At 42.8% G+C, this 72,089-nt stretch overlaps 1 protein-coding gene across 5 annotated transcripts; it reads right to left on the bottom strand.

Moving 5' to 3' along the window:
• Window positions 1-14,892: 14,892 nt before the first annotated feature.
• Window positions 14,893-71,394, bottom strand: zc3h18 (zinc finger CCCH-type containing 18). Of its 5 annotated transcripts, none has more exons than XM_075470760.1 (20): window positions 71,369-71,394; window positions 69,475-70,388; window positions 64,330-64,414; window positions 62,665-62,813; window positions 61,554-61,649; window positions 59,882-60,024; window positions 56,841-56,870; window positions 56,440-56,554; window positions 55,207-55,487; window positions 39,776-39,958; window positions 32,208-32,333; window positions 29,448-29,540; window positions 28,961-29,239; window positions 25,535-25,651; window positions 24,723-24,731; window positions 24,363-24,643; window positions 24,022-24,236; window positions 22,577-22,676; window positions 20,454-20,550; window positions 14,893-15,806 (listed from the first exon to the last, which is right to left on the bottom strand). In XM_075470760.1, the coding sequence occupies exons 2-20, from the start codon at window positions 70,375-70,377 to the stop codon at window positions 15,596-15,598; spliced, it is 3,513 nt and encodes a 1,170-aa protein (XP_075326875.1). In that variant the 5' UTR covers window positions 70,378-70,388; window positions 71,369-71,394; the 3' UTR covers window positions 14,893-15,595. The 5 variants fall into 5 exon arrangements, with proteins under 5 accessions (XP_075326875.1, XP_075326873.1, XP_075326874.1 ...); XM_075470758.1 differs by lacking the exon at window positions 71,369-71,394 and adding an exon at window positions 70,922-71,359; XM_075470759.1 differs by lacking the exon at window positions 71,369-71,394 and adding an exon at window positions 71,202-71,359.
• Between the last annotated feature and the right edge of the window lie 695 nt (window positions 71,395-72,089).

Raw genomic sequence — 72,089 nt, 5'->3', positions numbered from 1 at the left:
TTGTTCTGCTGTTCTGATGCTGGCAGCATCTATTGTTGTCAGTCGTTTATTGTATTTCAAACATCCGAGTCACACAATCGTTTAGCAGTTTTCTGATCTAAAGTGACAGATATTTCAGTAGGAGCCCATAACGACTAGTTGGCATTTGTTCAAATTGATTATCAAATAAAATAAAATAAAATTTATTTGTATAGAACATTTCATGTAACTCTGTATATGCAGTCATGTGTATACATGCATTTATATGTATATGTGTATGTATAACCACTTTATATATACCGAGTTATTTATATGTTTTCCTCTCCTGATTTGTATTTATTTATTATTATCATTATTTATTTTCTATTTCTTCCCCTCTGGTCTGGGGTATTGAGTACTAGTGTGAGTGTATAATGTGAAAATTAATAAAAAATATTTCAATAATAATAATAATAGAACATTTCATGTACAGAACAGTTCAAAGTGCTTTACATAAAATAAAAGCATTGCGGCAGGGAGTGCAAGAAGCATTAAAAATACATAAAAGAACATAAAGAGAAACAAATAAAATGATTGAAATGATTTGATTTAGACTTGGAGATCAGGTGTAGGATTTTTTTTACTTTGTTCTTTATAAGGGACTTGCTGGTCTCAACCTCGGACTGGAGTCCTTGAGACTTGAGTTGGGAACTGGTAGGTCTTGACCGGGGTCTTGGTACTTGGGACTTGGAGGTCAGGTCTTGGTCTTTCTTAACCCTTTGTGCGGTCTTAACATTGTGTTTACTCCCCTTTGTCCCACCAAAGCCCCAAAATAAAGCAACTTAATTGAATTTTAAATCCAAAATCTATTTTGTGTGATGAAACCACCTGTTATTTATCTATTCAACTCAATTCAATACATTTTTTATCATTTATTTTTGTTACACAATACAAAAAGACACTCACCAGTTTTCAGGATTACACTTTTTTTTTTTTACCACAAACCAACTGTCAGTCGGACCAACAGTTTTCTTGTTTTCTCAGTTTTCTTTTACATCATAAAGGTTTATTATTGCTATTATATAAATGTGAAGTAATTACTTCTGAATTAATTATATTGAAAGGGAAAAAAACAGTGAACATTTTTCTGCTGTTTAAATGTTTTTATAATTCACGGCTCAAAAATGAGCCATAAGACAATCTTTGTACCCTAGTGGTGTACAGCCCACATGGAAACATGAACAAAAATAAAGTGTGACTTTTTCTAATGATGGGGTCCCTTTAGGAAAAGTCAAGTTGGAAAAAGATAGTTTAAGGTATTTTTTCTACAGCTAAACATGGTGGTGGCTCACTTTGACCTGCAAGACAACAGGAGGGTTAAATACTTGTAGGTCTTGGTTTGGGACCTGATTTAATCTTGATTTAATCTTGATTTAATCTTGATTTAATCTTGATTTAATCTTGCTTTAATCTTGCTTTTCACAGCTTTCACAGTAAAGAATTACGACTGGAAGTAACTTGGGACTTGATGTTGGACCTCGCTGTTCTTCCACCAGACTCTCACATTTACGAAGTGGAACTCATTGCTCGTGACTTTGGACTTCACAGTTGTTGGTCTTTACTCGAGTCGGGACTCATCCAAACTTGTGGTTTTAGTTAAGACCGGTGGGGCTTCCCTCGAGTCGTGGTACTTCAGGCCAAATATTATGCATTTGTCTGTACTTTGAACTTTACTTGAGGCTTGAACTGGTAAGTATTGAACTTGGAACTCGCTGAACCTTACATGGGACGTGACTACTTCCTGGTCTTGCCTTTAGACCTGTTGGTTTTGACATAGAACAGGTCGGGTTTGATTTTAGACTCGAGTTTTAGGTCTTGAGTTTTCACTTGGAAGAAGTACAACTTGAGAGTCCCGGTCCTTAACTGAGTGCTTCCTTGTGACGTGGAACGAGCTGCAGGTTTGTACACTGGAAAAAATCTAAATCTTACCAAGTATATTTTTGTCATTACACTTAATATCAGAGACAACTGCCTAACAAGCAGCATTTCAGCCAGATATAGGGACTTGTTTGAAGACAAAACATCTGGAATATCTTGTTAAATGAAACAGTCTTGAAAACAAATTGTTTTGAGTCACATATCATATGAAACAAGCTTTTTTTTTCATTTGAAGAGGTTTTTAAGCTAATTTCAAGATCACTTTTATCTCAAAAGTCCTAAATATCACATCTTATTTCAAGAAATCTTGACAAGACCCTGAACCCCCATATGGTCTCTGATGTGAGTGGCTGATACAGAAAAACTCTGCACAGGCTTAAAAAACTGCACTTTAAGCAGATAAAAAGTAAGAGCAGCGTAGTGTTATATAAATGCAATACATGAACTATTCCACTGACTTGTAAGCAGAAGGTTCTGACTGCTGATTTTGGTTGAAAAGATGAAGAATCACAGTTACAAGTTAAAAAAAAAAACGCTTCGTCACCTGCTGCTGCTGACCAACAATAAAACAAAGAACTTTTTTAGGGGGAGAAGTCGGGATTCACTTTTCTTGGAGAAAGTCTGTATTTAGACTTCAGATTTAGAATTATTATTTATTTAGACTTAGAATTCAGGCTTAAATATCAGCAGCTGTTTAAAGCAGAACATTTTTTTTTAAACATATTTTTATTATGATTTTTCATTGATTTAAACATTGACATTTAAACATGAACATTATATCCCCATCTAGCAATAATAATAATAATAATAATAATAATAATAATATAAATAAATAAATAAAAGAGAATAAAAATAAATAAACAGATAAACATATAATAAAAGAAACAAAATGATACTAATGTAGATAAATAATGTCCAGGGGTGTGGCACTGCCCCCCCCCCCCCCCCCAGGAACAAGTCCTGCCCCCCTGAGAAATGTCCCGACCATCCAAAGAAAACTTATTTAAATGTATTATCTCTGTTTGTGTCTTGTATTGATAGAATAAATGCAGGTGGTGATTTAAAAAAAGCATATATCTGCAAAGTTTATAGCTTTATTTATTTTTTTGTTATCGTGTCCCCCCCCCCCATGATCTGAAATCATTATATACAATGATTTCAGATCATTGTATATAATGATCTGAAATGTAGACTTAATGAAGGTAATAATAAAAATAAATAAATAAAAATTCCACACTGTTAACAAAATTGACGGTCATGATTTATGCTAGTGTGACCATATTTTCATTACCAAATTGAATTATTACTATTATTATTATTATTATTATTATTATTATTATTATTGTTATGCTTGAAGCTGTAGTAGAAGTTTTCTGGTTCAGTTAAATGTCACGCTGACGCAAAGATCTGGATGCTATGTAGATCTGCTAAAAAAAACTATTCTGCTCTTTCAACAATCCTCTAACTTTAGAAATCTAGATGTTATCGGGGGGAAGAAGAGGAACTCTGACTCAGATGTGAGCGCCGCAGAATCCATCGGGGACTTTTACAGAAATCCTTCCAGCGCATCGATGCGTCTCCAAACACTTTGCATCCAGTTCCTCAACCCGGCCCAAAACATTAACACCGGACCGTCCTTTAGGAGAGAGAGGAGCTCCGACGCTTCCTTAACACTCTGCTGCTACCAGCTGCTGGATCAGGGGTTCACTTAGTTTCTCTCTGCTGCTACCAGCTGCTGGATCAGGGGTTCACTTAGTTTCTCACACACTGCTGCTACCAGCTGCTGGATCAGGGGTTCACTTAGTTTCTCACTCACTGCTGCTACCAGCTGCTTGATCAGGGGTTCACTTAGTTTCTCACTCACTGCTGCTACCAGCTGCTGGATCAGGGGTTCACTTAGTTTCTCACACACTGCTGCTACCAGCTGCTGGATCAGGGGTTCACTTAGTTTCTCACTCACTGCTGCTACCAGCTGCTTGATCAGGGGTTCACTTAGTTTCTCACACTCTGCTGCTACCAGCTGCTTGATCAGGGGTTCACTTAGTTTCTCACACTCTGCTGCTACCAGCTGCTGGATCAGGGGTTCACTTAGTTTCTCACTCACTGCTGCTACCAGCAGCTGGATCAGGGGTTCACTTAGTTTCTCACACTCTGCTGCTACCAGCTGCTTGATCAGGGGTTCACTTAGTTTCTCACACTCTGCTGCTACCAGCTGCTGGATCAGGGGTTCACTTAGTTTCTCACTCACTGCTGCTACCAGCTGCTGGATCAGGGGTTCACTTAGTTTCTCACACTCTGCTGCTACCAGCTGCTTGATCAGGGGTTCACTTAGTTTCTCACACTCTGCTGCTACCAGCTGCTGGATCAGGGGTTCACTTAGTTTCTCACTCACTGCTGCTACCAGCTGCTGGATCAGGGGTTCACTTAGTTTCTCACACTCTGCTGCTACCAGCTGCTGGATCAGGGGTTCACTTAGTTTCTCACTCACTGCTGCCACCAGCTGCTGGATCAGGGGTTCACTTAGTTTCTCACTCACTGCTGCTACCAGCTGCTGGATCAGGGGTTCACTTAGTTTCTCACTCACTGCTGCTACCAGCTGCTGGATCAGGGGTTCACTTAGTTTCTCACTCACTGCTGCTACCAGCTGCTGGATCAGGGGTTCACTTAGTTTCTCACTCACTGCTGCTACCAGCTGCTGGATCAGGGGTTCACTTAGTTTCTCACTCACTGCTGCTACCAGCTGCTGGATCAGGGGTTCACTTAGTTTCTCACACTCTGCTGCTACCAGCTGCTTGATCAGGGGTTCACTTAGTTTCTCACTCACTGCTGCTACCAGCTGCTGGATCAGGGGTTCACTTAGTTTCTCACTCACTGCTGCTACCAGCTGCTGGATCAGGGGTTCACTTAGTTTCTCACACTGCTGCTGCTACCAGCTGCTGGATCAGGGGTTCACTTAGTTTCTCACTCACTGCTGCTACCAGCTGCTGGATCAGGGGTTCACTTAGTTTCTCACACACTGCTGCTACCAGCTGCTGGATCAGGGGTTCACTTAGTTTCTCACTGACTGCTGCTACCAGCTGCTGGATCAGGGGTTCACTTAGTTTCTCACTCACTGCTGCTACCAGCTGCTGGATCAGGGGTTCACTTAGTTTCTCACTGACTGCTGCTACCAACTGCTGGATCAGGGGTTCACTTAGTTTCTCACACACTGCTGCTACCAGCTGCTGGCTGGATCAGGGGTTCACTTAGTTTCTTACTCACTGCTGCTGGATCAGGGGTTCACTTAGTTTCTCACTCGCTGCTGCTACCAGCTGCTGGATCAGGGGTTCACTTAGTTTCTCACACTCTGCTGCTACCAGCTGCTTGATCAGGGGTTCACTTAGTTTCTCACTCACTGCTGCTACCAGCTGCTGGATCAGGGGTTCACTTAGTTTCTCACTCACTGCTGCTACCAGCTGCTGGATCAGGGGTTCACTTAGTTTCTCACACTGCTGCTGCTACCAGCTGCTGGATCAGGGGTTCACTTAGTTTCTCACTCACTGCTGCTACCAGCTGCTGGCTGGATCAGGGGTTCACTTAGTTTCTCACTCACTGCTGCTACCAGCTGCAGGATCAGGGGTTCACTTAGTTTCTCACTCACTGCTGCTAACAGCTGCTGGATCAGGGGTTCACTTAGTTTCTCACTCACTGCTGCTACCAGCTGCTGGATCAGGGGTTCACTTAGTTTCTCACTCACTGCTGCTAACAGCTGCTGGATCAGGGGTTCACTTAGTTTCTTACTCACTGCTGCTGGATCAGGGGTTCACTTAGTTTCTCACTCGCTGCTGCTACCAGCTGCTGGATCAGGGGTTCACTTAGTTTCTCACACTCTGCTGCTACCAGCTGCTTGATCAGGGGTTCACTTAGTTTCTCACTCACTGCTGCTACCAGCTGCTGGATCAGGGGTTCACTTAGTTTCTCACTCACTGCTGCTACCAGCTGCTGGATCAGGGGTTCACTTAGTTTCTCACACTGCTGCTGCTACCAGCTGCTGGATCAGGGGTTCACTTAGTTTCTCACTCACTGCTGCTACCAGCTGCTGGATCAGGGGTTCACTTAGTTTCTCACTCACTGCTGCTACCAGCTGCTGGATCAGGGGTTCACTTAGTTTCTCACACACTGCTGCTACCAGCTGCTGGATCAGGGGTTCACTTAGTTTCTCACTCACTGCTGCTACCAGCTGCTGGCTGGATCAGGGGTTCACTTAGTTTCTCACTCACTGCTGCTACCAGCTGCAGGATCAGGGTTTCACTTAGTTTCTCACTCACTGCTGCTAACAGCTGCTGGATCAGGGGTTCACTTAGTTTCTCACTGCTGCTACCAGCTGCTGGATCAGGGGTTCACTTAGTTTCTCACACACTGCTGCTACCAGCTGCTGGATCAGGGGTTCACTTAGTTTCTCACTCACTGCTGCTACCAGCTGCTGGATCAGGGGTTCACTTAGTTTCTCACTCACTGCTGCTACCAGCTGCTGGATCAGGGGTTCACTTAGTTTCTCACACTGCTGCTGCTACCAGCTGCTGGATCAGGGGTTCACTTAGTTTCTCACTCACTGCTGCTACCAGCTGCTGGATCAGGGGTTCACTTAGTTTCTCACTGCTGCTACCAGCTGCTGGATCAGGGGTTCACTTAGTTTCTCACACACTGCTGCTACCAGCTGCTGGCTGGATCAGGGGTTCACTTAGTTTCTTACTCACTGCTGCTGGATCAGGGGTTCACTTAGTTTCTCACTCACTGCTGCTACCAGCTGCTGGATCAGGGGTTCACTTAGTTTCTCACACTCTGCTGCTACCAGCTGCTTGATCAGGGGTTCACTTAGTTTCTCACTCACTGCTGCTACCAGCTGCTGGATCAGGGGTTCACTTAGTTTCTCACTCACTGCTGCTACCAGCTGCTGGATCAGGGGTTCACTTAGTTTCTCACACTGCTGCTGCTACCAGCTGCTGGATCAGGGGTTCACTTAGTTTCTCACTCACTGCTGCTACCAGCTGCTGGATCAGGGGTTCACTTAGTTTCTCACACACTGCTGCTACCAGCTGCTGGATCAGGGGTTCACTTAGTTTCTCACTCACTGCTGCTACCAGCTGCTGGATCAGGGGTTCACTTAGTTTCTCACACACTGCTGCTACCAGCTGCTGGATCAGGGGTTCACTTAGTTTCTCACTCACTGCTGCTACCAGCTGCTGGATCAGGGGTTCACTTAGTTTCTTACTCACTGCTGCTGGATCAGGGGTTCACTTAGTTTCTTACTCACTGCTGCTGGATCAGGGGTTCACTTAGTTTCTCAGAAGAGGTTTTTAAGCTAATTTCAAGATCACTTTTATCTCAAAAGTTCTTAATATCACATTTTATTTCAAGTGAAATAAATAAAATAGAATAAAAATAAATAAACAGATAAACATAGAATAAAACAAACAAAATGATACTAATGCAGATAAATAATCATTAATAAAACAAAATTACATTCCAACAGCAGTGCACACATTGCACAACTTGTACAGTTTAATCACAATTCAGGGTTGTGAGTTTTCTTAAAGTCCATATTAGGTCTCCATAAGTGGGCAAAATTCTTTTTCTTTTTACAATATATGTTAGTCTCTCCAAAGCGAGACGGGACATCAGTTCTTTTGTCCACATTCCAATACAAGGTGCGTCCATACTTTTCCACAATAATGCAATTATCCTCCTGGCCTGTAAGAGTCCAAAGTCAGTGAGCCTTAAAACAAGCCCTGTCCCAGTCTACTTCCTGGATATCCTCCTTTAAATCAGTTATCCATGCCTCCCGCTGTTTAGAAGACGACTCTTTTGAATGTTGTCACAGTAAATCATAGAACAGTGAAGATTGTCCTCTGGCCCCCATGCGGAATAAAATCTTGTTATATGATAACAAGCTACCTTCTGCATATAAATCCAAAATTTTTGCAGGAACTTTAGTCAAACCACATCTTAAATCCACCATCTGCTGTTTAAAGCAGAACGTTTCCATTCTGACTGAATGGGATTAAACTTTCTTTACTTGCTGGAATGATGACACACACTCGCCTGCTTATGCAACCCTGCTCTGGCTTTAGATTTGTTGATGCACGACGGTCCTTCCCTCTTAAATCGTCTGCATTGCAGCACTAAAAGAGACAAATAATGACAACAGGTTTGCTTCCAAGGAAGTCTGGAAGTGCCCTGAAACAACAAGTGTGTGTGTGTGTGTGTGTGTGTTGCTTCACGTGAAGATAATTTGTGGCCGTAAACACGTGTTTTAATGAGTCCAAATGACCAATCAAGTCCGTTTTCAGGGAGAAACTCAGAGCAGAATTCAATGAAAGCATGAAAACATATGAGGTAATGTTTAACATGTTCCAGTTCCAGGAGTAATTACGGCGCTCAGTCTAAACTGCGGACAGTCGACGATGATGAAACTGATGAATCATCATCGTGTTGATCCGGAGAGGAAATAAGATTTCACTGAGCAGAGAAACGAGATCTTCCAGTTTCACGTCAGCACCTCCATCCCGAATGGCAGCTGGACAGTATTCCTGCTCCTGGAGAGAAATATGTTGAGCTGATCGGTTCCAGGAAAGAAAAACGCAGCATTCTGCCAGCACCTGATTACCTGTATTAACATATATGGATACGTACAGGTGCTCATGATGAGTTCTGCTAATGACAGACTGAAAAGTAAAGAAAAAACACGCAGAAACTGCTGTAAAATCTGTTAAAGTAGGAAACTTTGTCATGGAAATTGTAGCAAAAATGAGTCAGAAGTAGGGATGGGAATCAGGAACCGGTTCCCAGTGTTTCAGTTCCTTGGAATCATTTTCCGATTTTGCAAACGATTCCCTTATCGATTCCAGTGGGCGCGAATGACGTCACCACGCAGCGTTGCGTGGCGAGTCCAGCGCAGCCAGCAGCCAACAGTAAACATGGCGCCCAAGCGGTACAAACGCTCGAAGGTTTGGTTCCACATCCCTAAAAAAGACGACAACAGGGCAACTTGCAAAGTGAATATTTCACCAAAGGAAGGAAATACTACCAACATGCAATAACTATGAATGAATGATTAACGTCGGTGAATCTGAACCCAGCAACGTTAGCAACGTTAGCATGTCCTCAGCTAACACTGCAGGTAACTAACTAACTAACAAACACTGCCTATCATGTTAGCACCATTTGCCTGATTGTAAAAGCTGCTGTTAGTAACGGTTAAGGTTAAATGAATGCCTTCTCAGGCATTACATTTAGATGAAATCATGAGAGACAGAGCCCGACTGGCTCAGAGCCAGAGGCTGGTGGTACTACCCCCAGTTCACCTCTACCTCCAGCTTCTCCTTTCACCAGAGCAGGAAGAGTTAAATTACCCAGGCCAGGATAGACCAATGTGGACCTCACCGTTGTTGGGTTTGTGAGGTCATGACTCGTGTTACTTCTAAACTAAACAAAGTTGATGCTAATCGACCGGTTTGTTGTCCTTTTTCTCCAAATGAGAATCGATAAGGGAACCGACAAAGAACCGAATCGTTAAGCAGAATCGAAAATGGAACTGGCATCGTAAAAATCTTATCAATTCCCATCCCTACTGAAGGAGGCCACTGAGTGCATGTGTTCCAACCAGAGATAGCACATAGTCAAATAAGGAGAATCGGAGGAAAAAATACATTCCAAAGGCGTGAAGTCCATGTACATTGACTCTTGGCTAGATGCCTGGAGAAGAAGAGACCTGGAGCATCTCCCATAAAAAGAAGTTTCACCCCTCTGAAAGAGAGAGATTCCATTCGAACAATTGAGCCACTTTCTCCAGACTTGATGCATCTTTTCTGTAAATTCGAGACGGACCTGAAGAATGCAACAAAGGTTTCTATGTTCGAATAAGTCCGTGTCAGCAGAGTTCTTCATCACTCGTCATCTCCACATCGGCTCGGCGACCATCCCTGATTTTTTTATACTACAACACGCAGAAACTGCTGTAAAACCTGTAGAAGTAGGAAACTTTGTCATGGAAATCGCAGCAAAAAGGCCACAGAGGAAAGAAAAATGACTCAACTGAGTCATTAGTGACGAAGATTTGACAAAACCAGAGGTGTGACCAGAATGGCATGTGTGGGGGGGCAGTTAGCTCATCTGGGGGGGCAGAAAACAATACCTGAAAAAAATCGGTGGAAAACTTCTACTACAACTTCAAGCATAACAATAATAATAATAATAATAATAATAATAATAGTAATAATTCAATTTGGTAATGAAAATATGGTCACACTAGCATAAATCATGACCGTCAATTTTGTTAACAGTGTGGAATTTTTTTATGAATTTTTTGTTTTTATTTTTATTATTACCTTCATTAAGTCTACATTTCAGATCATTATATACAACAAAAACATCCGAAAATTTGAAAATCGCCTTTTTTTTTAAGCAGTAAGGGGTTAAGGTAACGGGGGGGGGGGGGGGGGGGGGGGGGGGGGGGGGGGGGGGGAGACACGATAACAAAAAAATAAATAAAGCTATAAACTTTGCAGATATATGCTTTTTTTAAATCACCACCTGCATTTATTCTAACAATACAAGACACAAACAGAGATAATAAATTTAAATAAGTTTTCTTTGGATGGTCGGGACATTTCTCAGGGGGGCAGGACTTGTTCCTGGGGGGGGGGGGGGCAGTGCCACACCCCTGGACATTATTTATCTACATTAGTATCATTTTGTTTCTTTTATTCTATGTTTATCTGTTTATTTATTTTTTATTCTCTTTTATTTATTTATTTATTTATTTATATTATTATTATTATTATTATTATTATTATTGCTAGATGGGGATATAATGTTCATGTTTAAATGTCAATGTTTAAATCAATGAAAAATCATAATAAAAATATGTTTAAAAAAAAATGTTCTGCTTTAAACAGCTGCTGATATTTAAGCCTGAATTCTAAGTCTAAATAAATAATAATTCTAAATCTGAAGTCTAAATACAGACTTTCTCCAAGAAAAGTGAAACCTAGTGAGAAAAATCCCGACTTCTCCCCCTAAAAAAAAAAAAGTTCTTTGTTTTATTGTTGGTCAGCAGCAGCAGGTGACGAAGCGTTTTTTTTTTTAACTTGTAACTGTGATTCTTCATCTTTTCAACCAAAATCAGCAGTCAGAACCTTCTGCTTACAAGTCAGTGGAATAGTTCATGTATTGCATTTATATAACACTACGCTGCTCTTACTTTTGATCTGCTTAAAGCGCAGTTTTTTAAGCCTGTGCAGAGTTTTTCTGGATCAGCCACTCACATCAGAGACCATAGGGGGGTTCAGGGTCTTCCCTAAGTGCACTTTGCATTTGGACCAGGAATTAAACCTAAAACTCACGACTTGTAAGTCTCAAGTCGCATCCAAAAAGGTCGAAGTCAGGACCCAGAAGTCCCGAGTCATGCTGTCAAGTGGTACACTGGAAAAAATGCCCCTCCAAAAATAAGTAAAGAAACAACAAATAAAAGACGTTTTTGCTTGAAATAAGCAAAAAAATCTGCCAATGGAACTAGTGAAAATCAGCTTGTCCAGATTTCTTGAAATAAAATGTGATATTTAGGACTTTTGAGATAAAAGTGATCTTGAAATTAGCTTAAAAACCTCTTCAAATGTAAAAAAAAAAAGCTTGTTTCATATGATATGTGACTCAAAACAATTTGTTTTCAAGACTTTTTCATTTAACAAGATATTCCAGATGTATTGTCTTCAAACAAGTCCCTATATCTGGCTGAAATGGTGCTTGTTAGGCAGTTGTGTCTGATATTAAGTGTAATGAGATACTCAATGAGACAAATATACTTGGTGAGATTTAGATATTTTCCAGTGTGAACCTTTTTCTCCCCTCGTTATGGTTTATCCGGCTCAGCCTGAAGTCCAGAGGTTCTCCCAAACCCTGGCTCCATGGTGGGAATAATAAAGTGTTGCTCGATAGACACTTTATTCATCCTAATTTGGGAAATTGTTTAGTTGCAGCAGCGTACAGTAAAAGATATGTAAACCATTAAAGTAAGAACAAGCAAATAGAATAAAATAAAATAAAATAGAATAGAATAAAATAAAATAAAAATAGTGAATAAACATTAGCTATATAAAAGCGTATATATACCTATATTTAGCGTTCCTGTTTCACTCTTTGCCTTCGAGTCGTTATTCCTTTTCTCATAAATCCGTTGCAGTTATGAACCTTTGACTTATTTAAATCACACATCTGTCTGCAGGCCTCTTCTAAAGTAACCAAAACTACTATTTTCAATCTTATTTCTACAAGTCGTGCCACAGTATGTCAGTGGAACAACCAGAATCATTCGGATACATCTTATCAAGTCAATTTATGGTCTTCACGGTGGCCAAAGCTGCTTATGTTAAGCACACGTGGACACACAGCCAGAGATGGCTGCATTGTTCGGGGCTGTTTACTCCGTCTTGTCCAAGTTGTGGAGAACTAAACTGCTTTCCGGTTCAGTTAAATGTCACGCTGACGCAAAGATCTGGATGCTATGTAGATCTGCTAAAAAAAACTATTCTGCTCTTTCAACAATCCTCTAACTTTAGAAATCTAGATGTTATCGGGGGGAAGAAGAGGAACTCTGACTCAGATGTGAGCGCCGCAGAATCCATCGGGGACTTTTACAGAAATCCTTCCAGCGCATCGATGCGTCTCCAAACACTTTGCATCCAGTTCCTCAACCCGGCCCAAAACATTAACACCGGACCGTCCTTTAGGAGAGAAAGGAGCTCCGACGCATCCTTAACACTCTGCTGCTACCAGCTGCTGGATCAGGGGTTCACTTAGTTTCTCACTGCTGCTACCAGCTGCTGGATCAGGGGTTCACTTAGTTTCTCACTGTTGCTACCAGCTGCTGGATCAGGGGTTCACTTAGTTTCTCACTGTTGCTACCAGCTGCTGGATCAGGGGTTCACTTAGTTTCTCACTGCTGCTACCAGCTGCTGGATCAGGGGTTCACTTAGTTTCTCACACTCTGCTGCTACCAGCTGCTGGATCAGGGGTTCACTTAGTTTCTCACTGCTGCTACCAGCTGCTGGATCAGGGGTTCACTTAGTTTCTCACACTCTGCTGCTACCAGCTGCTGGATCAGGGGTTCACTTAGTTTCTCACTCACTGCTGCTACCAGCTGCTGGATCAGGGGTTCACTTAGTTTCTCACTCACTGCTGCTGAAGCTGCTGGATCAGGGGTTCACTTAGTTTCTCACTCACTGCTGCTACCAACTGCTGGATCAGGGGTTCACTTAGTTTCTCACTCACTGCTGCTACCAGCTGCTGGATCAGGGGTTCACTTAGTTTCTCACTCACTGCTGCTACCAGCTGCTGGATCAGGGGTTCACTTAGTTTCTCACTCACTGCTGCTACCAGCTGCTGGATCAGGGGTTCACTTAGTTTCTCACTGCTGCTACCAGCTGCTGGATCAGGGGTTCACTTAGTTTCTCACACTCTGCTGCTGAAGCTGCTGGATCAGGGGTTCACTTAGTTTCTCACACTCTGCTGCTGAAGCTGCTGGATCAGGGGTTCACTTAGTTTCTCACTGCTGCTACCAGCTGCTGGATCAGGGGTTCACTTAGTTTCTCACTGTTGCTACCAGCTGCTGGATCAGGGGTTCACTTAGTTTCTCACTGCTGCTACCAGCTGCTGGATCAGGGGTTCACTTAGTTTCTCACACTCTGCTGCTACCAGCTGCTGGATCAGGGGTTCACTTAGTTTCTCACTCACTGCTGCTACCAGCTGCTGGATCAGGGGTTCACTTAGTTTCTCACTCACTGCTGCTGAAGCTGCTGGATCAGGGGTTCACTTAGTTTCTCACTCACTGCTGCTACCAACTGCTGGATCAGGGGTTCACTTAGTTTCTCACTCACTGCTGCTACCAGCTGCTGGATCAGGGGTTCACTTAGTTTCTCACACACTGCTGCTACCAGCTGCTGGATCAGGGGTTCACTTGGTTTCTCACACACTGCTGCTACCAGCTGCTGGATCAGGGGTTCACTTAGTTTCTCACTCACTGCTGCTACCAGCTGCTGGATCAGGGGTTCACTTAGTTTCTCACACACTGCTGCTACCAGCTGCTGGATCAGGGGTTCACTTAGTTTCTCACTCACTGCTGCTACCAGCTGCTGGATCAGGGGTTCACTTAGTTTCTCACTGCTGCTACCAGCTGCTGGATCAGGGGTTCACTTAGTTTCTCACACTCTGCTGCTGAAGCTGCTGGATCAGGGGTTCACTTAGTTTCTCACTCACTGCTGCTACCAACTGCTGGATCAGGGGTTCACTTAGTTTCTCACACTCTGCTGCTACCAGCTGCTGGATCAGGGGTTCACTTAGTTTCTCACTCACTGCTGCTACCAGCTGCTGGATCAGGGGTTCACTTAGTTTCTCACACACTGCTGCTACCAGCTGCTGGATCAGGGGTTCACTTAGTTTCTCACTCACTGCTGCTACCAGCTGCTGGATCAGGGGTTCACTTAGTTTCTCACTCACTGCTGCTACCAGCTGTTGGATCAGGGGTTCACTTAGTTTCTCACTCACTGCTGCTACCAGCTGCTGGATCAGGGGTTCACTTAGTTTCTCACACTCTGCTGCTACCAGCTGCTGGATCAGGGGTTCACTTAGTTTCTCACTCACTGCTGCTACCAGCTGCTGGATCAGGGGTTCACTTAGTTTCTCACACACTGCTGCTACCAGCTGCTGGATCAGGGGTTCACTTAGTTTCTCACTCACTGCTGCTACCAGCTGCTGGATCAGGGGTTCACTTAGTTTCTCACTCACTGCTGCTACCAGCTGTTGGATCAGGGGTTCACTTAGTTTCTCACTCACTGCTGCTGGATCAGGGGTTCACTTAGTTTCTCACTCACTGCTGCTGGATCAGGGGTTCACTTAGTTTCTCACTCACTGCTGCTGGATCAGGGGTTCACTTAGTTTCACAGAAAACACACATGAAGCTGCTCTTTATCAAAATAGTTTATTTCGAATTTATTTCGAAGGCTTTTGTCACAAAGCAAGACAACGCTCGTCTCTAAATGTCCCGTTTCCTCCAACTCCAACTAAAAGTGTGACAGAAAAACGCCGGTTCATCACTTAAGAGCTAAGAAGAAAACAAAATGTTTAAAAAAAAAAGAAGAAGAAGAAGCAATACTTCACATCACTGTCGTCTATAATCACACACGTGAGAGAATCTGATGGTTTATGGTACAAGGTGTGAAGGGCGGCGCCGGAGCCCGGGCTCGTGATTGAAACGGCGCCAAAACCCGGGCGCTCGTGAGCTTTCTACAGAGGGGGCGGACCCCCCACAGGACGCAGCCCCCCCCCACAGGACGCAGAATAAAAGAACAGGACGATGAAAGGGGGCGGAGACACAGAATGGGCGGGTTCCGTGTATATAAAGCTGTTCTTCTTCACTCTGTTCCCGACAGGCCCCGCCCCCCCCTCGCCACGGGCCTCGGAGCCCTGCTGTTGGGGAGCGGCGGTGCCCTAAAGATGGCCGTCCTCCCTCTTCCCTCACACAACAGCCTTTATACATGAACCATACAACATTTTTACAGGTCCGCCGGAGGGCGGGGGAAATAAAGGCTCCGCCCCCCCCCCGGGCCCTCGCGGCCGCCCCCGGCGAGGCCGTGCAGGCGGGCAGAAGAGCAGGCGACCCTTCCGTTTACTTGGCGGGGATCTTGGCTCGCTTCCGGGCGATGGCGTCCTCCACGGCCTTCAGCTGCTTCAGCAGCTCCTCGCGGCGGGACAGCGTGTTGCTGGGTTTGCCCGAGCCGGACGCCGAGCCGGAGCCGGCGGCCGGGGGCGGCGGCTTGCTCGACGGCGCGGTCGGGCCTTTCCCCGATGACTTGGCGGGAGGAGATAGAGGGCGTTTTCTGAGAAAGGGCGAGAGGAGAAGTTACAGAAATAAATGAATGAATAATAAATAAATAAATAAAATAAAATAATCTGTGGGTGCAGGTGAGAAAAGTGCGTTTTTTCTTTTGTTGTTTTAAAAACTAAATTAAATTTTATTCTTTTTTAACCCTAATCCCTGATAGGGGACATTTTTCTCCACTTGGGGTGTACTTTCTCCCCTAATTCCACACTGTAGATAGTGATACTCATCATATTTGGTCCAGTTGTGCAGTTTTGACTTTTTTTTCGAATTTCAAACAAACATCATACACAATGCAATTTTTCATTGTGTAGAAAAACACATTCACGTCTTTCAGAGTCATATAGCAGCCTTAAAATAGTCTTTAAAACCTTAAGAAGTGAACATGTCCCAAAGGACACAAAGCAACCGTTACACTAGTGTCGCTCCGATACCAAAATTTTAGTTTCGATACGACACCTGGCATAAATACCTCGATACTGAACCGATACCATGGCGAAAATCTAAAAAAAGAGATAAATAATGGTCCAGCTCGGTCTCACTACGGTTTAATTTTCAGCAGCTTGCTCCTTTCCTGCTGTTTGAGCAAATTACTGCAGAGCGAGTATGAGCACAATCTCTTCTGTTAGCATGTTGGCTTTTGTCCAACATCAGCGTTTGAACAGTGAACACATTAACCCTCATACCTGATTTAAAACACAACTTAATTTCTGAAAAGGGACATTTCTGTCCCCTTTTAAAACAACCTAAAAACATATGTTAATATTTTTTTCCGTAGATCTTTTATTCCACTTCAGTTCTGATCATAACTACCAAGTTTTCAATTATTTTCAAAAATTTAACCCTTTAAATACTGGTTTATAGGATGTAAACGCCAATTTCTGTAAAAAACAAAAAAAAACAAACGAACACAAAAACTGCTATATTTTCACTATATGGAATGCAAAGTGGAATTATTGAGTAGGGATAATTATGGTCTGGGATATGTCAATGATCAGCAACAACGTTGATTTTTAGAGATTTAAAAAAACTTTTTGCGGTCTGATTTAAAAAAAAAAAACTCCTTAATTTCTGAAAAGGGACATTTTTGTCTCATTTTATAACTACCTAAAAACATATAAATATTTTTTCCCACTTTTTTTTCTCCACTTCAGTTCTGATCATAACTACCAAGTTTTCAATTATTTTCATAGATTTAACCCTTTAAATACTGGTTTATAGGATGTAAAGGCCAATTTCTGTAAAAAACAACAACAACAAAAAAAAAAAACTGCTGTATTTTCACTATATAGAATGCAAAGTGGAATTATTGAGTAGGGATAATTATGGTCTGGGACATGTCAATGATTAGCAACAACATTGATTTTTAGGGATTTTTAATTTTTTTGTTATGAGTGTGATCCTGTGAGTGAGATGTCTCTGAGTTCTGGAGGAAAAGTATTACATCATCAGCATAAAGACTTATTTATGTTCAATATTTTTGGGATGGATGCCTTTAATATTTCCATCTTGGTCTGATAGCAGCTGCTAAAGGTTCGATGAAGACGGTAAAAAGTGGTGCCTCTGCAAACTGAAGGTTGGAGAAATTAGATCATTTGTCCTGACTCATGCATTGATCCCTATTGTGCACTTCATGATTTTGGCGCCCTTGTTTCCCGTTTTCCTTTCTCTTTTTTTGCAAGTGTATTGTGTCTATTTTAGAATATTATGGTCTGCATATTACTTTTATCTGTCATATTTTACCATCTTAATCTGTTTTTACCTTACGAGCCCAGGGACTACAGCTGGAAATGAGCAAATGATGCTACAACCTGGCACAAGGCATCTCTTCTCTCACGATTAATGCTTTTGTGCATTGTCCCTGTTTTAAATAAATGACAAAATGACAAATTTGGGGAGCTATATAATCCAGTTAATGAAGTACGACCGAAATCCAAATTTGTTTAATGCTGCAAATAAGAATTTCCAGTTAACTTTATCATATGCTTTTTCAGCATCTAGAGCAGGGGTGTCAAACTCATTTCCACCGAGGGCCACATCAGCATAATCCTGAAAGGGCCAGATGTAACTAAATGCAATGTAAAATAAATGTAACTACTCCTTAATCTTAAATAACTCTTAATTTATCACTTATTCAAGTTACAAATATTACATATATATTTGCATAGATATAAAAAAACAAACATGTTAGCTTGTTGCTCTGTTATTATATCATAAATCCTTTTAATTTGTCAGGTTATGAAACCCTCATCACTCATTCAATCAACGATCAAACTGTCCAAGTGAATAAAGAAAAATAACATCAGACACAAGTGATGACATTTACTTTGTTAAAAACTTGAAATACAAAGCTAGCTTTTACTGCCGCATTGTTTTCGGTTGTGGCTTTTAGCGAACACATACCAACACATCCCGTTTTTTCTCCTTGAAGCACAAACACGTATTCGCCTTCCAATCTTTCTTGAAACAGAAAAACTGATGCAGATGCCCTTCCATCTGCATCAGTTTTTCTCTTCCTGGACATTTTGGGATCATTATTTGTGTTTCTCAATTCCACTTGGTGGGAAAATCGCATCGATTTGGAAACATTGCAGTCCAGTGGCGGGATGCCATAACATAATCGGCATGCATTGTGGGAAATGTAGTTTTTCTTTTAAGCTCTTGCGGGCCACATAAAATGACGTGGCGGGCCACGTTTGGCCCGCGGACCTTGAGTTTGACACATGAGATCTAGAGAAACAATTGTGGTTTCCAAGTTGTTGATGGTAAAATAATCTATGAGATTAATTAGTCTGCGTGTGTTAGTGGATGAGAGTCTACCCTTTAGAAAAACCCGTCTGGTCAGGATGTATGATAAGGGGAGTTATTTTTTCTGCCTGCTGTGCAGAGCGAGCAGTCCCCTGCTTCCAAGCAGCAAACACCGTAACAGGCGCAGCTGTCTGCAGGCGTCTTTCCTTTCCTTTTTTGTTTCCTTTCCTTTCCTTTTTGTTTCCTTTCCTTCCTTTCCTTTTCTCTTGTTTCCTTAACTTCTCTTTCGTTTCCTTTTGTTTCCTTCTCTTTCCTTTCCTTTTCCTTTTGTTGCTGCCTGCCGTGCAGAGCGAGCAGTCCCCTGCTTCCAAGCAGCAAACACCGTAACAGGTGCGGCTGTCGGCAGGCGGCAGCAGGCAGGAAACCAGGTGGAAACCAGGTGGAAACCAGCAGGAAACCAGGTGGAAACCAGGTGGAAACCGGCTGGAAACCAGGTGGAAACCAGGTGGAAACCAGGTGGAAACCAGGTGGAAACCAGGTGGAAACCAGCAGGAAACCAGCAGGAAACCAGGTGGAAACCAGGTGGAAACCAGGTGGAAACCAGGTGGAAACCAGCAGGAAACCAGCAGGAAACCAGGTGGAAACCAGGTGGAAACCAGGTGGAAACCAGCAGGAAACCAGGTGGAAACCAGGTGGAAACCAGCAGGAAACCAGGTGGAAACCAGGTGGAAACCAGGTGGAAACCAGCAGGAAACCAGCAGGAAACCAGCAGGAAACCAGCAGGAAACCAGGTGGAAACCAGCAGGAAACCAGCAGGAAACCAGGTGGAAACCAGGTGGAAACCAGCAGGAAACCAGCAGGAAACCAGGTGGAAACCAGCAGGAAACCAGGTGGAAACCAGCAGGAAACCAGCAGGAAACCAGCAGGAAACCAGCAGGAAACCAGCAGGAAACCAGGTGGAAACCAGCAGGAAACCAGCAGGAAACCAGGTGGAAACCAGCAGGAAACCAGCAGGAAACCAGCAGGAAACCAGCAGGAAACCAGCAGGAAACCAGGTGGAAACCGGCTGGAAAGATCCCGTTTTATTTTACCGCCAACTCCAAACGCCAAACCTGTGTTTATTTTGCAGCGACTCTGCTGCGGTACTTCAGGAGCATAATGTCCTGGAACCACCTGGAAAAACACCGACTTAGATTTCATTTCTAAAGGGAGACGACATTTTGTGACCAAAATATTCTTTTTAGTATTTTAAAGTGAAAAACAGCATTGCTGTTACCTCAGTTCTGTTTATTTAGAGAAGTTTCTTATGCACTTGTTGATGTTCTTATGTCAGATGTGTTTATTTCATCACCACGGATGTGCACTTTTTGTTTTAATGCCCGGGTTATTCCAGGAGTCAGAGTACTGCGACGACCTCAGTTCATTTAAAAGTTTTGAATTGTGTTTGACAAAAATACGAAGAGGGGAAATGATGAATAAACATCACATGTTATTTCATTATATTTGTGTCTTAAGGTCTCGGTTTTAAAATCTGGCCCAACTGAATTTGTAATTGAATAGTTCTGAACAGAGAAGGCCGTGCCTCAAAGCTCTGAACAGAAACTGTTTCACTACAAAGGACGGCTTTGATTCTGGGGTTTCTGTGCAGGATCCTGTGCAGAGATGCTTTTATTATTTGCACACTTCCCCTTTTTGTGGCATGTTCCTCCTTTTGGTTAAACTCTTGTGGTGAAGCAGACTTCTTTCTCTGAAAACCCTGATGGGTTCGGTCAGAAAAAGCAACAAGAAGGCATCAGATAAAAGAAGGTGGCTGAGAAATTCCACACTTCCAGCTGACTGATATCTGCTGTGTGAGGGGGGAAAAATACCACAAGAAAATGCAGAAGGGTGCACCAACCTGTCTCCCTGGGGGGGCATGGGCCGAGTCCCCTGGCCTCTGGGCCGTTCCATTCGGGGGGACAGCGGGGGTCTACCGAGCATCCTCTTATCCCGACCTGAAAAACACCAGTTCGGTGGTTAATAAAGCGCCGAGAGCCCGACGATACCGAAGCTGCTGGAGCGTTAAAGGGCAGAATGTGAAAAGTTTTTATGAAAAGTCTCAACTTCCTCTTCGGGTCGTGTAAATTAGGATGTGGGCGGGGCTTAATTAGAGATCAAATAAAGAGACATTCTATTCGTGACCGACGGCGAACTTCCAGATCGTAAAGAGAACCAGAAGTATTCAAAGAGTGAAGACTTGGGTGACGTGTCTGAACCTAAAACTGTGCAGAAGCAGCGTTCTTTTCTGCAAAGCGTCACCAGAGGGAACAGAAACCAGCCCTGGAGCTGCAGACGAGGGAAAAAAAAACTTACTCCTTCAGGCTTTTTCCAGCTGTATTCATGTGGAGACGGTAAATAAACTTCTGATTTACATCTCTCCTTTTATCGTGGAACACCGTGCCTCAACTTAACGTTTTATCACCCACGCTGTGCATTGGAATTAGTGAAACTGGCAAACAGAACCCAGCGACCAGAGTATTTGCATCTCAGGCTAAAGGGAAAAAAAACAAAAATTTTCAACAGAGAGAAAATGAAGTTAGAAAGAGCTTAAACCCACAGCCGTGCATCTTGTGTTTCAGCTGCAGTTATGTGGAAAAGCCTTAAGCACAACCCTCAGTTTCTTTATGTACTGCCATGAAGAAGGAGGGAAGGACGTCTGTGAGATGAGTTAGTTCAGTTCTGAGCAGCTTTAAAGTGAATATCTGCAGATGTTTCCATGGTAACAGCTGCAGAGATTCACTGAAACATGTTCCAACATGAACATAAACCCAGAATCTGAGGCAGAACCAGAGTCAGTTCAGTTCTGAGCAGCTTTAAAGTGAATATCTGCAGATGTTTCCATGGTAACAGCTGCAGAGATTCACTGAAACATGTTCCAACATGAACATAAACCCAGAATCTGAGGCAGAACCAGAGTTAGTTCAGTTCTGAGCAGCTTTAAAGTGAATCTCTGCAGATGTTTCCATGGTAACAGCTGCAGAGATTCACTGAAACATGTTCCAACATGAACATAAACCCAGAGTCTGAGGCAGAACCAGAGTTAGTTCAGTTCTGAGCAGCTTTAAAGTGAATATCTGCAGATGTTTCCATGGTAACAGCTGCAGAGATTCACTGAAACATGTTCCAACATGAACATAAACCCAGAATCTGAGGCAGAACCAGAGTTAGTTCAGTTCTGAGCCGCTTTAAAGTGAATATCTGCAGATGTTTCCATGGTAACAGCTGCAGAGATTCACTGAAACATGTTCCAACATGAACATAAACCCAGAATCTGAGGCAGAAGCAGAGTTAGTTCAGTTCTGAGCAGCTTTAAAGTGAATATCTGCAGATGTTTCCATGGTAACAGCACATTTTCCTGCAGTAAGTGACTGAGACGGTGACCTCAGCGACACGTCATCCATGTCATCTCACAGAGAATCAGCACAAAGCCTCGTTCATGTGTTCATAACAGAGTCGTGAGCAAATGAGGAAGAACTGGAGAAAAACAAGTTTCACCATCAGTCTTAACGTGAAAATCTTTCTTTTCACTTTTTAATCTCAATTAATATCCTCGTTTTTCCTGTAATAATGTAAAAATTCACATAAATTTGTTCTTTTTTCCTTCCAAATGTACAAATTTAACCTTTTTTCCTTGTAAAAATAATCTATTTGTTGCTAATTTTTGGCTTTTTTTTTCACTAATCTGTCAATTTATTTTATTATCATTTTTATTTTAACCTTTTTTTCTTGTAAAAATAATCTATTTGTTGCTAATTTCCCACTTATCTGTACATTTTGCTGTTTTTCACAGATGCAGCTAAAGAAACGGGAACAAATGATGTGTCTCTGTGACAGGCCGTGCCTGCAGACGGCGTGCCTGCAGACGGCGTGCCTGCAGACGGCGTGCCTGCAGACGGCGTGCCTGCAGACAGCGTGCCTGCAGACGGCGTGCCTGCAGACGGCGTGCTTGCACACGGCGTGCTTGCACACGGCGTGCCTCACCTCGGTCAGGAGACAGGGCCATCCTCTTGCTGGCGGGGGAGCCGGGCCGGTCTTTGTCCGAGGGCAGGTACCTCTTTCTGTTGCCCCGGTCCGCCTGTTGCTAAGAAAAGAGTTTAAAACGCATCAATGAAACTGGGCCAAAGGTAAAGATGTCAAACTGAGTTATTACACAACCGAGTGGCACCCGGGAACAGATTCACCCAACAGTGTTCAGACAGACTAACGTTACACTCAAAGGTTTGAGTCATTGTTGACACACAGAGGGAAACCAGCATCTGTCCCAGGCTGGAGAACTAAGTTAAAAAGCTTCCCCGGTGGGGTCAGGCACCGAGGATTCCTGGGGGATTTCTGGGTTTTTGGACCCGTCGTCTCCACCACCCAACCTCAGATAAGAGGAATAAAAGGGATGGATGTGAGCTACATCCTGAATGGGACGTTAGGATCTCAAGTTTCTGACAAACTGAGGTACTACCTCAGTTTTCCCAAAGCTATTTCCCCAAATGTTACCAATAACACGTACACAGAAAATATTCAACTTGCATTATTCAAACCGTCGCAACTCAACAATAATCACTGAATTAGTGGGAGATTCATTTAGATTTGATTTCAGTTTTATTTGTTTCAGATGTCCCAGTTCTGCCCGTTTGGGCTCGTGTGAATAACCACAGAAGAAGAAGAGCGGCAGGTTAACGAAGTGCAAGAGACACTATGGCTGTGTTCGAAACCGCATACTACATCCTACATACTACATACTCATCGATCAGACAGTATGCAGAGCGTTTACCCACAATGCATTTCGCTCCTGCCCGAGCCGAAATCAGCCGGCCTGAAGCTGATTTCTCTTAAGCTCTAAACTCTGTAAACTTTAGCAACATTTGAAACATTTTCAGGTGAGAAAGTAGTCGTTTAGATCCCCAACGTGTTGAAAACCTGACAAAATACCGGCTGTTTACAATTTTGTTCCCACGAATTCGGCGCTACTAAAGCTAGCCGCAGTGAGCAACGCACTTCCTGTTATTTTCACAAAATAAAATACCCGTTGCCTTTTATCATAGGGAAAGCCATTACCATACAATTGGTGCTTTTGTTTTGAAAACAGGAAGTGAACCTACCCTCGTTGTAGCTAGCTTGAAACTGCCGTTTTGACAGGAAATGACGATCGGCGACGTCACGTTACGTTGCATCTTGGGTAGTTTGAGTATGAGTAGTAACCTCATGATGCATACCCAACATTTCAGAGAATCTAGTATGCATCCGGGAACTTCTCGCTTACTCAAACTCGCATACTAACTCAAAAAGTTAGTAGGAGAAGTATGAGAAGTATGCAGTTTGGAACACAGCCCATCTCTTTAGAATTGCACTGTATTTAATTCTGGACTCTGCAAAGTTTCCTCTGTTGTGAGTCGGTGCTGTACGGACAAACTGAACTCATCTGTCACAGCTACCTTGTTGAGGAGGGTGAGCTTGATGTCTTTGTGGGAACCTGAGCCTCCGTAATTTCCAGGGGGGCCCATGGCGCCGGGCGGAGGGTGCACAGGATGCCCACCCCTGTTCCCGGGCCCCGATCTGGGCGTGGGGTTGCCTCCTCTGGGGGGGGCACCGGATTGGTCCATTTTCCTGCGCTCGTCCCTGAAAGGTTCGTCCTTCTTTGATGGTCTCTCTGCGGGTAGAAAAAACAGGAAAAATAAAATATTCGTCTCTTTGATGGACGTTTCCACAAGACTTTGGATCTTTTTAAAACAATTTCTTAAAAATAATTCTGAAGAACAAGCGTTAAATCTTTTACTGCTGGTGTCAACATCTGGACGACTGGGAAACGTCCCCTCTGCTCCACGTCTGGCGGCAGATAAATGGAACGACCCCCGGTTTTTCTCCCTCCCCGGCGGTGACCGGTCCCGCGGCGGCGGCCGCTCCTTGCGGGGCTGATTCGGCGTCGGTGAGTGGGAGCTGGCCGACGACACCGGGCTGGCCAGGTCGGCGTACATGTCGTCCGAGTCGGCGCTGCGCACGGAGCTGCTGCTGGAAGACGCCGACGATACGGACGACACGCTGCTCACGCTCAGCGACCTGTGACGACAAGCCCAAAGTGGTGAGTGACAACGCAAGACAGCGCCAACAAACAGAGATCAAAGAGCAATCATCAAACCTGGATTTCCTGCAGGGTCGAAGGGACGGAGGCGCGTGAAAGAAGAAAAAACAGAGAGTGACGTCAGAGGAATTAAAGTTGTCCTTAACTAAACTGTAAAACTCAAATTAAAGCTCATTAACACTCAGGATGCAGGAAGTGGATGTGCTGGATTTAAATAAACTAAATTCAACATAAAGGCTGTGTTCGAAACCGCCTACTACTCCCACTACTCCTACTAACTTTAACTTTTTTTTAAGTTCCCGGATGCATACTAGATCCTCCTAAATGTTGGGTATGCATCATGAGGTTACTACTCATACTCAAACTACCCAAGATGCAACGTAACGTGACGTCGGCGATCGTCATTTCCTGTCAAAACGGCAGTTTCAAGCTAGCTGCAACGAGGGTAGGTTCACTTCCTGTTTTCAAAACAAAAGCACCAATTGTATGGTAATGGCTTTCCCTATGATAAAAGGCAACGGGTATTTTATTTTGTGAAAATAACCGGAAGTGCGTTGCTCACTGCGGCTAGCTTTAGTAGCGCCGAATTCGTGGGAACAAAATTGTAAACAGCCGGTATTTTGTCAGGTTTTCAACACGTTGGGGATCTAAACGACTACTTTCTCTCCTGAAAATGTTTCAAATGTTGCTAAAGTTTACAGAGTTTACAGCTTAAGGGAAATCAGCTTCAGGCCGGCTGATTTCGGCTCGGGCAGGAGCGAAATGCATTGTGGGTAAACGCTCTGCATACTGTCTGATCGATGAGTTTGTAGTAGACGGTTTCAAACACAGCCCCAGTCTTCTAAATGAAGGGGTAAAAAGGTGTGTACCTGGACTTTCTGGATCCAGTGCGTGAGCGTGACAGGGAGTTGGACGAGGATCTGGATCTGGAGCTGGAACCGGTATAACTGCTGCCACTTCCACTCACACTCCCACTCACAGTTCGCCTGAAACACACAAAACACAATTTTCCCAGCAGCTTTAAAATCTTTACTCTGGCTTCCAGTCGGTCACAGAATAGATTTTAAAAGCCTGCTGATGGTTTACAATCTGTGATCTGTTCAGAGAATATAAAGCCAGCAGAGCTCTTAGATCCAAGGACTCAGGTCAGCTGGTCCAGTCCAGAGTCCAGACTAAACATGGAGAAGCAGCATTTAGCTGTTATGCTGCAAACAAGTGGAACAAACTGCCAGTGGAGATTAAACTTTCACCAAATGGAGACATTTTTAAATCCAGGTTAAAAACATTTCTGTTCTCATGTGTCTATGCATGAAATCTGCACGATATCTTTGAACTTATCTGGACTGTTGCTTGTTTTTAAATGTATTTTTTAATGCTTCTTCCACTCCCTGCTGCAATGCTTTTATTTCATGTAAAGCACTTTGAATTGTTTTGTGCAGGAAATGTGCTATACAAATAAATTTGATTTTGATTTATCTGAAAACATTAAGAGGAAACTGACTCAAAAAGCAGCTTTATTTGGTTACAGAGCGACTTCAGGATCATCAAATCATCAGCAGATGAATCACAAGTGACAGCAAAGACTCTCCTGATATTTGTTCTGGAGTCATCGTTAACATGGTTCCAACACACGCACACGTGCACGCCCACACGTGCACGCCCACACGTGCACGCCCACACAGCTTATTGAAATGCTTTCCAACAGGAACATTACTGAATGTTCGCTCCTGTTTCACAAACAAACCGATTTGAATATTCAGGCTTCACGCCCACAGCGGAGGTGCCGCTCGCTCGGCTTATTACTCGTGTCTTTGGGACAGCGCCAGCAAGCTGATTGTTGATTTACTGCCACCCGTGCAAAGGTGTTTACATATTGACGGTGGCGTCATCGCCGCTCTGGCTCACTGACAACTTTAAGAGATATTAGCAGAGATAAAACGGGCCGAGAGCTTTTCCCCTCTTTGGTGGGAACTTCTTCCTCATCCATCAACACGAGCGTGGAAAATGTTAAGAAAACACCAGATACACCACCCTGCGTTATGTCAACCGTCTGCCCAGCGCAGGGAAGTGCTGCACAAAAAGAACAACAAACCGGTACGGCGAGTGGTTTTCCAGGATAGTTTCCAGGTGCTACCCACACACACTCCCACACGAAAAGGAGAACAAACTCGCTCACACTCTGTTATTCCCTGCCCTTTGACTTCTCTTCCTCTCCCACACCAACAGTGTGTGCAACGCCATGAATGCCAGTTTTTCCCCAGACATCCACCGACGCCCACGTTATCTCCGTGGTCTTCCCCCAGACTGCAGGCACGGAGCACACCTACAGCTTCACTGCACACCACACACACACACACACACACGAGCAGGCAAATCTCAGCTCAGGGTTCCAGCTCAGGTCGGGTTGATTTTTGTCAGAATACTTCATAAACTACACCTGAAACTACACCCGACATCCAGCGTTTCTGCTCTAAGGAAACAAGGATTCAGAGAGATAAGACCTCCGACACGGCCACGCTTTTTCACCACAGAACAAAAACAGATGTTACAAAGAAAGTACAACCCCTGGAAAAAATGATGGAATCACCGGCCTCGGAGGATGTTCATTCAGTCGTTTCATTTTGTAGAAAAAAAGCAGATCACAGACATGACACAAAACTAAAGTCATTTCAAATGGCAACTTTCTGGCTTTAAGAAACACTAAAAGAAATCAAGAAAAAAAAATTGTGGCAGTCAGTAACGGTTACTTTTTTAGACCAAGCAGAGGGAAAAAAATGAAACAAAATGAAACAACTGAATGAACATCCTCCAAGGCCGGTGATTCCATCATTTTTGCCAGAGGTTGTAAGAAGCGCCAAAGGATGACTTTTACTTTTTTACTCAGCGTGTCAAAATCCCAAACAGACAAATTCGGGTGTTCAGAGGCAGTCAGAGATGCTCCAGGACTCACTTATCCACATGTGATCGGCAGTCTGAACACACCGTCCTCAGGATAGTGTCCCTTAGTGACCCCCCACTGGGCAAAATCCCAACATGGTGCATGTGTACATGCAGCTGGTGGAGTCAGACTGGAGTCTGTGAGATTAGATCATCACTTTCAGCTGTCACCAAGGCAGCTTTTTAACACCTCAGAAACATCAACAGGATTAAAGGTTTCCTCTCCCAAACAGCCCAGGAGAAACTCATCCATGCATTCATCTCCAGCAGACTCCATCACTGTAACGCTCTTTTAACTGGACTTCCCACAAAGAGCATTAAACATCTGCAGCTCATCCAGAACGCTGCTGCTGGAGTTTTAACCCGGACTAAGAGATCTGAACACATCACAGCAGCTTTAAAATCTTTACTCTGGCTTCCAGTCAGTCACAGAATAGATTTTAAAAGCCTGCTGATGGTTTACATCTGTGATGTGTTCAGAGAATATAAAGCCAGCAGAGCTCTTAGATCCAAGGACTCAGGTCAGCTGGTCCAGTCCAGAGTCCAGACTAAACATGGAGAAGCAGCATTTAGCTGTTATGCTGCAAACAAGTGGAACAAACTGCCAGTGGAGATTAAACTTTCACCAAATGGAGACATTTTTAAATCCAGGTTAAAAACATTTCTGTTCTCATGTGTCTATGCATGAAATCTGCACGATATCTTTGAATTTATCTGGACTGTTGCTTGTTTTTAAATTAATTTAAATTATTTTATTTGTTTCTCTTTATATTCTTTTATGTATTTTTAATGCTTCTTACACTCCCTGCTGCAATGCTTTTATTTTATATGAAGCACTTTGAACTGTTCTGTACGTGAAATGTGCTACAAATAAATTCGATTTGATTAGATCATAAAGAGGCATTAAGCTGGGAGTGTTCTCTCAGCATTGAGCAGAAGAAAACTACAGCTTCAACATCTTTAAACCTTCTGATGGTCCGTACAGACACTTGATAAACAGACTCTTCCTGCTTATCAAACCCTCCCCCCATGCAGCGTGCACCAGCTTACTACGACAGATCCTTTGATTAGAAGCTGGATGTGAGCTTGAAATGTAAACCAGCTTTGGTCCGATTGTTTGATGCACACCAGAGCTCACCGGTTTCAGGAATAAGTGCTGGATTTCTGGCAGTCCTGCTTTATAAACTGCTTTACTTACTGACATTTAATGGAGACATTCAAAAGGGAACTATTATCAATCGATCAAAAACAGACAGAGAGGAAGTCAGGCAGGCTTCCTCTCTGTCTGTTTTTAAATCCTCTCTTGAACTCCACCTGTGATGTAATCCGACAGCTCCACCTGTGCACAGAGCTCTTACCTGCGGGGGGGATGCTGCTGCCGCTCTCTCTGCCGGCCCTCCCGCGGGTTCGGGGGTCTCCCGGGTTCCCGTGGCGGCGGTGGTCGGCCCGCTCCGCCGGCTGCTGCTCCTCCACCTGCTCCTCCGCCCTCCCTGGGGTTGGTCGGAGGCTTGCCTCCCTCCATCGCAGGTTTGGGGGGTCGACCCTGTGGTGCACCGGGTGGAGGCGGACTGGGAGCTTTCTTCAAAGGCGGCTTTTCCCTGCGAGGAGGCGGCATGGCACCCGGCTTCGGCGGCATGCTTGGGGAGGGAAAAGGCAACTTTTTCACACGTGCAGATGTGATGCTAGGAGCTAGCATGCCAGCAGAACACATGCGATATTTCAGCTATTCAGAAATAAATGATAATCTGCAAACGTGCATTATGGTGCCAGTAAAACCCCAAGAAGGAGAAATATGAAACGGAGTGGAGAAAATAAGGCCAGCTGACTCTGAATCTGCAGATTTACCCTTTAGCCGACACTGGTGGAAGGTCCGGTTTGTTCCTGGAGTTCCTCGGCACTGCCGGACTCGGTGAGGGAGAGCTGGAAAATGATCTCGATCTACGAGAGAGTAGAAGGAGTCACTGTTGTTTCATAATGAAATCCAGCTTTGGGGTTAAATCGCATCACACAATGCTGTTTTACCCAATAACGAATATATTCAGAGTTTTGTCAATTATTTTAACTCATTTCAAGCCACTCCTGCTCCTGAACCGAGAGGTTCTGTTGGGCAGGGCGCGTCGTCTCTATGGCTTAACAAGCGCCTCCTGGCTCAACTTCATGTAGATTAAACTTTAAAAAAGGCTTCATAAAGCGGTGAAGTGTTAACGCGAGCAGCAAAGAAAGGAAAAAGATGAAAACAGAAGGGTTAAAATCACACCGAAAAAAGAAAAGAGCTAATTAAATAGGGCTGGGCAAGTTAACTCGTTAATTATTTAACGCCAATAAATATTTTATCGCACATTAACGCAGGTTTTATTATTCATTTTATTATTGTAAAAGTCTGCTGCTGTCTGCTGTGGAACAGGAAAAGAAAGTAATCGGCGGATCCACCAAACATGGAGAAGGGTACGGAACTTTTACTCGGCCATTTTCATTTTAAAGTTCTTCCAGACGGCGGAGTCGACAGAACCAAAGTCATCTGTAAACACTGCCAAGTTGAATTGTCTTCTCAGCGTAGTAGTTCCAGTCTAAAATATCACTTAAAGGCCTACAGAAAGCTGACACTACACCCAATACATAATGATAATACATACACAGAGGAACAATAATGATCATTGGACTCTACACCAAAACATTTCATAAACGCATGAAATTTGCGATTTTGAATTTGCCGCTTGGAAATCCTTCCTGGAATTCCAGACTGGGGGCGGGGCTTCCGTGCGACGTCACATGTGCCATGGTTTTTCCTGGCTGCCGCTATTGTAGTATGCTTGTTGAGTGGTGAAGGCAATAAAACGTTGGGTTCAGTGCAGTTTTTATTGCGAGTAGATGTACGAAGTGCTGTGGGTGCGTGTGTTGCCCTCAGCAGCAGCAGCAGCTCACACCACCGGGGACAGAGGAAGCAGAGAGACCTGCGGTCGGAACTTGTGTCTGTGTCTCCCTGTCCGCCTGCCTCCTCTCTGGTGAAATCAGCCGGAGCCATCCCACCGTGTTCAGCTCCCTGCGGTGCGGACACTCAGGGGGAATCCACCTGGCGGAGAGCGAACACACCGCGGGATGGATGCCCTGAAATCAGCCGGCAGAGCGATCATCAAGAGCCCCGACGTCCCGCGGCACACATGGGGAACTTCCAAGCACCAAAGTGAGTGGGAGTATACTTGTGTTTGGACAAGGTTTCAGTGCCGCAAATGTAGCAACAGTGGTGTTATCTATCAGAGATGGAGAGGAGGGCGTTATGGGATTCTGTCTCTTTGTTGCAGCCTAATGGACTGTTATGTTTTATTACCGATGACCTTTTTTTGTTCCTCCTGCTTTGGTGCCAAACAGTCCAGCTGTGTATACAGCGGTGGAAATAGCTGCACAATTACACGCTGCTTTTGTGACTCGTGGCCTAGACCAAACACAGTGTATGCTCACCAATCGGCATTCTGAAGACGACTAAAATCACCATGATCACCATCATCGTCCCCACTGCTCTCGGACTCCGACCCACTGTCACTGGCAATGGCTGGCTCGAACCTGTATGGTTCTAGCCCCAATCCCTCCTCGGTTTTTTCTTCAGGCTCTTCATTGTCTTCTTCATTGTCATCAACAATATTCGGATCGAAATTTGCCGTGAAGAAGCTGTCCAGGTCTGGCAAACTGCTGGCTTCGCTACTAGAACTACTGGGGGTTGTTCCAGCAGCTGGCACTCGAGACGTCACGCACCTGTCGTCTGCTACTTCCGGTTTGCCAAATTCGAGTCAAATGTGGTGATAGTTTATTGGGCCTAATCAGGACTATCCAGGGGCCTAAAATTATTTTTACTATTTCAGTTTTGTGCAAAAAAAAAAAATCACCTTTCTGTAGGCCTTTAAAGGCAAAACACACAACTGATAGCAGCAAGTCATTCAAGGAAACAGACAGTGGAGCGAGGCTTCTACATAAAAACTACAGAAAGATGCTGATGTTAAAAGTGTGTTTGCACAACAAATGTTATGGCACTTTCATTCATATGGCAGCACATTTAAAATAAAGCTAAATGCTAAAAGCTATGCACTACTTTTGGATTCATTTTTGGATTCTGCGTACAAATGAGATTAATCGCGATTAATCAGGGAAATCATGTGATTAATTAGATTAAACATGTTAATCGTTGCCCAGCCTTAGAATTAAAACAAGAAGTGAACAAAAAGACTTAAAGTTTCCCACAGATGATGCACCACATACACGTAGTTGGAAAAACTCCGGCCAGTCGAGGTATTTGAACATCTCTGGTCACAGAGTTGTCATGGTGACGGGGCAGCGGGGGGTTTCAGGCTTTGACATGTCAGCTTGTTTGCCATTCGTCTCGTCTGCGGACGACGTGGCAACAGGACAGAATCTGTACTAAAACTGCTCGGTTACTAAACCTTACTCTCCGTTATCTTTGCCCAAACACTGAGGAAGATAACCGCGATGAGATCACCCACCAGAGGTTGAACATTGATTCATTCAACAGGTGACGGGCAATCTCAAATCTAAGCCGACGCCTTCGGGCTGTCAAGTGAACCGCATGCCTGCGTTTAAGGTGAACTCCCGGCTTACCTGGAGCGGCTGCCACTGAAGGAGCTGTGCTGGGACGAGTGGCTGGAGTACGAGGAGAAGGACGAGGAGCGGCTGCGGGAACGAGACGAGCCCGAGCCCGTGTAGGACGAGGAGCGAGACGAAGACCTGCAACACACAGAGATTTATGAGAGCGAAACAGCGTTGGTACCACTGATCAGCATTTAAATACCAACAGAACAGTTTCAAAATGCTTCAATCAAATCTATATAATCACAAAAACACATTCACGTCTTTCAGAGTCATATAGCAGCCTTTAAATAGTCTTTAAAACCTTAAGAAGTGAACATGTCCCAAAGGACACAAAGCAACCGTGACACTAGTGTCGTTCCGATACCAAAATTTTAGTTTCGATACACCTGCCATAAATACCTCGATACTGAACCGATACCATGGCGAAAATCTAAAAAAATAATCTGGAAAAGAGATAAATAATGGTCGAACTCTGTCTCACTATGGTTTAATTTTCAGCAGCTTGCTCCTTTCCTGCAGTTTGAGCAAATTACTGCAGAGCGAGTATGAGCACAATCTCTTCTGTTAGCATGTTGGCTTTTGTCCAACATCAGCGTTTGAACAGTGAACACATTAACCCTCATACCTGATACTTCATTTCTGAAAAGGGACATTTTTGTCCCCTTTTAAAACAACCTAAAAACATATGTTAATATTTTTTTCCACTTTTTTTTTCCGGAGATCTTTTATTCCACTTCAGTTCTGATCATAACTACCAAGTTTTCAATTATTTAAAAAAAATTTAACCCTTTAAATACTGGTTTATAGGATGTAAACGCCAATTTCTGGTAAAAAAAAAACAAAACAAAACACAAAAACTGCTATATTTTCAAAATATGGAATGCAAAGTGGAATTATTGAGTAGGGATAATTATGGTCTGGGATATGTCAATTGATTAGCAACAACATTGATTTTTAGGGATTTTTCATTTTTTTGTTATGCCTGATTTAAAAAAAAAAAAAACTCCTTAATTTCTGAAAAGGTACATTTTTGTCTCCTTTTAAAACGACCTAAAAACATCATATATTAATATTTTTTTCCACTTGTTTTTTCAGAAATCTTTTCTTCCACTTCAGTTCTGATCATAACCACAAAGTTTTCAATTTTTAAAAAAAAATTAAACCTTTAAATACCAGTGTATATGAGGTAAATACCAATTTCTGTTAAAAAACACACAAAAACTGCTGTATTTTCAATGTATGCAGTGCAAAGTGAAATATTCTATGGGGGATTATTAGGTCTGGGATATGTCATTGATGAGCTACAACATCAGTTTTTACAGCTTTTTAGTTTTTCTGCAATGGCAGATTACAGAAACGGCTCCCATAGACATCACTATCTACAGTGTGAAATTAGAGGAGAAAGTACACCCCAAGTGGACAAAAATGTCCCCTATCAGGGATTAGGGTTAATGAACGACTTACACATTTAAAATACCATTTTATTTTACACTAAACAAAACAAGCCACTACATGGTATATGCCATTACACTGTGGTGGACAAACGTACGTCAGAGAATTGCAGTGAAGCATTTCAACCTTAACACTCAGAATAAATAATTAGAAAAAAAATAAAATACTTAAAATACTTTAAATCAAACTGGAATTTAGTTATATTCTATATAATCACAAAAACACATTCAGACTTTCACAGTCACGTCTTTCAGAGTCACATAAATCTTTAAAACCTTCTTAAGAAGTGAACGTGTCCCAAAGGACACAAAGCAACCGTTACACAGCATCTCTGTTGGTTTCCTTCGGTTTCACTCGGCTCTGCATCGAGCTGTCGATCAAAAAGATTTAAAGGAAACGCATTTCTGAAACGTCTTTGTGAAAAGGAGAGCATAAAAAGCTGAATAAGTCGAGTCTTTTATTGTCAGATACACAGAACAACAGAGTCGGACTGGACACCGTGCAGCAGCTACAGTGTTTCCCACACATAGACTAATTCGTGGCGGTGCGCCACAGATTAAACACCGGCCGCCACATATTGTGTTTCGTTATTATTATTTTTTTTTTAAACGCCATTTAAAAATTACTCGTATTCGTTAAGCTGCATTTCCTTTCCCTGCTCTCCCTCCGTCTCTCTGTCAGTCACGCGTCTCTCTCACATAGCACATAGCACACACACACACACACACACACACACACACACACACACACACACAGCCCCTCCCCTCCGTGCACACCGCGTCTGTCTCCATCAGCGAGATCATCCCTGGAAGCGTGGAAGCTTGCTAGCTTTAGCGTCGCGTTAGATTAGCTCAACCGAAAGAAGACTGCAGGCGAAATTCACGAAAGGTTGGTATCACGTGCACCTTTATAAAATCACACATTAAAAAGTCCTATAAAAATATTTTATATTTTTAATACAATGTTGTCCCGTCCCGTCCCGTCCCATAGCAAACAAGCGATTACGCCTTCTTTATAAAGTTAACTAGTCGCAAGTTTGCCGTAAAAAAAAAAAAAATAAAAAAATGGAGTTGGGTTGTTGAGGTCTAAACACTAGCAGCTGTGAATCAAATAAAGTAGTTTTTTTAAACTCTTACACTGAATGTTTGCTGCTTCAATCCAGATGAGTATTGAAAACTATTTTCCGCGATTGAAAAAGAGACGTGCGTGTTGAGGATGAGGAGCAGCCTGAACCGGAGGTATCAGTCTGAAACAGCTGAACAGCCCCACCAGGGTAATTAATGTTATTCATTTGTTTACAATGAAGATGTGAATATTAATACAATAAAGTTCTGTGTGACCAATTATTAACCAAGGAATTATTTTGAAGAATTTTTAAATTCTAAACCCCCCCGTGGCCCACCGACACACATTGCCTTCACATCTGTGGGAAACACTGAGCTAACATAACATAACATGCCGTAACATGCCATTTCATGCCGAATAAGGATATTAAGTAGAGGTTGCAGCCTGATTCCTTTTAACTATCACAACCACCCTCTGACCCGAGGTGTAACTGAGCCCAACGATGAGCTCAAACCACCAAATCAAATCAAATTTATTTGTAGCACATTTCATGTACAAACAATTCAAAGTGCTTCACATAAAATAAAAGCATTGCAGCAGGGAGTGTAAGAAGCATTAAAAATACATAAAAGAATATAAAGAGAAGCAAATAAAATAATTTAACCAACATCCGGACAGCCAGGAGAGTCGAAGCCAGAATGCTGCACGGCTCATTTCAAACAGGCCGATAACCTGAGACCTGCCTCAAATCTGCATTTAAGTTACGCGGATCATTTGCAACAGTAGCTCCACGCCTAACGAGGGGTGGATCTGCTCGGTGAACGCATTAATACCCAGGAGGCTTTTTTCAGTGATCACTGGCGTCCCAGAGTCGATCACCTGATGGCAGCCATCACTGCTCCTCACACCAACAACCATCTTTTCTTCCACAAGCAGCATTAAGGCTCTAGCATGGTTGCCGCGTCTGCTAGCGCGAGCGGTGTTGATGACGTCACGATTTCGTGCCGGCTATATACGGTGGCGCGAGTCGATGCGTCAGTAGTTGCAGTTTTCTCCGTCACAGAGGTGTCGCTGCTACCTGAAGGTTACCGCTACTCTACAACCAGGAAAGTGGAGAAGAAAACAATGAAGAGCAGGAACACTGTCATCAATGATGCTGCTGCAGTATCTGGATAATTTTAATTTTTTAATTCAGTCCATAGAGGTGAAGGTCTGAAGCCCCCGGCATCACCACTTGGGCTACGTTCAGACTGCAGGCCTTGATGCTCAATTCCGATTTTTTTGTGAGGTCATGACGTAACTGAAACTTTATGTGCTTCCCAGATAGAGACTGTTGGGAGTGAAACTCCTGAAAAAGCTGTGGAGCTGGATTCTTAGTTCATAATTCATAGTTCTGGCGGCCTGTGAGAAACTCATCACGTAACGTTGCGTTGTAACTAGGATACAACTGAGAGGAGCAGGAGAGAAGAATGGCTGCTGCACCACCTGTCACTCCCCTGGTTGACAAACTAGTTTCCCCTCTTATAAAACATTCACTTTTAAATTTAACAACCTGTGCCAGGACAAGGACAGCCACGGCTCGCTTCTGATAGGGTCCAAACTCGCTGACAACATGAAAGGCTGCCTCTATATCCATCCCCAGCGGAGCGAGCAGGCGTCTCTCTGAGCTAGCATCGCAGCCGAGAGGAAAGGCGCGAAATGGTAATCCGTCACTCAGTGATTTCTTTTCTTTTGTTTTTTTACTGGACATAACGACACAACTGGAGTTCGAGAAGCATTGAGGGATTTATTTAAAAGACACTGGTGTAAAAACACAATTATAAGTCTGCTCCCGTTTAATTCCTTTTATTTGATTATTGTAAAATTGCTGAACAGTAACATTATTGTTATGCATTATTGTTTATGTTACGATTTTCTATTATTAAAATCTGTAATGAATGACATTTTGTGTTCTCTTTTTATTTAAAAAAGTACCGAAAAGTACCGAAAGTATCGAAATACATGTTAGTATCGGTACCAACATATTGGTATCGTGACAACACTACTTACTATTAAGCTCGACTTATAAATAATTAACCTTTAAGACTGGTACGATGCTTTTCTGTATGCACGGTATTAACTTTTTCCTCTTCCACTGTGCAGCCGCCTGACATGACACGGTGCCGTTGTCAGACGAGGAAAGAAATCCTATTGACAAGTTAAAAATAGACCATAATGTGTGCGTGATTGTATTCAGGAAACAGAGATTATCTGCTGCAAGTTTGGCAAGACAGCAGTTAGCAATGATTGATGATCAGTCGTGTGTACACTGAGAACCATACTACAAACTTCCTTGAGCGTGAAATATTTCTAAATTTGTTGGCGTCCAGCCATGTTTCCAGTGAAGATACGGCTGACTTCACCAACATCTTCAATCGGTCCCTTGCCCAAGCCGCCATTCCATCTTGCCTGAAGACATCCACCATCATCCCGGTCTGAATGACCATAATAACAGGTGTGAGTTAGCCTAGCAAGCCAGACCCGTACAGCAAAAAGCTGTACAGGGGTCTAGTGACGCTGGATAGCAGTGTGGGCGGGATAAACGGCTGTCTGTCAAGTTCAACGCCACGCAATAGGATGGCGCAACAACCAATCAGAGCGATGAAGAAGTTTTACGTAGTCAACGCGACGGAATTTACATTGTGGTTTGTAGTCTATGGCCTGAAAAGCTGATTTCCCTTAAGCTCTAAACTCTGTAAACTTTAGCAACATTTGAAACATTTTCAGGTGAGAAAGTAGTCGTTTAGATCCCCAAGGTGTTGAAAATCTGACAAAATACCGGCTATTTACAATTTTGTTCCCACGAATTCGGCGCTGCTAAAGCTAGCCGCAGTGAGCAACGCACTTCCGGTTTTGCCGTTTTGACTACTCTCGTCCCGTTAACGGAATTTGACCATTCAAATTCCTTACCGGAGAGTTTTGTCAGCTCTGAGACGAAGATCGGCCCGCTGTCTTCGGTACATCATGCTCGCAATTGACTGGGGATTGCTGTAAGTTTACTTCGTTTCCCTATAAAGCTAAAGAGAGGTAGCTAATGGAACTTTTTTTTCCTTTTTTTTTTACCTCTCTCTGGAACTACACACTGAAACGTCGCACCTCTGTCGTCACTATGTAGCCCGGCCTTCGACCCCGCTCCTCACGATTTGATTGCCTCGATCAAGTTTTGATTTGGAACGTTGCAAAACGACCACAAGTGACTAGACTAGCCCCGGAGCAAATTCCATTTGCGGTCGCTAGGGGCGTCTAGATTTCTAGGCTAGGTGTGAGTGCAACTGGTCTATAAAGTGCTTTGAGAGGCTGGTATTAAAGCACATCAAAACCAGTCTCCCATTGACCCTGGATCCGCATCAGTTTGCCTACCGAGCGAACAGGTCGACGGACGATGCCATCTCCATAGCTCTTCATACAGCCCTAAACCATCTAGAGCACAGTGGTACATATGTGAGGATGCTCTTTGTAGATTATAGCTCAGCATTTAACACAATTATCCCTGACATCCTCATCAGGAAGCTGTCTGACCTAGGCCTCTCCTCTCATATCTGCCGCTGGATTATGGACTTTTTAACCAACGGGCCCCAACATGTGAAGCTCGGCCCCCACAACTCCTCCACCCTCACTCTTAGCACCCCTCAGGGCTGTGTGTTGAGTCCCCTGCTGTACTCATTGTACACCCATGACTGTAAGCCATCCTACCCCAGCAACACCATCATAAAGTTCGCAGACGACACCACACTGGTTGGACTTATTACAGGAGGAGATGAAGCGGCCTACAGATCTGAGGTCCAAAGACTAGTTACATGGTGCACAGAAAACAACTTGTCTCTCAATGCTGGGAAAACCAAAGAACTGATCATAGACTTCAGAAAGTGCAGAGCCGATCCCCTCCCTCTTTTTTTATCAAGGGGGACCCTGTGGAGAGGGTACACAGTTTTAAATTCTTGGGAACACTGATCTCGGACCAACTCACTTGGACGGACAACACCACAGCACTGGTAAAGAAGGCACAACAGCGCCTGCTCTTTCTCAGACTTCTTAAAAAAAACAACTTGTCTAAGAAGCTGATGGTGCTCTTCTACCGCTCCACTATAGAGAGCGTCCTGATGTACTGTGTGTCTGTATGGTACGCTGGATGCTCTGCAGCAGACAGAAAACGTATACAGCGAGTAATCAACACAGCACAGAAGATCATTGGTTGTCCTCTACCCTCACTAGAGGAAACTGCCAACTCAAGACTGATCTCAAAAGCCCAAAAAAAAAAATCACAAAGGACTGTTCTCACCCAGGTCACACACTGTTTGAACTCGTGCCCTCAAGGAGCCGTTATAGATGTCTAAAAGCAAGAACTAGCAGGTTTAGGAATAGCTTCTTTCCTAAGGCAACAACACTTTTAAATGAAGCTAAACTTTTTAATGATGCAGATTGCACATATGTCACTTAGCACCTTGCACTTTATGCTCATCAGATCTATCTAGTCATCTATTTATTATCATTTATCACATGCTTTTATTCTCATCAAACATGCTGCTGTTGATATGACAAAAATGGGGGATATTTGCAATGTTTGCATGTGGATGTGTGTGTGTCTGTGTATGTATGGATTGTAAAGATGGACTTTTTAAGGGTATATGTGTTGACGCACTTTACTAGAGTGGCTCTATGAAATCTCATTGTACTAAATTCAATGACAATAAAGGCATTCAATTCAATTCAATTCAATTATTGTTACGCATCGCTGTTGTGCAACAAACTCAGATTTCTTTCACATCTCACATCAGCACACGTAGTTGGGCTTCTTATACATATTCTTTCTGCAAGTAAAACGACTTTAAACCAATTTAAATAAGAACAAACAGTGTAGAATTCATGGTATCCAAAATTCAATGGGAAAAATCGATTGAAAAGCATGTAACGAGCCCCAAAATGCATTTTGAAAATGCCATAAAAGATGTATTTTAAACAGGACCTTGATAAAAAATGACATAAAAAGTGTCATTTTTGTGGTGTCAAGAAAAAGTTGTTACCTGGAGGAGTTGGACAGAGAGACCGAGGAGCCTGAGGGGCGATGTCGCCGCCGGCCTCGTGGTGGGGAGCCCAGCAGGGGGCGTCTCCTGGGAGACTTGGACCGCCGCCACGGGTCCTTCCACTCATCCGGTCGCCTCATGACTGGAAGCAGCTCCTTCTTTGAGGGGGGCTCCATCGGCCTGCTGGGAAGGTGTGATCGACAGTCTCAGTCAAAAGGTTTTAATAATTTATGCACAATCGCAATAAATTAGCTGGAAGTGCAGAACCAGAACCTGCTGCTTATACTGCATGAGCCCCAACCAACCAATGGACCATACCTGGTACCATATGGTTCCTTACACAATCTATAAGGAACATGCCACCATACAACATATCTGTTTATATAACACATCTGAAGACCTTCACATTCATCAAAAACACAGATAACAAGAAAGAAAAGGGTTAAAAATGAAAGATGATAATAATCAGTCATCCACACTGTTGATGATGAACAAAATGTTCCAGACTCTTTTAGCATGATTGTAGTCTGACACAAGAGGTGAAACATGGAAACTGTTGTGATGCGATGCTGTTGCTGCCTGGAAGGAGTAAGGCTTTAATCATCCAAATTAAAAACCAGCTTAACAAAACAATAAGAAACAAGTAGAAAAAAGGGTTTTATTATCTTATTTAAAGTAAAAAACAACTTTGTTATGCTACTCAAAGCAGGAATAAATGGAGAAGCAGCATTTAGCTGTTATGCTGCAAACAAGTGGAACAAACTGCCAGTGGAGATTAAACTTTCACCAAATGGAGACATTTTTAAATTCAGGTTAAAAACATTTCTGTTCTCATGTGTCTATGCATGAAATCTGCACGATATCTCTGAACTTATCTGGACTGTTGCTTGTTTTTAAATTCATTTAAATGATTTTATTTGTTTCTCTTTATATTCTTTTATATATTTGAATGCTTCTTCCACTCCCTGCTACAATACTTTTATTTTATTTGAAGCACTTTGAATTGTTTGTACATGAAATGTGCTATACAAATAAATTTGATTTGATTATAAGATGGTTGACGTGGACAGGCTTGTTATTATCAGCCCATATGTAACAGTACAACATGGCCGACCAAATTGGAAGTGGGCAGGGTTGCATGGTCCAACTGCAGATTGCAGCGAGACAGATTTGCTGATTCTGTGGTTCTGAAATCTGGATTTTATTAGAGCAGAGCGACAGTCTGGAGACGCTTTCAGTGAGCCGACTCGTAGTCTCAAAGGGCTGATTTTCAGTCCCAGTTTCTGACCAAAGAAACAGAAAAACATGTGAATGAGAGCAGCTTTATGGGGAGTTCAGCTGGATTAATGAACTCTTTAGTGTTTTTACTGAAAGATGCAGAAAGATGGAAGTTTGGAGCCTGAACAGAGCAGCTCGGACCAGCTGAGTGTTTCCATGCAGGAGGGATCCAAACCAGCTGGATCCTCTGGGGCTGCTGGGACTCTTTTACAAGCTAAACTTTGAGTTTATGATTCCAAACATCTTAAAAGTGTTGGCCGAACGGCAACATTAAAACGCTTGACAACGTTTTTGAACAAAGCTTTAAAAGGTTGCTTATATACTCTTTGTGAATGGCTTGATGTGGCACATGGAGCAGCGTTCAAGATGCCCGCAGAGCGAAAAACAGCTTCAGCAAACCTGAGCACATGAATTCTTGAATTAAGCAGACCAACAGTGTCTCTGGATCTTTGACCGCAGAGGCCCCTGACGTAAGCAGCTTTTGTTCCGTCTCTGGAGCTTTTTGGAGCTGTAACCGGAGCCGTTTCCAACAGAATAGATCTAATTTTAAGTCGGGCACAGGCTCTGAACAGGATATCTAATCTTTTTGGTTCGTGCGTATAAGAAACAGCAGAAGCTCAACTAAAACTTCAACGTTTTACGCAGATAAGGTGCAACCACGACTGGATAATGGCTGCTGCCTCAGTTGGCACCAGTTCTCTCTGTTTAACCAGTAATGCTTCGACTCTCATCCCATTTCAGCTACATTTATAAACACTGGAAACAGTGTTGTGATGTCACCATCTGACCTCTCATAGTACCGTGAACAGCTCCAGTTTGGAGGGATGCACATAAATATCTTTCGGCATCTGGACTCACTGGCTGTGTTCGAAACCGCATAGTACTCCTACTAACTTTAACTTTTTTTAAGTTCCCGGATGCATACTAGATTCTCTAAATGTTGGGTATGCATCATGAGGTTACTACTCATACTCAAACTACCCAAGATGCAACGTAACGTGACGTCGCCGATCGTCATTTCCTGTCAAAACGGCAGTTTCAAGCTAGCTACAACGAGGGTAGGTTCACTTCCTGTTTTCAAAACAAAAGCACCAATTGTATGGTAATGGCTTTCCCTATGATAAAAGGCAACGGGTATTTTATTTTGTGAAAATAACAGGAAGTGCGTTGCTCACTGCGGCTAGTTTTAGTAGCACCGAATTCGTGGGAACAATATTGTAAACAGCCGGTATTTTGTCAGGTTTTCAACACGTTGGGGATCTAAACGACTACTTTCTGTCTGAAAATGTTTCAAATGTTGCTAAAGTTTACAGAGTTTAGAGCTTAAGAGAAATCAGCTTCAGGCCGGCTGATTTCGGCTCGGGCAGGAGCGAAATGCATTGTGGGTAAACGCTCTGCAAACTGTCTGATCGATCAGTATGCAGTATGGAAGTATGTAGTATGTAGTATGTAGTATGGAAGTATGTAGTATGTAGTATGGAAGTATGCAGTATGTAGTAGGCGGTTTCGAACACAGCCTCTGTTCAGCGTTGCGAACACTCACTGTTCTGAACCAGTGGTGCAGCCCCAGGTAAAAATGTACGTGAGAATGTACACGTTTGTTGTGGTTTGACTCAACAAGCTGCAGTTAATCTGGACCCTTAAAACAAGACATTCAGACGCGGTTACTAATTTTCTCCCATAAAAACTGTCGTCACATGCATCTCAGAAACATTCAGGAGGAGCCGAAAGGGAAGAGCCTGCAACACTTAGTCAGGAGCCATGAGACACAGCTGTATCACACATGCACACATCTGTTTTAACATGCCTCCATGTATAAACTACAACATTGTGACCTTTGCCCTGAGTCCATTACTCATTTGTTCTGGATGTGTCATCATTGTAAAGATTTCTTTATGTCTACATAAATGATATCTTTAGAAGATACCCTGCAGGCTGGCCCTGATCCAGATCAAACTACAGGTCTGCAGGAACTCTCCTTAACTCGTTAATCATCACAGTTTCCTTTACTTCATAATACTTATGAACCACAGGAAAAAAAAAGCTCCTTCGTGACATCACAACAATGTGGTGTCAGAGGATGATAAGAATCTAAACGCTGTGTTGGTCACACCCGACCAAATGTTTGAAATGTTTTGAAAGAGATTCAAGATTCCAAACTAAAAATAGGATAAACTGATAGTCTAAATAATTTGTTCTATTTAAAAAGGAAAATGCCAGCGAGTGAAATAATCCCTCATTATCAATCTGTCCTCAAAGATAAAACAGTAAAACACAGCAGTCAACAACATCATCACGTGTTTGGAGACTACATTGCTGGAAAAATTTAATTCGACTTTTTATAACACCCAAAATTAGGAATAAACATACTTCATTACCACAGCCATGTTGGAGAAGCTGTGGAGATGTAAATGTGAACCATTCACATGTGTTCGGTCCTAAAATCACAAAATTCTGGGAAGATGTTCATTTGGTTATGTGCAGAATTTTGGGTTATGTTGTATCCAAGTCTTGTACATTATTATATCTTGGTGTTATTACGGAAAATGTTGTGTTGAAAGATGATAGATACATATTGAAAATTATGTTAGTAGCCTGTAAAAAGGCAATTACAAGAAAATGGTACAAGACAGACAGACCCACCATCCCAGGAAGATTGGTTGAAAGTTATGGACGAAATGCATATTATGGAACAACTGACTTATAAAATAAGGACTCAAGAAGATCAATACTGCCGGAAGTGGGAGAAATGGACCGAATACATAAAAACGACAGGACAAGGACCATCACAATGACATCGAAAATTGAACAAACTGTAGAAACATGGTGATCCAACATGTTCTTTTTCACTTTTTTGTTTTTATTTGTTTCCCCCCACTCCCCTTCCCCTTGCATAATGTTCTAAAGAAAAACAATAAAAAGAAGGTATAAAAAAAAAGAAGATGAAACAGTAGTTTGGGATTCCTGTAACAGGATAAGAGCTCATAACCTCAGTGAGACGACTGGAAACTCAACAGGAAAGGTCGCAGTGCAGAAACGCAGCCGTCCCACGTGTTCATCTCCTTTTTAATCATCCCGACCAACATTAAAAGTGTGTCGGAGAGCCCTCTTTTAAACATTTCTCATCAACACTGAACACAATTCAGCAGAAACAGTTAAGTTTCAGCTGAATCCACATTTCACCCATAGTTTCTGTTAATTCATTACCAAGGATCAGTCAGTAAAGGTAAATAAACTCCCTCCTTCAGTCAGAAAGCTGCACCTTAATATACGCAGAGACGCAGGCAGCAAACAAAGTGTTATGTTGCAATCCTCGGTTTTCCCTTTTTTTATTTATTTTTTTCTGCCTACTTTATTCACTTACTTAACTGAAGGTAACCATATTTATGTCTTGTCTTTGTTCTTTTTCTTTTTTCTCACCCTGTTATCCAGCTCAACTGGGTACACTAACCTGTTTATATAAAGTAATAGGGGTCTCTTGGATGGGTGGGATTATTGGTGTTGGGTTATGCAGAAAAAATAAAATGTGACTCTTTGGATGTATTGTTTACTGCAACTGTGAATCAATAAAAATATTATAAATTTTTTTTTTGTTTTTTTTTTTTTTTAAAGCTGCACCTGAAGGCTGCATTAGGTCACCAACACCCTGTTGTTCACACCGTCTGTTTCCTCTCATAAGTCACATCAGCAGGTCAGCTTTCTTTGTGGGTTCAGATCGTTTATCTGAGACGCTCAGATCGTCTTTATCTTTTAAAAATCAGTCTAATCAGTGTTTCCCACAGAATTTTTGGAAACTATGGGGGGGGGGGGGTAAATTCACGCGGCGTGAATTTGTGCGACTGCAGATTTTATTTTATTTGATTGATTTGCACACATTCATTCAAATATAACAAAAAAATACACAATAAAACACAACAAATTAAAAAAATGGAATGTGTGCTGGAGATGTCTGAAAACCCTTGTGGGCTTATAAGGAAACCTCATCTTGTCATTAAAACCCAATGATAACAATTGTAATAGAAAATATTTACAGGTTAAAACTAAACTTCATGAAAAATATGAATGGATCATAAACAGTGAGGACTTATGCCTTTTTGAGAAACTTGAAAAGGTTTTCCTTGATAAAGGGTGTGGGAAGTACACAATGAGTTCAGGAACACATCAGAAGTGGTTTGGTGTTGATATCTTTAAAAACAAGAGAGCTATTACAAAATAAAAATCTAAAATGGAATTAACTATGCACACTGAGTAAATGTTCTACCTAAAATGATTTTTCTGGAAACTAAAAGGCTGTGAAAGCTTTATAGTGAGTTCACAAACCCATCCGAAGTGGTTTGGTGTTCATTGGTTGAATAGCCAGTGAGAACAAAAAAAAGGCGTTGCACTTTTGCGACGGTCCCTAAGCGCTCCGGCTGCCGTAGTTCACTTAGAAGTATATTCGGCGCGGTTACTCTGATCTTTCAGGCTTACTTTGGTGAGTTGATAAAGCCTGTGGTATGTTAGTCTTAGTTTTCTGTAAATATTAATACCATCCTGAGGCTAATTGGTGCGGTTTTCGTGACGCTATTACAATTACAAAGCTGGAAAATAGGCGAATGTCGAATATAAAACCAACTTCACCCCGCTCCGCGTAGTCGGGACGGTTGAACCACACATGCGGGACGGATGAAACACCTTATTTTAAACAGAAACTATTGAGCTTACTATTTTTTTAAGCAACATACCGGACAACATACTAGTGTACTCGTCATTGCTCAAATTTCACATTATTTCTCATAATATAAATAGGTCAAAAAAATATGTTTGTCAACGAAATCACGATGATTACAGCTGACCTTTATGCACGCGCACCCACTAATCTATAACGTGTGTCAATCGCCCCGACAGCGACTAATAACACATAAACCTTTTTTGCCACTAAACTTCAAAACTCTGACATTGCACACTTTAGGACATGTTTAATTACTAATTCACCTGTTGTATAGTCATATTGGTTGGTTTTCGAGGAAATCGCTGTGTTTCAAACGATTGGGATTCGGAAACTATGGCGGCCAAAAGGAAACTATGGCGGGCCGCCATAGTTTCCTCAATGTATGGGAAACACTGCTAATTCAGTATTTAAGCTAAGCCTGGATAAGCAGCCTCCGTTAAGCTAAAAACTACATTAAATTAGTGTTTGTTCAGAGACTGTTGGTCAATCTCTGGAACAACTATTCTGCACGTGTCCTGAATGCCACCTTAACATCCACCGTTCTGCTTAATCAGGTTCAACGTGCGGTCAAATTAAATCCGTCTCCTTTTATTCGTTCATCTTTTGAATGCGTGTCGATGAGAAGGCCAATTCTGTGCTGAGCTTAGGTGGTTTTTTTTTAACCGTTTGGACACACCTGGTCTGAGAATTTCAGCATAAACTGACAATAAATGTGAGTGTTTTCCCACCAGTAAGAAAGATAGAGGGGAAATATGGATAAAACCAAGATGTCAGTGTCAGTGACACAGCTGTATCACACATGCACACATCGTCTTTAATATGCCTCCATGTAATTTCATTAATTGAGTACTTTAAAAATCTCAAGACCCTTCCATAAGCCTATGGAGCCCTGAGATATATATTTGATTTTGCCTAATTATTGACATGTTCTTGAATATGTAATGCCCCCATTGTCTGCCATTATTATTATTTTTATTATTATTGTTTATTTATTTTTCTCAATTTTCTCATCACTGTATGGACACTTTAATTCTTACTAGCATTACTACTATCATTATTATGGTTTTTCCCTTTATTTATTTAATTTATTGCATTGTTCATTCATTTAATTTATTTATTTAATTTATTTAACTTTGCTATCTATGCTTATATATAGTTGTTTTTTTCCCCTTTACAGCAGTATATGGGTGTTGTGGGTGGGTGGGTTCTGTTTGTTAAAAAGAAAACAAATCCAATTCAAGATATTGTATTTCAATGAATCTTACTTTGTGCTTTCTTGAATAAAAAAATATACCAAAAAAAAAATATGCCTCCATGTATAAACTACAACATGCTGATGTGACATGCTGGCGTTTCCATGTCTGCAGAAATGATATCTTTAGAAGATACCCTGCAGGCACCGTGCTGGCTGTCCCTGATCAAGATGAAACTACAGGTATGCAGGAACTCTCTTTAACTCGTTAATCATCAGTTTCATTTACTTCATAATAATTATGTATCACAGGGAAAAAAAGCTCCTTCGTGACCTCACAACAATGTGGTGTCAGAGGATGATAAGAATCTAAACGCTGCGATGGTCACACCCGAGAAAAAACAACAACTTGATCATCAAAATGTTTGAAATGTTTTTAAAGAGATTCAAGATTCCAAACTAAAAATAGGATAAACTGATAATAATTTGTTCTCTTTAACCCTTGCTCATATTTGAAGAGAGTCGGGCACATAGCGACGTGGAAGAGGATGATGTCTCCGAATATGGGGATAATTTAGATGTCAATTCAGAGTGTTCTGGTTCTGAAAGTGAATTTGAAGATGGCCTTCAGTCGGAATATTGCACCACAAGGAGCACCACAGGTGGCTGCTGGAGCAGCCCGAGAGCCAGAAACTGGAAGAGCCTCACAGATATATTTGTGTAAGAATGGACAAATTGAACGGTCTTCGTCCCCAGTGAGAGAGCTTCCATGTATTCTCCAAGATGAGCATGATTTATGACACCCAAGTCTTGAGTATAGTGGATTATTAACATCAATTATAACCTTATTCAAATGTTTATTATCATATGTGCAGTTAGAAACGTGTTTCCCTGTACAATGAAATTCTTTGCTTTGTTGCCCGCACTGGACGTCCAAATATAATAAAAGATAAGATAAAATAAGCATGCAACAACAATATTATAACAGGATTCTTAAATAAAATAGAAATATAGAAATAAAAATATAGAAATATAGCCCGTGTACATAAATGTGCAGTAGTGCGCTACATTAGCTGTCTTTGTGCAGTAGTCAGCAGTAAGGTGATTGTGCAAAACCTAATGACAAAAAGAGTCGTCACGCTTCCATTGTTGTGTTCTAGTGGAGACCGATTGTATTCATTAAACATATACGTTATCTCAGTTGTTTGAAATTGAGATAAAGACAATATATGTTCATGTTTTATGAAGTAAAATTTTATGTTAGAATTGTTTTTAAAGGCCCAAATATGTCCCGGGTCAATTTGACCCGAGGGACACCAGAGACTGCAGACAGAGCGCTAACAGGAAAGGAGGAGGATCACAGAGCTGCTTAACAACAGATGCTGTAATCCTGGACATGTTGCCACCAAACCTCTCTGCTACAACTTTCTAAATGTTTGAGCTGATTTTTTTTGCATATCTTTATCATTAATTCATACTTTAGCAATATCACCCCCCTTCTTGGATAATAATGTGTTAATTAACTGATCAAACACTGAAGATCTGTTGTTTTTATACAGCTGAATGCAGATAATTATGATAATCAACTCAAATAATCCTGATACGGCGATTCTTTTATAGTTTTGAGAGACGAAACAAGGTTATTTTTGTCAAGTGTTGAAGGATGGTGAAGAGTGAACGAAAGGAGGTTTATAAAAATGAGAGTTTTAGTGGAAATGTCTGTTTATGAAGGATTCTATCAGGAAACAGACTGACATCAAATGCAAATCTTCAGCCGAGGTGAGCATCACGCCCACTCCTGGACGAGCTTTTACTACATCAGATTTAGGAAGTCATCAGCAGAGCGCTCCACTTAATCTCAGCAGAGTTTACTAACAACATTGAGGGGATTTTCCCCAGCAGTCATATCAGTATTTAATTTGGTGAAAATGACCTCAAGATTCAACCGTTTATCTCAATGTGTGAAACAAATATTTGTTGGAGGAAATTAACCGTAGGAGTGGATATTCCCACTGAAGTCAGGCGTTGGGGAGACTTAAGGAAACTGTGCAACGCAACACAGCAAACACATCATCCGAACTCGAGCAAACTGAATAAGAGCACAGCCTACGTACGTGCCAGTAAAGACACGTCCTCCAGCGAATAATTCCACAGGTGTGATGCAACACCAAACACGTTACCTCACCAGTTAAAAATAGAACCACAGGAGCTATTTTTGTCTCCGTCTCATCAACCGGTGCTCCGTTTCAGGAAGGAATGGAGAGTAAACAAAGCAAGTTATAATGAACCAAGTTGGAAAGCACAGGCTGCTCGGGTGACAAGCTGGACTCAGAATGACCCCAGTGATATTCATTAACTGTTCCTGTGTGAAGTTCTCCCGTTTTGTCAAACATGTTGGTTTATTTTCTACCATTTGTTATATTTGTGGTGATTTCATGGTGTTAGAATTTACTCCCGTTTTTATTTGGGGCGGATGTAGTGACTTGCCGGATCTTCTTTTTTATGAATGTCGTTTTTTGACTGGTGAAGCTGAGCTGTTGATTACCTGGCGAACGGCACGGTCAACTGTATGGTGCTAGCATGTAAAGCATAACTGCTTATACAAAATAAACCAAAGAAAATACAGTGATCGGAGGGTTGAGCTTGAGTGTGACACTGTCTCAGTCACAACACCCTTTACGGTGGGAGTTATTAGGCTAAAGTAGATGGTCTAATAAACCGTACAGTTCCTTTAACCTTTTCAGCAACGGGGACGTTTTTTCCGGACAGACCAGTTCTAAGAACGGTCCCCCTGGAATTTGTAATAACTGTCCTTCTCCAGGGGAACTGTTTCAGTTTGCATTCCCACATGAGTCGGTAGTGCTGGGCGGTATACCGGTTCACACCAAATACCGGTTCGCAATTTCATTATGATATGAATTTTTAATATACCGCCATACCGGTGTATTTGATTACATAACGGGGGAACGCTGCTTGAGATTGTTTGAGACGGGACCCTTTTCAGTGTTGCGCTTCTAAACATGCATGTTTACTGTCTATGGGTGCGAGGTGGTAATAAGCACTTGCGTTACGCGAAGGTGGATAGCAGTGTTTCCCACACATAGACTAATTCGTGGCGGTGCGCCACAGATTAAACATCGGCCGCCACATATTGCGTTTCGTTATTTTTTTTTTTTTTTAAACGCCATTTAAAAAATACTCGTGTTCGTTAAGCTGCATTTCCTTTTCCTGCTCTCCCTCCATCTCTCTGTCAGTCATGCGTCTCTCTCACATAGCCTACTCACTCACACACACACACACACACACACACACACACACACACACACACAGCCCCTCCCCTCCGTGCACACCGCGTCTGTCTCCATCAGCGAGATCATCCCTGGAAGCGTGGAAGCTTGCTAGCTTCAGCGTCGCGTTAGATTAGCTCAACCGAAAGAAGACGGCTGGCGAAATTCACGAAAGGTTGGTATCACGTGCACCTTTATAAAATCACACATTAAAAAGTCCTATAAAAATATTTTATATTTTGAATACAATGTTGTCCCGTCCCGACCCGACCCATAGCAAACAAGCGATTACGCCTTCTTTATAAAGTTAACTAGTCAAAAGTTTGCCGTAAAAAAAAAAAAAAAAAAAAAAAAAAAAAAAAAGTAGTTGGGTTGTCGAGGTCTAAACACTAGCAGCTGTGAATCAAATAAAGTAGTTTTTTAAACTCTTACACTGAATGTTTGCTGCTTCAATCCAGATGAGTATTGAAAAATATTTTCCGCGATTGAAAAAGAGACGTGCGTGTTGAGGATGAGGAGCAGCCTGAACCGGAGGTATCAGTCTGAAACAGCTGAACAGCCCCACCAGTGTAATTAGCTGTTATTCATTTGTTTACAATGAAGATGTGAATATTAATACAATAAAGTTCTGTGTGACCAATTATTAACCAAGGAATTATTTTGAAGAATTTTTATTTTTAATTCTGTTCTCAATCTGTAGAAAATGCTGTGAACACCTAATCATGCATGAAAAAAAAAATACCGTGATATGTATTTTTGGTCATACCGCCCAGCACCATGAGTCGGACCTGATAGGGACTGATGCGACGCAGCCGTCTGCGACAGCGACGTGTTACTTTAACGCCACATTCAACAACAAAACAGAACAAAACAAAACCTGCGAAAAGTAAGGAGAGAAGAAAAAACAGCACCAAGAAGCTAACATGGAGAGCGGGGAGGCCACCGTGTTCATGGTCTGCATGATGGTGATATTAATCATGGACGATCACATGGGGCGTCTAACATGGAGGCTGGCAGAGCTCACAGAGAGTCAGGAGACGCAGGATGGAGCGCAGGCCGTACTTCTTGGTTTCATGAAGGAAGGAGAGCAGAGCGCCGCAGACAAAGGAGACCACGTGGAGGTTTAACTTATTAAACACGCCAAGGTTGTGTCCGTGTCGTATGAGGAAACATTTCAGCCTGACAGCATGACAAGGGGCGGGGCTACCGACCACCAAGGGGTGGAGCTACCAACCACCAAGGGGCGGAGCTACCGACCACCAAACACCTCCGTCAGATGTGTTCCTATGGAAACCAGAACAGACCCAGCTCAGGAGAAGGAGCTGAAATGGTTCCAGGAACTGAGGGTCGTGGTCCCTAGTTCCCGAGGGCCCTTGTCCCTAGTTCCCGAGGGCCGCGGTCCCTAGTTCCCGAGGGCCGCGGTCCCTAGTTCCCGAGGGCCCTTGTCCCGAGTTCCCGAGGGCCGCGGCCCCTAGTTCCCGAGGGCCGCGGTCCCTAGTTCCTGTATGTCCGAATGAGGGGAAAAAACGGCCCCGTTCCTGAAAAGCTTCTAGGAACTACAGAAGGTTCCTACAGTGGGGATGCGGCTTATCAAGGTCCCGACTCATGTGGGAATGCAAACTGAAACAGTTCGCCTGGAGAAGGGCGGCTATCAGAACGGCGTTCCAGGAGGACCGTTCTTAGGTGTAAAGGTGTAGAAAAGAAAAGGTGTAACCGCTCTGCATCAAGCTGTGCTGCAACGCAGAAGCAAACAATCTTAACCTCACGTTTCTGTATCTTCGTCTGTAAGTGTGCCGAGGTGAGACAGAACTCAACTCAAACTTTATTCATAGAGCACATTTAAAACAAAAAAAACGAGGTTGACCAAAGTGCTGTACAGGATAAAAGCTGCATTAAAGGTAAAAGTGACTCAGATAATGCAACCGTTCCAAGCAGTTAAAATCAATAAATACTAAAACACAGTGCAATAAAATAGAATAAAATAAGTTCAAATAAAATACATTAAAATAAATAAAATAAAGATGTAAAACAAATCAAGGTTATCAGCCAGGAGTCTACTTCAATACGATTAGGATCTCAGTGATCTGGCGGGGGAGTAACAGCCAGCTGAACTGAAACACAATCCACCTGAAAGACTCACCGCTGGACAAAACATGGGCGTCGGCCGCTATTAGAAAACAACGTGGGCCTGAAACGTCACCGTGATTGTTTGAGCTCTAAAAGGCTGAGGATGGAAAGTTCCAACGTTTCATAACCAGAGTGTGACTGCATGTGAAAGCAGGAGAAATGTGCAACCACTCGCATTATAAGTCACTAACCGTGGAATGCATTTAGATTAGGTTTTTATGATTCAGGCTTGACTAAAGCTACGTATTGCTTAAGGTAAAATGGACTTAAATTTTCCACTTGAACAGGATAAAGTGTCAGCTGAAATGTACCAGGATGGGCTGTGGGTCAGGAGTCAAATGTTGAAGCTGTGAATACAGGATTATATGATAATTACATAGAAAATGACCCTTTGAGCCAGAGTTGACCTGATAATTAATTAAAGTTTGAGCAGCGATTCCCATAAACGCTCAAAAAGCAGCAGCTTCTCCATCAGTTTAATTATCCTTTGTTTACTTACAATTACTGACGTTTTTTCACATTTATATATCGTCATCTTAGATCTTATGAAACACCAGAAAGAACCAGCAGGTGTGACTGCGCAACAGAACAAAGAGAGTTTATTTAAACATGTCGTCACAGCTTGCAGGGAGAAGGCTGTACAGGCTCCCGTATCCGGTCTATAAGCCGCCTCAGTTTCATGCTCTGAGCCAAACTCAAAGGCTTTGAACTGTTGCTACATTTAAGATAAAATTATATAAATTATTCTATTTTATCACATCGTCAATAAAAATCAGATCATCCCAGCATGTTGTAAAGAAAGAGCTTCATCTGTCCCACAATTACATTACAGACAAATATTTGGGTTATAAACTGAAAATTTAAACTCAAACTCTTCATAGATACTAGGGATGCAAATTATCGATTAATTCATTAATCATTAGCTGACTGATCTTATCGATCGACTTACAGTTAATTGATAAGCGGCGTTTTTCACCTGAATTTCAGTGTTTCAATAGGGCCTTTAAAAATATCAGCTAGTTAAAACACTGAATTCAAAAAGTATATATTATATTATGATAATTATATTGTATTATATTATATTACATATTCCTCAAGTAATTATGCATTAGGAAAAGAAAGCAGACATGTTTTTTTATGGTATAACAAAATACATTCTTTAATAAAAAATGTTTTTAAAAAAAGAAATAAATTAAGGAATGGCTCAGTTCGTGCATTTGAAACAGACATTTAAAACAAAAAAACAATAAAAGAAATTAAATAGAGAGCCAAACAGAATATTATTGAGCCTATAGATTATGAAGAAACTGCATCTAGGCTATTAATTAAGGCTATTTTAGCTGCCAGTTCTCGTCGTTGTAGTGGCACGTCACGGTAATGTAGCTTTCTGTTGTTAGAGCCGTCCAACAGTCTGTTGTCAGAGCTACAGCAGTAGCAGTAGCTAGCGTTGTTTTAAGCTCACTCTACCTTTTTTCGTAGCGAGCCTCGAGGCGGGAGGTTATTGATGGCCTCGAAGGGATATTGTAGCCTGGCTCTAGGATCGCAATGAGATCCTGCACCGTCAACTGTGTTGATTGGCATCAAATCTCTCTCGATCATGCTGCATATGCTCTCTGTAATGCCCTCCGCCCTTCTCTCATCACACGCTCGCCTTCCCAGTGTAGCTTTGATTGTAGGTTGACCAGGTGCACGGGTGCCATGCAGGACAGCTCCATGCACGGTGTTCAAATGATAACTGAGTGAGTTAGTGGAACTGTTGTATTTTAATACCGCATGACACAGCGAACATTTGACTTCTTTGCCTGCATTAATAATGTTGAAATGGTCCCACACAGCACTTCTTTTCGCCCGCTTCATTTTGTCTTCAAGGGATCACTGTTCACCTCTCGTTCTCACGCTCTGTTCAAGTTACTACAGACATGAACGCCCTCTAGCGATTAATCGTGATTAATAAATTTTGTTCGAGCAACCTCTTGATCGACAATTAATCTAAAATCGATTAATCATTTGCATCCCTAATAGATACTCAGCTGGTTCCTTTTCTTTTAATGACTGCGTCGTTCATGTGAATGTCTCACAGCTGGAGGTGGAAATAATTCCTGTTTCACCACGTGCAAAAGCAAAGGAATCCAACACAAACTCACTTTTAAAGCTCATTTTCACTCCTTGGCTTTTGATTCAGACTGAGCTTCGTTGGTGCCGTTTTCCTGCGTTTCTAATTGTGCAGCACTTTGGTCAACATGTTGTTCTTAAAAGGTGCTTAGAAATAAATCTGACTTGACAAACAGCTGATCACTTCCTCACTGAAACCTGAAGCCGATTTAAACGCTGCTGGTAAAGAAAATAACAATCATTCTGTTAAAAATGTCGTTAAAAGCGAAAACACGCGTTTCTAAAATGAAGTTCACACTGTGGGCGGAGCTTTAAATCATCTAAATAAGGGAGAGAAAATAGGGCCAAGCGATTGTGAGGTCTGCCTTTTTCAAAGATGCAAATGTATTACTCTGCTGAACGCATATTGTTCTGAGAAGCAAAACGCTTTATTTTTTAAACCCCAGCCAACTAGCCGGACTACCTTCATCAACACCAAAACGAGGCTGGAACTCTGCTCACAGGACGCAGCAGGGGGTAAGAAGATGTTCAGAAATGATGTTGCTGATATGGGATGTTACACAGCTTCATGTCAGAAGAGGCGAACTGTCCCTTTAATACAACATCTGTCTGCAGTATCGGTGTGCGTCTGGATCACCCAAACCCAGAAATGACAAACCCAGTCAAACAAAAACATCTTACCCCCCCTTTCCTCTCTTTTAGAATAAAACAGGATTCGCCTTACTTTGGTGGCATGCTGAGGGGGGAGCGCGGCTTCAGTTTGTCCTCCTCTTTCTTCTCTCGGGGGTCTCGAGGGTCTCGAGGAGGACGCATCCTCGGCCTCTCCTTCTCGTCGCGCTTCATCCGGTCCCGCTCCCACTCCTCTTTCCGACGCATCCTCTCCTTCTCGCGCTCCCGCTCTCTCTCGCGCTCCCTCTCCCGCTGCCGCCGCTCCCTCTCGCGGTGGTCTCTCTCCCGGTCTCGGTCTCGGTTGCGCTCTCGAGGGTCGCGTTCTCGTTCGCGCTCCTAAGGAAAAACAAAAACATGCCGTTTACCCATAAACACTGAAAACGTGTCTTTTCTCTCGTCCTAAACATTGACAGTTGGTGTCACCGTAAGGACGTAAAAAGAACGAGTCTCAACAACCCGAAACAATTCATGCTTCAGATCTCTGCAGCTTTGACACAACCGTAGTTTCATCCCGTGTTGGTGAATCAGATCAGTGAGGAAGGTCTTAACCATACTAGGAAAGAGTTTCTGTTCCTACCATCATGATAAATAGTTAAGCTAATGCAGTGATACTCACTATTTTTTTTCAAGAGCCACATTGGCCGAGCAAAATCAAGGGAAGGGACACTTTTAGGACAACATACTAAAGTCCTCTTTTGCAAATATGCATTTCTACGTATAAAACATCCCACAAAAAAAGAAAACACAGCTAATACATTTTCAATTAAAGCTGGCATGCATGTCCTTGACTTTCTTCATGTTGTATTTATAGTTTATTGTTGTAATCACAGTAAGATGAGCATGGTTTTTGGGCTTTTTTAATTAAAAAAACTATCCATTGTGCCTGCATCTCGCAGTACACCCTACGTTTGCCTGCTCGTCCCCTCTCTGGCGTCTTCATGCTGATTTTCGTTTGGTTTTTGCCCTTTTTTAATTAAAAACTTTAGGGATTTAGGGACCTCACGGACCATCTGCGATACCTACAACTTGTTGGCTTGTAGAGCCTACAAGTCTGGCCATTCGTCTCACTCGTCAATAAGACGTTTTAATCACTGCACGATTCTTCACCGGATCATGTGCAACTGTAGAAACTGTTAAGCAGCAGCGAACGGAAAGCTAACCCTTCATGAGACGAGCGATGCTTAAACATCACGGTGCCGACCGGCGTAACATTCAAACGCTCCGACACTTCTGCTGTGGTGAAGCGGGGCCTGAATGTCGCAGAGAAATGCTGAGTGTGGATACTCACGGTGTAGTGGTAGGGAAGAGGAGCCTCCGTGTACTGGACTCTGAAGTTTTCATACTGGCCACCGCGCCACAGAGCCTCCATTTCGTAGTCATAGTATGGGTCAGCATAGGGATCGCTGCAGAGGGGAAGAAACTGTGAGACACTTCTAAGAGTTTCTAAAGACTTTCCTGTTGTTTATGTGCTGCACTGCATCTAATCCCACAAAACCAGACCACTTAAATAATACCGAAGTTAACAATGTGCTCAATGATCCCTGTCAAAATAACTCGATGACCAACCTCAAAAGAACGGCCTATTTTATCAAGAAAGAATGATGAAAAGGTTTCTATATGAACCTGATGGATGATGTAGGAAAGAATAACAAAAACCATGAATCGTTACGCTGCTTTGTTCTCTCTTACCCATAAATAGGATCTCTGAAGTCCATCTCCCTGAAACAGAAAAAGATTCGATCAACATAAAAATAATACACTGCCGAACCTTTGTTTATTTACCGATGCTGTGTGCAGGTCAGGGGAAACTCGATGTGCTATAATTAGATGGGCTCTTGGAAGAGAGCGTGTGTTCCGAGACCGTGTAGACATCCCGATTTAGATTGCCAAGGACTGTGCTGCTGCAAATATGCAGCTCGCTGGAGCCACAACTCCAGAGAGAAACACGCCGATCAAACCCAATTCCACCACACATCCAGGTCCTCACCAGCCTTGGATTTTTGGCCACTGGAACCTTTCAGAGGGAGATTGGAGACAGATAGGGGGTGTCCCAGTCCTCTGTGAGTCGTGCGCTCCCCTTGGTCATCAAAGCTCTCATCAGTTTATCACCCATGGTACATCAAATTCCCATACACCGCTGTCCAACAAGTACAAATTAAGAGGGACTCTCATGCCTTGGCTGGACTGCCAAACATAATCGGAGCAACAGACTGCACACATATACGCATCAAAGCACCCGTGAGCTGAAGGCCTGGTGGGTGTGTCTCCATACAGCGGGGGGGCAAACTGCTCTATAGCCCAGAGAAGGCATGCCAGATTTACACAATATTGCCATGAACGAGGGTCTCCTACTACCTGAACCAGCCCAGGCAGACCAGAAGGTGCCAGAAGACCCCCCTCATGGACCCCCCATCAAAGAGCCATCATGATGAGGCAACAACTGATTGCACGGGTTTAGTTGCAGTTATCGAGCGCCTGGCCATGGCGAGATTTTAATTTTTTTTTAAGCCATTTTCATATCAAACTATTTCTTTTTTTATTTCGGGGACATTACGAACTACAGGTGACACAGAATTAACAGCACTCGTAATAACTTCCCACAGGAGACAGGACACGTAGCCGTATATGCACTCTTCACTTTTAAATGAATGAATTAATGATTATTTTTAATCGATTTTTTTAAATGTTTTAATTTTTTTTTTCTTTTTAATGATTTTATTGCCTTCTTGTGATTTCATGTAGCTGTGAAGCACTTTGAATTACCTTGTGTACGAATTGTGCTCTATAAATAAAATTGCCTTGCCTTATATGGTATTAACACATTGACTACCAGCGGTTTTTACAGAATTATGTCGAAGAATCCCAGCGTTCTAAACCATTTTTTGACGTTTTTTGTACAGTCACAGCATATTATGTGATAGGGCCACTGAAACATGTTATGGCTCGTTTGAAAGCTGAGACTTTAAACTCTTTGTGGGTCAAAACTGCGTGTCTCTAGGTGCCGCCATTAGCGAGCTATCCTTAGCTAAACCAAGGCGGTTATCCACCAAAATCAACAACAAACTGAGATATCGGCTTCCCTTTCCCTCCAAGCGTGATCGCAGCACGTTGCAAAGCTAAGCTAACCTGTTCATAAGACCGCCTCCTGACTTGTGGTGTGTCTTCTTCTCCTTCTTGTTGTTTGTTTATGTTACTTTACCGCCACCCTCTGGAAACCGACACGTGCGATTGGACAAAATGCGGAAATGCACAACAATCAATGCAGCGTTATCACGGAAAAACGTATTTTTACGGTTTGGGAGCCAACGCATGGGCAGTAAAAACGTAGTTTTACGTGACTTGGGAGTCAATCTGTTAATTAGTGGAGTATTCAGATTTACTATCCTCGTATCCACGTGCACTTAAATACGCTGGGGTGGCATTCATCATGTTTACGCAGGTCGTTCACACACTTTTTCCGAAGTTAAGAACGTTTGTTGAATCTGACGTGGCGTGTTGGTACGAGACCTTCAATGTGAGAGAAATATAGAATAAAAATAGGAAAATGTTCTTGCATGAGGCCCAATGAGATTAAGCTTATTTAGGGAGGATGACTTAGTGAGTGGAGATGAGAATGAGCGACACCGAGATTACATCAAAATAGGGCTGCAACGATTCGTCGACAAAAATCGAGAATAGAAATAGTCGATAATGAATTCCATTGTTGACTATTTTGGCCAGACGTGTTTTTCCCAACAGAGTGAGGCATTTCACTTAATTACAATCTCTGCCGAGAGTCGCACATGCACAATAGCATCTCTAACCTTTGGGTCAGATTTGTTCTTTTTTTGGTTTTCTGGATACGGCGAATAACCAGAGTATCTTTTAGATACCAGAGTATCTGGAAAGCTTCCCTGTGACACAAAGTCAGGAGGAGAACAGAGCAGAACCACGACCGGGCGAGACGATCTGCTGTTAAACTCTGTTTAAACACAAGCCGTGTTTCAAGCGGTTTTCTCTTTTGCTTTGGAGAGTTTACTTCAAGACATCCTGCAAACAAGGTCATGATGAAATACCCTTAAAATGACGGAGCTTCGGCAGTAATGGGACCAAGTCACACATGTGCAAGTCTCAAGTAAGTCTCAAGTCTCAGCTTTCAAGTCCCAAGTAATTTTTTCTTGGGCAAGTCAGTCAAAGTCGAGTCACCTTATAATTGTAATTTAACCTGCAGAATCTGATCTTAATAAAGTCAAAACACAAAGATATAAGTAACTGTCAGTAAACATCATTGGCCAATGTGCCCAACCTGTCCACCCCGTATCACATCAAGCTAACGTTAGCTAACTACCGACTAGGCTAACAGGATAATATTAGCTAATTTGACGAGCACTTAGTGGTCAGAATGGATCTTCAAACAAAGTTTAAAGTTATGCAAGATGCTTAACACTCAAGTCATTCAAGTCATCGTGTCTCAAGTCAAGTGCCGAGTCTTTAACTTCCAAGTCCGAGTCGAGTCTCAAGTCTTTTGTTTTTTGTCAAGTCACAAGTCATCAAAACAGCAACTGGAGTCGACTCGAATCCAAGTCACAGTGACTCGAGTCCCCATCTCTGGTAATCGGCACGTGTTCTGTAAGCTTTAAATGTTTCTGGTTTCTTAAACCTAAAACAGAGTTTTCACATGAAGCTGATGAGCAGCAACGGTGTGGCGGTGCGTGCGTTTCAGGCCGAAAACAGACGAGCGCAGATCGTACTCTCTGATGATGCGGTAGCTGCGTTCTCTGAAGAACTCGTTCTCTTTGTCAAACTCTCTCTCGTCCTCCCCGATGGTCACGTTGAAACGCTTCTCCTCAAAGTCGGGCTCCTGCTCCTTCCTGATGGTGGCCTTCTTCAGCACCTAGGGCACACACAACCAAATAAGAATTTCATGCTGCTAAACAGTAATGTGCAAAAGATTTTTTGACACTCCTTAAGGACATCACTTTCAGATCCTGTTCATCTGCTGGAGATAGTTCTTTAGGCCTGACACTTCTTCTTCTGTCCTCCACTTGTCCAGTTTCCTCAAATGTTTTAAGGACACACTGCACACCATGCTGAAATATGCCAAGTTTTCAGCTAACAGCTCTTTGGGAATCACCTTGTTGCTGCAGAAATCCTGTTTTCTGTCTGTCACACTGTGTTATCTTTGCTGTTTTTCACACATGCAGCTAAAGAAATGGGAACAAATCTTAATTCCAGTCTAAAACCCACAAAGAGCTTCTAGATTATTCATTTCTGGTGGCATAAAACAGTTTAATCATTTCATTTATATTAATTGTTCCATAATTAGTCGTTAGATTATATCTTATATTCCTTTTTAAGCTTTAAATTGAATCTTATTTACTTTTTCTTGATGTTGAATAACATATCATTCTTATCATTTCTTACTTTTAGACGTGATAACATTCATTATTTTGGGATTAGGACTTTTTAAAACTGAATTTCATATATTAATTTGACTTTTTGGTAACTGAAAAGAGTTTTAATGAAAATGTACAAAATAATTTAAACTGTGAAGCTGTTTTTCACAGATGCAGCTAAAGAAATGGGAACAAATCTTAATTCCAGTCTAAAACCCACAAAGAGCTTCTAGATTATTCATTTCTGGTGGCATAAAACAGTTTAATCATTTCATTTATATTAATTGTTCCATAATTAGTCATTAGATTATATCTTATTTTCCTTTTTTAAGCTTTAAAATGAATCTTTTTTTTACTTTTTTTTGATGTTGAATAAAATATAATTCTTATTATTGTCTGTTTTTTTCCTACTTTTCGACGTGATAACATTCATTATTTGGGGATTAGGAATTATTTTTATAACTCAATTTCATATATTAATTTGACTCTTTTGGTAACTGAAAACAGTTTTAACGAAATGTACAAAAAAATTTAAACTATGAAGCTGTTTTTCACAGATGCAGCTAAAGAAATGGGAACAAATGATGTGTCTCTGTGACAGGCTGCTGGGAACAAAGTGCCCAAAGATCCAGTTTAAAACGGCTTCTTTGCTCAGTTGGACACAACACTGGTTCATCCCTTGAGTTAGGAGCCTTTTTCCTGCCTGAATGGTTCACAGCTCAGAGTTAAGTGGCTTAACAAAGAAAAAACACATTCCTCTGAAGATGCTCAGGTACAAGGACTGGACTGAAGATGAGGGAAGAAGCAGGAAAACTGTCAAAGAGCTTCAGGAAGCTGCAGAACTGTTGATCAGGACACTTTAAAGGTTACAGGAAAGTCTGGCTGGTCGGAAGGAAACAGGATGTCTTCATAAATAAAAACAGCTTCCAAACAGATGACCATAGAAAGGAAGAAACACCGCTACGATCGGTTAGTTTACACACCGTCTGCCTGGTTAAACTTTTAGAGAAGCGGCGGGGTTGTTTACCTCCTTGGCGTGCCTCAGGCCTCGCTCCCAGGCGCTCTCCACGGGAGGCTCCACCGGAGGAGGCGGCGGGGGGAGCTCCTCCACTGCAGGGCCGGCCTACAGCACGGAAACATTATGCATCAGTTTCTGAGTACCTGCATCCTGGTGACTCACAACTGTCTGCTTCTAAATTCAGACAAAACTGAAGTGGTTATCTCTGGAACCGAGGCAGAAATTGTCTGGCTATATAGTTACTCTAGATGGTATTTCCTTGGCTTCTAGTTCTACAGTGAGGAACCTTGGAGTTATTTTTTACCAGAATTTATCATTTGACGCTCATATAAAACAGGTTTCTAGGACTGCCTTCTTTCATCTTCGTAATATTGTTAAAATCAGGAACATCCTGTCTCAGAGTGATGCAGAAAAACTGCTCCATGCATCTGTTACTTCAGGATTGGACTGCCTTCAGTTATCAGGCCCCTCTCTGTGGAACCAGCTGCCAGTTTGGGAGGCAGAGCCTTCAGTTATCAGGCCCCTCTCTGTGGAACCAGCTGCCAGTTTGGGAGGCAGAGCCTTCAGTTATCAGGCCCCTCTCTGAGGAACCAGCTGCCAGTTTGGGAGGCAGAGCCTTCAGTTATCAGGCCCCTCTCTGTGGAACCAGCTGCCAGTTTGGGAGGCAGAGCCTTCAGTTATCAGGCCCCTCTCTGAGGAACCAGCTGCCAGTTTGGGAGGCAGAGCCTTCAGTTATCAGGCCCCTCTCTGAGGAACCAGCTGCCAGTTTGGGAGGCAGAGCCTTCAGTTATCAGGCCCCTCTCTGTGGAATAATCTGCCAGTAAATATCCGGGAAGCAGACACCCTTTCCACTTTTAAGACCAGGCTTAAAACTTTCCTTTCTGATAAAGCTTATAGTTAGGGATGGCTCAGGTGATCCTGAAACATCCCATAGTTAAGCTGCTATAGGCCCAGCCTGCTGGGGGGCCTCATCTGTCACACCTTTCCTCACTTTACTCTCTTTTTCCCCTGTTCAATTTCTCAAATGACATTATGTATATGTGACATTATTGTGGTCATTAACTCGTGTTTCCCTGTTCCAACAGATATTCATTCGTGCTTCTCAGACAGGTTTACGTACCCAGGGGTTGTTGGGTATGAGTGGGTGCGGTCCCCCAGGAGGAGCTCCATTCGGTGAGAAGGGGTCCGGCTTACTGATGAGGGAATAGTTCCCTTTGTCGTTGACTCCGGGGTGGATGAACCTGCAGTTCATGCCCCATGTACAATTTCCTGAGAGAGACAAAACACAACAGGGTTCTTCCATTAATCATGGTCACCACCAGTAAGAGTTACCCAGAGTGACCAACCTCCGACGTGGGCCAAAGAACTCATTTAAGACTTTTCATCTCCTCGTTTCATCTCGAGGAGGCAGCTGGAGGAGCTATCAGCAAAGCTACACCCTTTAATGCAACATCTCAGGGGGCGCGACACATCAATGCCATTCAGGTAACAGACTTAAATGCAAATATAGACGAGAACAATTTGAAGGCTTTGAGGAAAGAACTCGAGCTGAAAAGTGGCCCGTCGACTCGACTCCCCTCTCTGTGAAGCTGGCCACGCCTCCTCTTTTTGTATTGTATATAGACATTTTGTAAAAGTATGCTGCTCACAGGCTTTTATTTTGTAAAAGTCTGCTGCTCACAGGCTTTTATTTTGTAAAAGTCTGCTGCTCACAGGCTTTTATTTTGTAAAAGTCTGCTGCTCACAGGCTTTTATTTTGTAAAAGTCTGCTGCTCACAGGCTTTTATTTTGTAAAAGTCTGCTGCTCACAGGCTTTTATTTTGTAAAAGTCTGTTGCTCACAGGCTTTTATTCTGTAAAAGTCTGCTGCTCACAGGCTTTTATTTTGTAAAAGTCTGCTGCTGTCTGCTGTGGAACAGGAAAAGAAAGTAATCGGCGGATCCACCAAACATGGAGAAGGGTACGGAACTTTTACTCGGCCATTTTCATTTTAAAGTTCTTCCAGACGGCGGAGTCGACAGAACCAAAGTCATCTGTAAACACTGCCAAGTTGAATTGTCTTATCAGCGTAGTAGTTCCAGTCTAAAATATCACTTAAAGGCAAAACACACAACTGATAGCAGCAAGTCATTCAAGGAAACAGACAGTGGAGCGAGGCTTCTACATAAAAACTACAGAAAGATGCTGATGTTAAAAGTGTGTTTGCACAACAAATGTTATGGCACTTTCATTCATATGGCAGCACATTTAAAATTAAACTAAATGCTAAAAGCTATACGCTACTTTTGGATTAATTTTTGGATTCTGCGTACAAATGAGATTAATCGTGATTAATCAGGGAAATCATGTGATTAATTAGATTAAACATTTTAATCGTTGCCCAGCCCTAACAGAAACTCTATTTTTTAAATGATTATGATGAAGAGTTCCCCACAGCTGTTCTTCTTGATAATTTAAAACATGTCATGTCTTGTTATTTTCAGTCATACGTTCAGCTTAAAGTGTAAATCAGCTGATATATATCAGCCCTGCTGACGTTCTGCTGGAGCTCTGGCCTCAGATCTGACTTATTGGCCATGACACCAGACTCCTTGTTTCCTCTCCTGTGAGTTTAGTTTCTGGTTTTACTTTGGGATCCTTTCACTCTGTTCTTTATTCAAATCAAGCTACTGACCTATCTGTGCACCGTGTAACCGACACACCGTCAGTGCTTTCCTTGGCTTGTATTTGTGAGTTGTAAACGGGCAGAATAAAGCATCCATGGAGCTCTGCAGGCCACCACCTACCTTTGATGAAGAACCTGCAGATGGGCCGTGGTCTGATCTTCCTGTCGGAGGGATCTTTGACCTCCCCCTCCTCCAGGTCGTCATCCTGCACACACAAACCAAACAAAGTCTGACTTTACCTGCAAAAAGATGAGAAATTAAGTGAGATAGAGTGTGGTTTCCTTCAGAGGAAAGGTTTTTTCTAAGGTTGTGGCGCCCCCTGGAGGCAGAATGGCGCACCTGCTGCTTTCAGACAGACGGACGGACGATATGAAACGCATGAAAACAGAGCAGCAGAGGAGCTTTGGTGTATGAAGTAGGGCTGACGGCAAATAATTGATTGGTTGTTGGTCGACCAAAAAAATTACCAGTCGACCAAATTCCATTGGTTGATTGGTCGCAGGAAAAAAAAAAGCCGCGTCTCGTCAAAGGGCTCCCCGGACTTTTAATTTGAAGGGCTTGACAAAGGAAGACGTCAAACAAATCAAAACGGTAATTTCGTGTCACAAGGACAGAACGATCAGTTAGCGGTAACCCGTCCCGGGGTAACGTCCAAGGAGTTCGTTGCGCAGGGCACACTTTGCAGCGGTGCATCAATGCGGCTCATAAAAAAGATCCCATTTGCCGTGTCATAGGAGCTACCAGACGTCTTGTTGGACATTTTAAGAAAAGTGCCAAGGCTACAGCGTCTCACTGAAAAACAAATACAACAGAACCTCGTTGAACAAACTCATCCAGGATGTCTCCACGAGATGGAACTCCACTCACTGCATGTTGGAGCGCCTTCTGGAACAGAGGTGGCCGGTCACCGCTGTCCTTTCCGACCCCGTTACCACACACAGATCACGGCCGCGCTGTCATCCTCGCGCAGCAACAGGTGTCTTTTCACGTTTATGAGCATGGGCAGCGTGGCAGAGAGATGCATTAACATCTTGTGAAAGCAACTCGGTAAGTGTGACCATCGGCTTCAGCACCGACACTATGTCTTCTGTTATCCTCCATTGGACCGTGGTGAGATCCAAATCGCAGGTCAGAATGTTCAAACTCCGCCTGTCTTTCTGATTATTTTTTGTGACACATTCAGAATGTCAAAATCTGAAATAATTTAATTTAATAATAATAAAGAGAGGGCAGACTTGAAGCACCCGGATTGTGAGCTTGTAAAATTCTGCTTGTCAGCCAATGGTCACTAACGGCGGGTTTTTTCTCCGACTGAGAGAAGAACTGAGCAGTCAATTTATTTTTGTGTAGGCTATAGGCCTAGTGTTTAGATTAACCAGGAAACATTTTGGTAAATGCGCATAGATGTGGCAGCCGGGCATTAAAGGTAAATGTTGTTGTTGGGGGGGGGGGGGGTCGATTAGTCGATTAATCGGAGTAAATGACGGCCGCTGGTCGACCAACAAAATCCTTGGTCGTGGACAGCCCTAGTATGAAGAAAGATGTTTTTCTCCTTTTTGATCCATAATACCCAATTCTTTCAATTCTATTACTAAATACCACAGAGACTCGTGGATGAGGGCACAGAATAAATGCATGATGCTGAATCCAATCCACCAGGAACTCAAATTTAATAATTTAAATCAGGGCTGCACGATATTAGGAAGACGTGCAAAATGTGACATCATTGTTGAACGTTGAGATGAGGACTTGTGACACCAACAAATCCTCCAACATCTGGTGCTAATCAAACTGCCAGTGGAGATTAAACTTTCCCCAAATGGAGACATTTTTAAATCCAGGTTAAAAACATTTCTGTTCTCATGTGTCTATGCATGAAATCTGCACGATATCTTTGAACTTATCTGGACTGTTGCTGGTTTTTAAATTCATTCAAATGATTTTATTTGTTTCTCTTTATATTCTTTTATGTATTTTTAATGCTTCTTCCACTGCCTGCTGCAATGCTTTTATTTTATGTGAAGCACTTTCAGTGTTTCCCACAGAATTTTTGGAAACTATGGGGGGGGGGGGGGGGGGTAAACTCACGCGGCGTAAATTTGTGCGACTGCAGATTTTATGTTATTTGATTGATTTGCACACATTCATTCAAATATATATATAAAAAATACACAATAAAACACAACAAATTAAAAAAATGGAATGTGTGCTGGAGATGTCTGAAAACCCTTGTGGGCTTATAAGGAAACCTCATCTTGTCATTAAAACCCAATGATAACAATTGTAAAAGAAAATATTTACAGGTTAAAACTAAACTTCATGAAAAATATGAATGGATCATATACAGTGAGGACTTATGCCTTTTTGAGAAACTTGAAAAGGTTTTCCTTGATAACAAAGGGTGTGGGAACTACACAATGAGTTCAGGAACACATCAGAAGTGGTTTGGTTTTGATATCTTTAAAAACAAGAGAGCTATTACAAAATAAAAGTCTAAAATGGAATTAACTATGCACACTGAGTAAATGTTCTACCTAAAATGATTTTTCTGGAAACTAAAAGGCTGTGAGAGCTTTATAGTGAGTTCACAAACCCATCCGAAGTGGTTTGGTGTTCATTGGTTGAATATCCAGTGAGAACAAAAAAAGGCGTTGCACTTTTGCGACGGTCCCTAAGCGCTCCGGCTGCCATAGTTCACTTAGAAGTATATTCGGCGCGGTTACTCTGATCTTTCAGGCTTACTTTGGTGAGTTGATAAAGCCTGTGGTATGTTAGTCTTAGTTTTCTGTAAATATTAATACCATCCTGAGGCTAATTGGTGCGGTTTTCGTGACGCTATTACAATTACAAAGCCGGAAAATAGGCGAATGTCGAATATAAAACCAACTTCACCCCGCTCCGCCTAGTCGGGACGGTTGAACCACACATGCGGGACGGATGAAACACCTTATTTTAAACAGAAACTATTGAGCTTACTATTTTTTTAAGCAACATACCGGACAACATACTAGTGTACTCGTCATGGCTCAAATTTCACATTATTTCTCATAATATAAATAGGTCAAAAAAATATGTTTGTCAACGAAATCACGATGATTACAGCTGACCTTTATGCACGCGCACCCACTGATCTATAACGTGTGTCAATCGCCCCGACAGCGACTAATAACACATAAACCTTTTTGCCACTAAACTTTAAAACTCTGACATTGCACACTTTAGGACATGTTTAATTACTAATTCACCTGTTGTATAGTCATATTGGTTGGTTTGAGGAAATCGCTGTGTTTAAAAAAAGAATCTAAAAAAAAAAAAAACGAAACAAAACAAAACAAACAAACAAAAAAAAAAACCGCTGTGTTTCAAACGATTAGGATTCGGAAACTATGGCAGCCAAAAGGAAACTATGGCGGGCCGCCATAGTTTCCTCAATGTATGGGAAACACTGACTTTGAATTGTTTGTAAATGAAATGTGCTACAAATAAATTTGATTTGACTTTGATTTTGATAATCTCAGGTGTTAGTAGCACCTGCACATGCCTGTTACTTGCAGAACATGCACAGACGCAGGATTTCCTCTACCCTCATTAAAACACCCGTTGTCGTCCCATTTCGAGTCATATTTTCTTTGTGTTTTCATATTGTGATAACGATGCATTTTCAATATATATCGTGCAGCCCTGATTTAAATCAGAAACAATTTCATAACGACACGAACATAATAAAAACAGTGATATTTCCAAAACTTCCATGTTTCACAGAGGCTGTCTGCAGGCCGCAGCCCCCCATCATGCTGCAGGTGCTCTTCGGTGCTTCCAAAGGGCAGCCGGCGCTGCAGAAACACATCACTGGTGTGGTCCACCAGCTCTCCCCAGCTCTCATGTAAGCACTAATCTGGCTGTTCATCTGCCTCTGAGGCGCAGCAGCTGTTCACAGATCCTCTCCTTGGAACGTACGACCGGATCTACACACAATAAGGTGGCACAGTCCTGTCTGGATCAGACTGTGTGTGTGTGGGATAGAGTTGGACATCATCTCTGAACATATTCTAAAAAGCTCAATCTGTGCGCCTGTTAGCAGCTGTGCTGAACGTGTAGATGTTAAGAGGTTCGACCCGGTCGGATCGCAGGGTTTATTTAGCCAGAATTAAAAATGTATGACTGTTTATTCCGGGTCGGGAATGAGATCCTTAGTGGAGGAGTTCAAGTATCTTGAAAAAGGAGCTGAGCCAGAAGGCCAAGCTCTCCATTTACCGGTCAATCTATGTTCCTACCCTCACCTATGGTCACGAGCTGTGGGCAGTGACCGAAAGAACGAGATCGCCAATACAAGCGGCCGAAATGAGTTTCCTCCGCAGGGTGTCTGGGCTCTCCCTTAGAGATAGGGGGAGAAGCTCGGTCATCCGGGAGGGGCTCGGAGTGGTAATGGTATGGTTATCCCCTGGGTTGAATTGTATTGCTACTGACACCACGGCCAATTCGGTCAAAAGTATTTTGATACACGTTAAGAGCCTCAGGAAAGGTTAAACGCTTGCCCGATAGAGCCCGCTTTCATGGGGATCAGCGCAATTGGACAACTTTGAGCAGCGGGCATGAAAATTTCTCGCGGTTTTCCCTTTGGCAAACTTCCCTGGGTCTCCAACAGATGGGATATGTTTGTTAAATGGCCGGAATTCTCCTTTAACGACCGCGTCCTGAAAGCCGAGTCGGCTTTGAGCTCGAAACATTCAAACAAAACAAGAACGAAGAAATGCACCGACCGCACAGGCACCACAGTGAAATTAGATCAGAAGTTTGAGCCGAACGGCCAAATAAATGGTGCATATATTAGAAGAAATTAAGATTAAAATGATGCAAAGACCCCACAGATTTAAGAGCAGATCAGTCTTTTTCCTGGGCCGCTGTTGCATTTGTTGGGTTTTGGGGAAGTTAATCTTTAGATTTCCAGTGAAAGAAAGAGAAGTGCCTGTAATCTGGAGCAGGAAAAGTTATTTGTTGTTAAATAAAGCTGTTAAACCCATTAAAAGTTGTTACTGTAAAGGGTTTTAAATACTCACACAGAGCATAAAATAAGAGCTTCACTCTGGTTATTTTTAACCAGCGTCTCTCCAGATGTTGTGATGTGAGATCTTCATCTCACTCACATTAAAACCACCATAAAGTCACCGTTTGACCAAATAAACACTGTAATTTAAAGCGTTATCATTAAAAGGTTTCACTCCAAACATGCAAAGCTTTTTAACGCACCGATAAAACTTCACTTACATCAATCTCTCCTTCGTCGATCTCTCCATCGTCCTCCTCCTTCTTCTTGTCTCTGAAGGAATCTCTGCGCATCCTGTCCGGCCCTCTGGACTCGCCATCTTTTGGAGATGGTGGAAGGATTGGTTTCTTTTCCCTTTTCTTACTGCTCTTCTCCTCGCTCTCCTCCTCCTCCTCCTCTCCCTCCACCTTTGCGTCGTCTTCATCGTAGTCTTCATCGTGCGCAGGGATGCTGGGCTCTTCCGGGACCTCCTCGTCGTAATCTAGTTCGTGCTCGTCCAGCTCGCGAGAAACGGACGCAGAGTCGTCCTTCATCTCCCTGGCAACGGCTCTCCTCCTCCGATCCTCCTCCTCAGACTTGTTTTTGTCTTCCTCCTCCTCTTCGTCATCCTCGTCCCCCTCGGTTGCCCCCTGACCCGCTGAGACGTCTTTCCTGTGGTCATCGTATCCTTCCTCCCCGTCCTCCCCGTCCTCTCCAGGCTCGTCGAGGCTCTGGACCCGCTCTGGTTCTGAGTCAGGAGACTGAGGAGTGTCCAAAATTCCGTCCTCTTCCTCGTCCAACTGCCCCCCCCTCGGACCGTCATCGTCCCTCTCCATCAGCACAATGGTCTCATCTTCTCGGCCCATTCCTGCTGCGTATCCAACAGGCTCGTCGTCCTCTGGATCGGAGACAAAGTCGGGGACAACCTCATCCTCGAATTCCAAACCTCTTCCTCGGCTTTGCACCACTTCCTCCTCCTCGTCCTCCTCCAGCAGGCCCCCGTTCTCTTCCTGGAGCAGCTCGCTGTCCGAGATGCCCTGGTCTGCCTCGTCGTCGGGCGACTGCAGCAGCTCGCTGTCGGACAGACCCCTCTCCTCCTCATCCGGAGACTGAGGGGACTGCGTTGGGCTTTCTGGAGTATCCATTGGAGAATATTCTGATTTGAAAAGGAAACGCCATGTAAGAACAACTCAACAAGTGCTCACTTTGGGAGTAAATGTGGGTATAGTAGTAAATTATAATAGTAAATATAGTAATGGTAAATATATGGGTCTATCCCATGTCAGGGGGGGGGGTGTGCATCATGCCAAATCAAAAAGCCGACTGATTTAAGATCTCTCTCCAGATTAGTCATCTATGCAGGGTTGTTGCAGACTCAACATAAAACAGTGCAGCATATATTGAATTTAATCAGATCATATATATATATATATATATATGACAGCAATCAGGAAAAAAATGTTTGTTTCTAGCTGATGACTGACAGCATGATTTCCATTATGAAGGACAACTTCCAGCGTCCTCAGTGCACCAGCACAGAGAAACTAGCTTAAAAACTTCAGCCCCACCACATGTCTCCAATGATTTCCCTGGTGCACTTACTCACTTACTTCAGAGTTCTGAAGCACACAACAGTTTAGTCAATGCTACACAAGTTAACCTGCAGCGTAAGGCGGCTGTAACACTTACAATAGCCGGTTGTTAGCCGCGAGTTGGCAACTAGGCCCCGAACTTGGGCTAACCTACCGCGAACTGTCCGCAACGAACCGCAAACTTCTTCCGACGCTTAATAAACGCGCAACCCGGTGAGCTTAGCGACGTAAATACCGCAAACACCCTGTGGCTTTGGCGGCGAGCCGACGCGGCGGCACACTCGCCATCTTTCCGTTAACAATGTAGCCTCCCTGAAGCTAGGCTAACAGCGCAGCTACACTCGGCTAACCGCTAACTAGCACACATTCTCATTCACCTTTCGGACCCGGACCTCTTTAATGACGGCGCTGCTGCGTTAACAACAACCCCCTCCCCGCTGATAGTGGGTTTTACGGTCTACAGAAAACGTTACACGGTTTACTTTCAGCTGCTGTGGCGGAGAAAATAAAAGACCCCGCACGGCGCAGCGAGAGCGGCCATTACCTCGACGTCATCAACATACGACAACCACAAAAGGGAGGGGAGGGGTCAGGGGTTGCCGCGCTGGAGATCCGAGACCAGTATGAATGGGATTTAATGTTTTAAGGAATCATCTTGATTTAATTTGGTAAAATATATTATTTTCTACATTTAAGGCAAGCAACACTTCGAACTGGGGCCAGCCGCAGCGAGGACTGTAGCCTCTGTACATGGGGCGGCTGCTTAACCCACTAGGCCACCGACCACCCCGGCAAGCAACACTTTCAAGAAAAAAAAGTTGGAATGGGGGCAATATTGGGCTAGTAATGGCGGAATGAATTAGTCATGTTTTTTCAAACAAGTGTTACCAACAGGTCATGTGGAATAAAAGCATCTAATAAGGAGGTTGCATCTGACTCAGTTTGGTACACGCTTCTGGTACAGACCATGGTGATTTCTCAGCTCCGCTACTGAAATACCATGCAGAACCATGCGAATACCATGCAGAACCATGCGAATACCATGCAGAACCATGCAGAACCATGCAAATACCATGCACAACCATGCAAATACCATCCAGAACCATGCAAATACCATGCAGAACCATGCGAATACCATGCGAATACCATGCTAATACCATGCAGAACAATGCAAATACCATGCAGAACCATGCAAATACCATGCAGAACCATGCAAATACCATGCAGAACCATGCAAATACCATGCAGAACAATGCGAATACCAT

The sequence above is a fragment of the Odontesthes bonariensis genome, chromosome 7 (assembly GCF_027942865.1).
Source record: "Odontesthes bonariensis isolate fOdoBon6 chromosome 7, fOdoBon6.hap1, whole genome shotgun sequence".
Lineage (NCBI taxonomy): Eukaryota > Metazoa > Chordata > Actinopteri > Atheriniformes > Atherinopsidae > Odontesthes > Odontesthes bonariensis.
This window is presented reverse-complemented; position numbering and strand designations above follow the sequence as displayed.

Excerpts from the sequence above, each read along its gene's own strand:
- zc3h18 (XM_075470760.1), bottom strand. The coding sequence starts at position 70,377 with ATGGATACTCCAGAAAGCCCAACGCAGTCCCCTCAGTCTCCGGATGAG. Across the intron at positions 62,814-64,329 it reads CTGCAGGTTCTTCATCAAAG|GAAATTGTACATGGGGCATG; the intron begins GTAGGTGGTGGC and ends TGTCTCTCTCAG. Across the intron at positions 29,240-29,447 it reads CCACCAGTGTCGGCTAAAGG|CATGCCGCCGAAGCCGGGTG; the intron begins GTAAATCTGCAG and ends TCCCTCCCCAAG.